The sequence below is a fragment of the Lycium ferocissimum genome, chromosome 10, assembly GCF_029784015.1.
Source record: "Lycium ferocissimum isolate CSIRO_LF1 chromosome 10, AGI_CSIRO_Lferr_CH_V1, whole genome shotgun sequence".
NCBI lineage: Eukaryota > Viridiplantae > Streptophyta > Magnoliopsida > Solanales > Solanaceae > Lycium > Lycium ferocissimum.
This window is the reverse complement of record NC_081351.1, coordinates 28,134,604-28,206,692: the sequence shown is the minus strand read 5'-3', so window position 1 is coordinate 28,206,692 and position 72,089 is coordinate 28,134,604. Positions and strand designations below refer to the sequence as shown.

The 72,089-nt window shown below is 34.1% G+C and overlaps 4 protein-coding genes and 1 pseudogene across 5 annotated transcripts; 2 read left to right on the top strand and 3 right to left on the bottom strand.

The window, feature by feature from the left end:
* The first annotated feature begins 3,759 nt into the window (after positions 1 to 3,759).
* On the top strand, positions 3,760 to 3,920 carry LOC132035608 (U2 spliceosomal RNA; annotated as a pseudogene).
* Positions 3,921 to 23,046: 19,126 nt separating this feature from the next.
* Positions 23,047 to 25,908, bottom strand: LOC132033169 (uncharacterized). Its single transcript, XM_059423057.1, has 2 exons — positions 25,724 to 25,908; positions 23,047 to 24,165 (listed from the first exon to the last, which is right to left on the bottom strand). Exon 2 carries the CDS (start codon positions 23,981 to 23,983, stop codon positions 23,255 to 23,257), a length of 729 nt encoding a protein of 242 aa, XP_059279040.1. The 5' UTR covers positions 23,984 to 24,165; positions 25,724 to 25,908; the 3' UTR covers positions 23,047 to 23,254.
* A 12,611-nt stretch (positions 25,909 to 38,519) lies between these two features.
* Positions 38,520 to 41,395, top strand: LOC132033168 (probable cysteine protease RD19C). Its single transcript, XM_059423056.1, has 4 exons — positions 38,520 to 39,012; positions 39,484 to 39,603; positions 40,547 to 40,790; positions 40,898 to 41,395. The coding sequence occupies exons 1-4, from the start codon at positions 38,569 to 38,571 to the stop codon at positions 41,179 to 41,181; spliced, it is 1,092 nt and encodes a 363-aa protein (XP_059279039.1). The 5' UTR covers positions 38,520 to 38,568; the 3' UTR covers positions 41,182 to 41,395.
* A 12,649-nt stretch (positions 41,396 to 54,044) lies between these two features.
* LOC132034772 (uncharacterized) lies at positions 54,045 to 55,377 on the bottom strand. Its single transcript, XM_059425133.1, has 2 exons — positions 54,670 to 55,377; positions 54,045 to 54,281 (listed from the first exon to the last, which is right to left on the bottom strand). Exons 1-2 carry the CDS (start codon positions 55,375 to 55,377, stop codon positions 54,045 to 54,047), a joined length of 945 nt encoding a protein of 314 aa, XP_059281116.1.
* Positions 55,378 to 61,311: 5,934 nt separating this feature from the next.
* Positions 61,312 to 63,811, bottom strand: LOC132033167 (protein EXPRESSION OF TERPENOIDS 1-like). Of its 2 annotated transcripts, none has more exons than XM_059423055.1 (2): positions 62,532 to 63,811; positions 61,312 to 61,956 (listed from the first exon to the last, which is right to left on the bottom strand). In XM_059423055.1, the coding sequence occupies exons 1-2, from the start codon at positions 63,229 to 63,231 to the stop codon at positions 61,577 to 61,579; spliced, it is 1,080 nt and encodes a 359-aa protein (XP_059279038.1). In that variant the 5' UTR covers positions 63,232 to 63,811; the 3' UTR covers positions 61,312 to 61,576. The 2 variants fall into 2 exon arrangements, with proteins under 2 accessions (XP_059279038.1, XP_059279037.1); XM_059423054.1 differs by having other exon boundaries at positions 61,312 to 61,962; positions 62,532 to 63,803.
* Between the last annotated feature and the right edge of the window lie 8,278 nt (positions 63,812 to 72,089).

The window sequence follows — 72,089 nt, the reverse complement described above, 5'->3', positions numbered from 1 at the left end:
TTTGGTCCACAATCTATCAAAAAGAAAACGGAAAGAAAAGAAAAGAATGTTCAGCACTTATATCTGTCGTCAAATGTAGTACAAATCTTTTTTTTTTCCCGTTCACCTTTTTTTCACGGAAAATTGACATAAAATTTCTTATGGAAGCTAATAGTACGATTGAGTTAATTATAATGTCTCTTAAGACAATTAATGTTTTAATTAAACCAGCTTCTTGATTAAATCAACTAATGAAGTGTTTCCAGTGAGGTTTCCACTCGCAAAGCAAGCTCAAGTGTGGCCTGGGCTTTGCTATCTTATTCTTTGCTTTATGAGACATTGTGTCCCCCCTCAATTGAGACCATCATCATTCTAAAAATTCTTGAAGTTCTTTTAAAGAGAAATGGAAAAAAAGATTGAGAATATTTTAAAACCTATTCTTAGCTCCCGTTTGGCCATAGATTTTGGGGGCATATTTTGAAGATTTGTTTTCAAATCTTTGTTTGGCTATAAAAATTTGACAGCTTTTGAAAACAAATTTTCAAATCCCAAATTCTAGCTCAAACCTGTTTTTGGGCCAAGATCTATAATTTGGCCTTTTCAAAACGTTTAAAAACTATCCCAAACTTTTGTGTTTTATGAAAAGGCCCATCTATTTATGACCCCAACTAATTCTATCTACAATGTTCCTCCATTAAAGCTGTATCTGCCATATTTTCACAATTAAAACAGTCTCTTCTATAAAGTGAACGAGCAAAGCTATGCCCAACCAGTAGAAGAAGAAACCCTGGGGAAAATTCTCTGCCAACTGTAAAAATCCGTTGCGAAGATAAAATAGATCTTTCTATTGTAATTTGAATTGTAGTACCTAATAGGTGTGTTATCAGCAGTTGTTATTAAAATACCATGATATGCATAATTTGGGATTAACAAGTATGTATGTTTTGTAAGGTTGATTATTCTTGATAGTTTTTAGAACTTATAGGTATAAGTAATGTCTCATGTTTTCCAAAACAAAAAGTGAAATATATTTTGTAAAACTATGGTCAAACACATTTTCAAAACTTAAAAAATTTCACCCAGATCAAGTTTTTCAATTTTTTTTTTTTTTTTTTGGAATCCATGGCCAAACTATAGCTTAGCCTTTTTAATCCTTAAAAGATGGCCCCTTTCTGACAGCCTTGCTATGTCATGTAAAAAGAGCTCTAGCCAGATTTTCTTTTGATCCATGGCCCATACAAATATTGTTATTAAAATATTTTCCCTTCAGTGACTAGCTCACACAGTAATAATTAGTTCTTACTTTAATTTGGCTTTAGTATAGTATAATTAGTCTAATAATTAAGGCGGGAATAAAATGGTATGTGTGATTTTAGAAGATGGGCACAACCTAGTCTCGTCCTATTAATAGCATGTTTGGTTTGACTTTTCAAAATTAATCCAACCACAAACTGTTACCAATTTATACTCCAATTCACGAAATAATTTGAGCAAGAATTTGATTAGCTTTTGGGTGCTGTACAATAAGAAATATTTCTTAGCAAATATCCAACTATTAACCCGAATCTCAAATTAACAGTCCTGATTGTTATTTAGGTTGTCCAAAAATCATAATCCGTATCCAGTTATCTAAAGTGAAACTTCCTCGATTCTTGGTGATACTTTCATTATTCTGTTATCAAAAGAGTACTTTGGATCCACCTCTTTCAAAAAATAATTTAATCTACCCATTTACATTTGGACAAATAAATTTCATCTTTTATTTAGTATTACGTACTCCACTAGTTATGTTCAAACTAGATGGGACACCTATAACTAAATTGCCACTTCCGACCCAAGAAGAAAAAGCACGATAATCCCAATATTTCGCGGATTCGTGCTAAACAAATCCCAAAATATGTAACTTGATAAAAACGATAACTAAGCTATTATCGCATATTAAGTTATACCAATAGTATAAATAAGTTAATTCCTTTTTATCATCCCAATTTACGGATAAAATTTGAATAGGAAGAAGTGGGAAAATACAAAGAAAAGTAAAAATGAGGGAACTGAGCCGGTCGGGCCGGCAGTAATAAACCGGTCGGACACCATCCAGACCAAAACCAGGTTGGTAACAATATGAATGGCTTTCATTATAACAACATGCATACTTTGATCCTCTTTTAGGGTTACAAAATTCTTACTATACAAATTGTACAATAGCTTACCTGACAGCTACCCTTAATTTTTTCAGATTTGTTCGCACGAGAGAATCTTCCTGCACAGTTTCGAGCTGCTTTCGCTGTGCCTTGCAAGTCTCCTCGTGTTGTTGGTAGTTGCATTAATTAGGATGGCTGTTTCATACTTCTATAGTTCGGGTAAAATATACATCGTATGCACTTAATGAATTTGATGTAGTGGCAAAATTATATCAAGCGCTTAATTACTACTAGGGGTGTACAAACCAAACCGCACCAAACCGAGAAAAAAATCCGACTCGTGGTTTGGTTTGACTTGGTTTGGTGTTGGCAAAAAAAACCCGACCATAATTGATTTGGTTTGGTTTTAGCTAAAAAAAGTTAAACCGAACCAAACCGACCCGACATTACGTGTATTCGGTTTTAAAAATATTTTATACATAAGAATATTTATTTGTAATGTAATTTGTAAATATTTCTTAAATTTTTTTTCATAGCTTTTTGTCTTTTATCATATTATTTTAAGCTTGAACTTAGAATTTGAATGCCAATAAGTTTTATATCCCATAGATGTTAATAACTCAAATAAAGTCCAAATCAAACCAGCTCAACACTAATGCTAACAAAAAAAATTCAATTCTAACACTAGGAATGAGAGTAATGTTGGATATCTATTCTTTATTTTTGCATAATTGGTTTACAGCGTAAAAATATATACATAGCTTAATTTTTTCTTTGTCATGTAATTAATACTTATTAGCCGTACTTATTTTATCATAACTTAGTATTTAGATTAAAATCATTTTCTTTATGGCTTATTAATTAGCAATACTTATTTTAACCTATTTTATTATTTTTTTTTGTTGAATATTTTAATACGATGTCATCACCCATCTCACATTTTGTGTTATTTTCTTAAGAAACACCTTAGTTATATAGTTGTATCTTATTAGGACAAAAGAAATATTTGACGTAAAAGTCATATGTTTTGTATGAAGACTTTTTCGGAGAAAAACCCGAAAAAACCAAATAACCCGAGAAAACCCGAAGTTGAAAAACCCGAATTTTATTGGTTTGGTTTGGTTTATAAATTTAAAAACCCGACGCAATTGGTTTGGTTTGGTATTTGAAAAATCCGAACCAACCCGGTCCATGTACACCCCTAATTACTACTATCAACAACAACAACATACCCAGTGTAATCCCACAAGTAGGATCTGGAAAGGATAAAGTGCACACAGATTTTACCCCTACTATGAAGGATAACAAGACTGTTTTTGATAGACCCTCGAAAAATTAATTATAGTTGATAGAAAAAACGCAACTTTATCTCTTAATTAAGTCCATCATGCAAGCGCTTAAGTTCAATTATGACTCTTATCGGGGTCATTTCCCACTCATCACTTGTGCTTAGGCAGGATGTTGACGTTACCAACAACATCTTCAATCAAAGAATCCTGAATGGAGAAAAAGGTTTAATGATTTTGTGTGCGTGCATAATAAACCAATATGGCAGCATTCTTGAAAAATAATGTAGAATTAAGTTAATTTGAGATAGAAGTAAAATCTTAAACTTCTCAAACCCGAACTTGTGTACAAAAAATCTTGACAATATATATGTTAACACCACTTGTGGGTCATCGATCCACACAATATTAACTCAATTTTTTCAAGGGGGAGAGTCCACCAAGGTAGCTTGCTACCTGGGCTCTCAAGCGTCGCCCATGCGTTGCACTACTACACGGACCTGACACACCCCACAAAAAAAAAAAAAAAAAACAACAACAACAACACCACTTGTGTAAAATCCTTTATGCGCTATTGTTTTTAGTGTAAGCATCAGGTGAGAGTAAGTCCTCCTCAAGTTTATTTGATGGCCTGTATTAATATGTACAGATTTCATTCTAAGAGCTAGCCCAAACTCGAGTCATCTTTTTGAGGTGAAGTATTGCCATTCATTTGATGACACTCTTGGGAGGTAAGAACTTCTCTTTTTCAACGTTTCTTAAAATGACTATAAAACCGGCTTCAATTCTCAAACTCGGAAATTTTCAATGAATATGACAACATGTTCACAGTCATATTACTTGAAAAACAAAAGTGTTAAATTGCTAATCATGCCCCAAAATTTATTAATGGCTACAACAAAAATTAAACTTTTGTATGTACAAAATTAGAGTCAAATTATGAATGATGATTTGACTCATTGGACTCTAAACCGAAAGATCAACATCATCATGGAATTCACAAGAGTAAAAAGTTGTTTGGTAAGTAGACAGCCATTTATTATAATAAAATCGAGTGATAGCTATCAAGATTAAGATTTAACGCATGCTTGTCTACTTATATATAATTAAATCCTCATTCGTGCAATTAAAGGGAATAAAGGGCACAAGGAAAAAGCATGCTGCAGTTTGTAGATTATGTAGCAATCTCAAATAAAAAGCTCTGCAGAAAATATTTAATTCAAAATCAAAAAAAAAAGGAGAAAGAATATCCCTTGTGAATGGATGAGAGATAAGAGAAATGGTCTTTTAATTTATTTTTTTTCCCATCTTTTTCTCTCTTTATGATTTTGAAAGGTTAAAAGGAAAGAATATTCCTAGCAGAGATGTTTAAAGCTGATCACTGATCGAAAGCATCTGTATGGAATATTTACTCATCATTCATCAGGGAAAAAGGATAATCAAATAACTTCGTCCAAAAAAGTTACAAATTTCTCTTGAAACTTAAGAAATAGCTGGACTATAACTATAACGGAATAAAATAAATAGATAGGGTTGTGACTTCACTTAGATTACAGGAAACGAAATTAACAAGCTTTTCTCAACATGGAATTAGCTAAGGAATTTGTCAGAAATCCCTAGCTAATCCGTCGCTAAATAGCTCCTCGCTAATTAGATTTTCTTATAATCCGTCGCTAATTCATAGCTAAATGAGATTAGCATGGGATTTTTGCATTTAGCTACGAAGTTTTGTCTGTCGCTAATCCCTTGTTTCTAGTAGTGCATCTATTATTGATTTGAATAATTCCCAATCTAATTAAATGTTAAAGATATCTTAGTGCTTGATGTAGGAAGAATTTCCTATTCCGCGAGTAGATTCTCACGCTACTAGAAATAGAGATTTTTCCCACCGACATTTAGTGGCAAAATTGAGTTATAAAACATAACTTTATCATCTCATTCCCATGTAAACTATCGAAAAAACGCGTAATTGGCAACCTATTCCTTATCAAATTTTGGAAGTTTCTAATTTTTCCATGTGAAAACACTACTGTTTAGGTTTTTCCAACCGACATTCAATAGGAATAGCCACTGACATTTTTCAGTAGGAAAGTCAGTGGGAATATGTGATTTTGAAATAGTGTCAATTTATTAAAGATAAATGTTTAAATATCCTTGAAAGAAGTAAATAAATTAGAAACATATAAAATACGGTTAATGACCCCTGTTTTACCAACATTTGCGAATTGCGATAGTAGAATTTATGAAATTCAGCTCCATATCTTCCCAGTTTCTCTCTCTCTGTTTTTTTTTTTTACACTCTAGTTGTCCTCAAGTAGTTTCATTGATGTCACAATTTAGACTTAATTTACATTAGCCTCTCTCTCTTTCCAGTTTCTCTCTCTCTCTCTCTCTCTTTCTTTTTTTTTTTTACACTCTAGTTGTCCTCAAGTAGTTTCATTGATGTCACAATTTAGACTTAAATTACATTAGCCTAAAAAATTATTAGGTAATTTAAAGTTTCGAACTTTAAGTCCTATTTACACAAGAGTAGATTTACATTGATCCCTTTATAAGTTCTTGGGATTACATAGAAATCTCCTAGTTTTGCAAATTTACTAGTATTAACCTTGAACGACTAATGTTATACTCTTCTTGATCTCATCGAATTAAAGTCCATTTGACCAACTGAATGATTAATAAAATATCCACAGTACAGATTACACATGAATAAAAAGATATGATCATTATCATTATTATTTATTCCTCTTCCCTCATGTTTTCCCTAATAATCCAATTTCTCCTTTTATCTTAGCACATGATGGCTGGAAAAAGCTAAATTTGGTAATTATGAGCACTTATGGGAGAAGGATATATCGTGGATAACTAGTATTAGAACATTTCTTTTGCCTTTTTATCTTGTGGGTCGGTGGGTGAAAAAGTGTTTGAGACTATAAGATTTAGATTTTGAAAGTGGGAGAGATCTTTTTCTTTTTCGTTTCCATCAGTTATTCAGTACCTGTTTTGGGACTCTGTTGATTTAAATTCACGTCGAGTAAGATTTATTAAACAGAAAAATATTTTCTGTTAGAATTTTTTTCCATTTGCAAGGCTTAAATTCAAAACTTCTGTTAAGGAACAAGGGGTCATATTTAATACCCAACGCTTGATGATAGAAATTTCCCTTTCATTTCCCTTCTTTTGAGTAATTAATCCAAGAAATAATCAAGTTCAGATCCTATCGAATATACCTATTAATTTTGCACTTAATAATATAGGGAAAATGTTCAAATTTGCTTTTGTACTATTTGAAGTTGTTATTAATTTTGTTCTCTATTACATTTTTTGTTCATGATGTCCTTGTCGTTAGCGAATCATCTCGTATTTGTCCCTACGCCATTTAGCTCCATCCTAGATGGGTGCTACCGGGTTGGCGCGCGCCACTGTGAACTGTGTAGACATTTTGTGTTCAAATTCTTGAAAAAAAAAAAGTTTGAATTTATCCCTCAACCTTTTATTATGATTTAAAATTTCTCCTAGATTGGAGCTTCATTAGTAGTCAAGGGTAAAAAAATGAGTCTTTTTCCTTAAGGCGGGTAATAGTAGACCAAAAGTTTCACGTATGGAAACATTACTCAATTTCGGATAATACATGGACAAATTTAATCATTTTTCTGTAATATATTAATGTACATCATCAAAATTTTAAAACTATTAAACTCACTCAAAGCTGCAAGTTTGCACAACTAAATTAGAGTAATATTCTTGGGGAACTTTCTTCATCGCTAAATTATAAATTGTCGGTTCTGTAACTACTGAGGAATATTAAAGATAATTAGTAAAATCATTGCATCACACTAAATTATGAAGGTTTTATTTTTTTTAAGTGCTAAAGTTGAGAATTGAGATCACGGTAAGTCAGTATGTATATAGCTGGGATTCTGGGAGTATACAGTCACAGAGGCGGATGGAGCACGTTAAATAGGGGTTTGAACCCCAAACTTACAATGCGGGGTATAAATTTATATGTAAAAATTTATTAAAATTATAATAAATAGTAGATATGGTCATAACTTTTAGAAATATAATGGTTAAATACTAAAAATTTAAAAGATTGAGAACCGTAGAGTTTTAAATCACACAGATCCGCTCTAATACATAAGTATATAGTCCAATATTTGACCTCAAGTCAAAAAGAAAAAAAAATAAGTCTAGCTAACAAAGATTAATGAATATTATTACTGGTTAGTAATTCTTAAAGTAGTAAGAAAAAATTTAAAATAATTTTCGACTTATTACGAATATCTCTCGACTAGACCAAAACCTGAAAATGGTAAAAATAGAGAAATAGTTTCATGTTCGACAGGACATGTGCATACAGGACATGTGCATCAATTTCGTAGAGTCCCAATCCTCAAACACGATCAAATGCTAATATATTGGAGTATTTAATTTCTGAACTTTCTATCACAACATTTATTTCATTTTTTTTTTGTGTTAAATATGTCATGTATTTTCTTATAAGCCAATTGTTTACGTTTTTATCCAAAAAAAAAGTACTGTAGTAATAATAATTCTTCATGAATTTGAAATTAACATAAGTACTAAGAAACATAACCACTTAATTTTATTTCAACATATTGAAGACAAAGGAAAATACAAACAATATTTCCCTTATTTATTCAAGGTTTTAAGCTTAATAATTTAAATGAGAACTTGTATACAGTAATATAACATAATGTGGTCTTTACGTGATCAAGGCTCTTACTCCAATCATAAAAATGATTATGAGTGTTTGACTCACGCCAAAAAAGAATCAAAACATATGCTGAGTCATTTAGATTTGCATGTCTGCATGCATGTTTCCATTTACACAAAATGGCCAGCAAGTAGACCTATAAGAAATTAAAAATCTAGTTCGACACTTAACTATCACTGAGGTACTTTTGAACATAGACAAATTCAAAATTTTAAATCAATGAACGCTAATATAGACCATCTAACGACTAATTCTTTAAGTTAATAGATGCAAAATAGGGGCGGAGCTACAATGTTATGTAAATTCAATTAAGGGGCGGATTACGGTAAGCGGTGTGGGTTCTTAACCCACATCCGCTAACGAGGGCCTATTATTATATTGAAAAATTATAGTCAAGTATAAGTATTTTAGAAGGAACCCACAACTAAATAGGCGACGGTTCAACGGCAAAGCGGAGAGCTGAAGCGGGTTTTGTCTTGTATCACGTCCGATTCAGCTGACTCATGTTTTTTAATTAAATTTACTTAACTTTGTTTTAAGAAAAGAGAGAAATTTCACGTTTCTCTCTTTTTTTTCAAATTTGCTTCTTCTTTTTTCCGAAAAGCAAAATTACGTAACTCACTCTTACGGTATGATCTAATCTATGGTTAATTCTGCCCTACTACTTGTTTTTTTTTTTTTTCATTTATGAAAGACAAATGCATTCTCCTCACAACATACGACATTGGTTACTTCTCTCGTTTTAACTTTTCCGACGCCGCGATTTCTGTGGAACTACACTTAGGTATATTGTTGTTTTAATTTTTTTTTTTTTGGGACCCACAATCTTAAAATCTTCGATCCGCCTCCAGGCTCAAACAACCTATCATTAACTTTACTTATATTAAAACTCTAATAATTATGTATAAATAATTAATTGTGAACCCAATAACTAAGACAAACTATGCGTTCAATTCAAAACCCATAAATTAAACTTCATATTCTAACTCATCTGTGAATGCAAAAAGTCGGCTATCGAATTCTCATGAAAGATGAAACTTGTATTTATTTCGATTGTTTTGGTTCTCTGATTATTTCCATGTGCAGTACTCGACTAGTTGCCTTCACTAACCATAATGATTCCCACCTTTGAGTAAACCCTGCCCTTGTACTCTTATGTTCATCGGAAACATACATGTCTGGGATCTAGGAGTTGTGCATTTGACCTCATACAAAGTATTAAAAAGACTTATCACAGTCAATGCAAGGGGCAGAGCTACATGTTGCAAGGGTTTGAATAGAATTTTCATCGTCGAATTGTTATATTGCACAAATAAAACAAAACATTTTTTTGTGTCTATATAAATTGTTTATCTCTTGTTGTTTAACCATCCAGCATCAGCAACAAATCACCCGAACGAATCCAAATTCACGACAGCTAGGCTCTTCTTAAGGGGTAAAACGCTCACTAAAACAAGTTATTTTTAATTTAGCGCCGAAGCCGTGATTCCTAAGTTAAATCAAGGAATCTCAAACATACGCTATCATATCTCTCTTTGGGTAAGAAGTCTACATTAAACCAGACTTTGAAATTTATGAGTTTTGAACTAGCCACCGACATAGCTCATTTTATTTCCTATATTTGCAATTAAATAATTTATACATCTTTAATGAGATTTCTAATAAAAATACAGAATTTAAGAAAAAACTATTTGATTCGTCTAATCCATGCATAACATTGTAGCTCTACCCCCTGCTTGTTCGCTATATATAAATTGTTGAAAGTCCTTTACACGAAGGAATTCTCTTGTACAACAACAAAAATGGCTCAAAATTTGCTTTAGATTAACGTTCAAGTTTCGGTCATAGCTAAACATTCTTATATTTTCTTCATGTATATAGCTTCAATATCTTAATTTAAAATGTGCACGAAGTATCATACGTATAAATTGTTGGTGAAAATATGACCAAGTGGCCCCCATAGCACAATGTGATCAGCTGAAGACGGACCTGTTTGCCTCAGCAAACAGTAGACAGTGGAGAAGCAGTGAATTCACTATCAAAATTGATGATAAAAGTTGTGGATTTCATGGCTCACAAAGTGGGTCACAATAACAATGACTGTAACGTTACCCACATTGACTTAAATATCATGTCCCATTTGAGAGTGATGAACTTGCGTGAACGACTTTCTCAAATTGTTCGCTCCACCACGACCAGATAGATATACACCATTATACCTATGGTAAACAAGTCAGCACTAGGAGTGTCTCTTTAATTATTCTGATCTTTGGTCATGCTCATTATTATGAACATTTGTAATTTGTTTGTCTGTATGTACATACGCACAGTTATTTTTATTCGAATGTATCGAAATGGAAAATTCCAAATTTTGGGACGTGCAGGGAAGATCCAAAGTTCTGGTCATATATTCGAAGGCATTACAAGTTTTAACTTGAATCGTACATACAGTATAAAAAATTGAAGCTAATGACGGTAAAAAGAAAACACTTGAACTATCACTTTATCGCGAGTTTCACACCTCAACTATCAATTGTTCTTTTTTTCTAGTTGAACTATAAACATCTATCATCTATGTATTATAACACACCTAGTTGAGTAGATGTTGATGGTTCGAGTAAGAAAGGAAGCAAATAATTGGGATATGGCTTCATAAAAAAGACGAATTGAGTGTATATTTTACCATAAACTCTAAATTAAACAACTCCAAATCTGAAGGATCAAAACCACGGAAACGAATTTACAAAGCTATCATCTTCATAGACTAGATCTTCCAACCTTTTAAGTCTTAACATCTTATTGTATCCATTCCTCTAAAGGCAGTGGCCCTCCTAGAACTACATTATTGGAGCCCCGCCAATAATCTTTTTGACTATATCTTCCAATATTTTCACAATTACAGTTCATTGTACCCCTTTCTTTGAAGGACGGATGCTGTCTCTCAAAATTGCATTATTGGAGCTAAGTAAGAAATGGGTGCCGTTAGTGGACGTCCACCACTTTTTCACTAGTTAGAAAGACCCTCTTTAAGACATTAAGAAAAGATGTTCACAGCCCACAAGATATACGTATGGGTTGGTTTTGGCAATGGAGCATATCAGCCATAACTTCCCGCTACCTTAAAAGTTGTTATTGAAGTATTGAAAAAAAAAAAAACAACTAGAAGTGAACAGAAAAGTAACTAGCTCAAGAAAGTCGGATTAAATCTAGAAGACTTGTTACGCAACTTTGATTAGTTCGCTGCCAATAGTCCAAAAGTATTGCCATCACAATCGCATCATCCCTTAATAGGTTTAATGTCACCTTTATTCCTTTTGATTTTATCTCCTAGTCTTATTCCAAAATCCAATGATAAATAAAGATTTCGAAAAAATCCCATGATTTAGTAGTTTTTGCTTTGGGAAAGCGTTTCAAGACAACCCTATTGGCCCTTTTATGATTTCTAGTCGCTAGATGCTAGTGGAATAATTTGCACTCACACTACTTTACTGCTCTCGTTAGCTTCTTTAGGTAGAAAATAGAGCCACCCACCAGCAGCAAAGTCTGCTGAATAGCTGCCAAAGGCAGCCGATCTTTTGCATATATAAATAGTGGAGTACCACTTTATCTATCCCAATTTATTTGATACTTTCCTTTTTAGTCTATCTCAAAAGAATGATACATTTTTATATTTAAAAATAATTTAACTTAAAACTTTCTCTTTTACCTTTAATGAAAATGATTTACAGCCACACAAATATCTATGACTTGTTTCAGACCACAAGTTTCAGAAGTCTTCTTTTTTCTTGCTTAAACTTTGTGCCTATTCAAACTATACCACATAAATTGAGACAGAGGGAGTAGTTTCTTTAAATAAATAAGAACACGCGCACACAAACTGATAAGTTCATGCAATTCAAAATCAAAAGTTAATCGATGGAAGTATACAGAGAACTACCATCATCAATTGCTGAACCAGTCCATCATTTTCACAAGATAGACATTCTTAGTTAATCATGATTCATGGCATAATCAGCTGCCAAAATTGACCGACCCACTTAATAAAATTGTCTTTCTCGTCACGTCTTCATGCTCAAGCTTAAAGACTGCAAATCAGATTTTGTACAAGCAACAACAACATACCCAGTGTAATCCCACAAGTAGGGTCTGGGTGATTTTGTATGCTTCAATATATTAATCGACTATTTGACAGCAGTGTCAAATTACAGAGGTAGGAAGTGGAAACAATATCTCGCTGTAAACATATACTTTTTTTCTTGCAGTCATTAACAAAAGCAACATGACTTTCTCAACATAGGCATCCTTAGTCTAAAGAACCTCCAGGATAAAAATAAGCTTTATCAAGTCTATCTTAAACACTAATAAACTGCATGAGTATTTCAAACGCATCTTCAAAAAGCGATATATTTCTAATTATAGAAACTCCAATAATCAAACAAGTTGCACAGAAAAAGCAACTCCAAGCAAAAGGATTAATTGTTATTGGCATTCAGGTACACAATATGTGTAAAGATGCAAGACCAAAAAAAGTGGCGTGCTGCAAAAACAGAATATATGGGACTCCATCAGCATTGCTCTCAAAGTGGACTAGAAATGGAAATAGTACAAATTTCACTCAAATGTAGGACCATTGCTATGTTCATCAAAACAATCTTGAAAACGCCATCACTTGTGGTTAGCCACTTTTGACCATCCACGTTCATCGGAGAGACAAGGTCTCCATTAACATGCATGATATTAGGTAAAGGGTCCCAATACTAGGTACTATACGCCACCATGCATTACATGCAAAAGTCTAATAAAGTGGATATCTAGTTGGACCAATTATGTCTTGTCAAAAGATGCAGTAACGATCTTCCAAAGGTGACAAAGAAGATACCTCGTCGGCCATTTTCATGATACCTACTCTGACTCACATGTGTGAGAAGTTTAATCAGTGGGACAAATTGGTTGGCAATTCGTTATTATCAGCAAGAGTGCATTAAACGCAGTTTGGCTAGGATTTTGACATTCTCATAGGCATCCAAATACAGATATTATTCTTTCAGCAAATACATGCAGTTTATAACTAAGCTTGCTGAGATGAATATCAGGATACATTTGTCTGCATATGTAAAGCCGTGTAATAGAGAGAAAAGATATGAAAGACAAGCTCATTAACTTTCACTTCTTGACATCCCATATCAACCATACTAAAACACATAAGCACCTTTAAAGATATCATAAACATCAAATTAAGGCCCGGAAAGTTTTCTATTGCTACCAATTGACCACTATTGAACTTTTAAATATTCAAGAACACATAATGTTTGTTATTTTAGTCCAACTTTAAAAAAACAATAGCCTCAGAAACTAGTCGACAAAACTCTAAGAATATCTTTCCTACAAGCATCATTACTCATAATACAACTTCATAAGAAATGGATTTTGCCTTCAAACCTGTTGGAAAAAATTTACCATATAAACCTAATAACGATGCTTAAACTATTTTGGTTCTTTTTCTTTTCTTTCTTTTTCCTTTTTCTTTTTAGGCAAAAGGGACCCAAGAGCCTAAGCTGACCTAAATGCCGCACTATCATGGGAACCTGCATGTTGATCACATTCAAGAAAAGGACTACCACCACATAATTACTTTTAGAGCATCAAGTTCCATTTCAACTATTCATTGGAATGCTGATCAAATTATTTTAAAACCATGTCTGCGCTATACATAGAAGTGTCAGAAAGAATGCCCCCAGCTGCACCTTTATCTATGGGACTGCAAGGGAGTTCTTAACACCACTCATAACATCTTTTAATATGTTAAAGTGTTAGATAGAAGGGCATCAAAGGTGGGTGAGACCTATATAGAAATGCTGAATGCAAAAACCGCGAAGGATGCTACCCAACTTATACAAAGACTTGGCTACCTAAGCAGTAACATCACTCCCTTGGCACACAATCAAACCTAGACCTGAAGTTTAAATTTTCTATAGCTAACAAATCCGTTATCAATGTTTTATCCCACATTCCGATCACTTATAACACTTTTGTTTTATGATAGGTTTTCCAATGTCCAACTTGTTCCCTTTGTTGCTTTTCCCACTCCCTGCTTTTCTCAATTTATAGATAATGCTATTACTATTCCTGATCCTGTCCCCAAGATATTCCGAAAATTTTCGAGAACACCTCCAGCTGAATAAACCCACCACAAGAAAAAAAAGAGGAAAAGGAAAGACTTTACCAGTTTCCACAAAAAACCAAAAAAAAAAAAAAAAAAAAAAAGAGGAAAGGATAGCAACAGCACTAGATGATGAATAAATCATGCAACTGAAATACATTTCACACAGTACATGCGCGCGCACACAACAGACATACAAGTACCACAAATAAGTACACCCTCAAAAGCAAAACGACCACAGGAGGCAGATCTTACCATTGTTTATTAATGAGTTTCTCCAGACAACCTCTACAGACAATACATGGTAGAATTCACAGGTATTCAACTAAAACTAGAAAGTGATAGATACTGGAAAAAGTGTATTATCCAGCAAACTGCTCATGCATCCATACATTAAATTTGAGTTCAAACACTAAATTCAACTATCCAGGCTAATTTTTAACTAGTCTCTAGACTAAATTTTCCTTATGCCGAGGATCTACCGGAAACAGCCTCTCTATCTCCCAAGGTAGTGGTAAGGTCTGCGTACACGCACTTTGTGGGATGTCACTGGGTACGTTGTTGTTGTTGTTGTTGTCTCTAGACTAATTTTTTACTGGTGTGTCATTGTAAAAGAACTTATAAACTAAACGTGAGATGAAAGAGTGAAATTATTTGTCTCTAGACTAATTTTTTACTGGTGTGTCATTGTAAAAGAACTTATAAACTAAACGTGAGATGAAAGAGTGAAATTATTTGTCTCTAAAAAAGAATGAAATTATGAAATTTTTATATGTGAAAGGAGATTGAATGCAAAGAATTAGTAAACTAAGTCTTCCAACACATGCTTTAAGCAAAAGTGCTCCATATATTCCCTATACAGAGCCACAAATTAGAGATGCGTACCCCCTTTTTTGGGATAAGTAATAATAGACACGCCTCCTTTAAGATAAAGGTGAAAAAGACATGCATCAACATGAATTCAGGTGTTCTATTCTACTTAAGAAGTCTAGATACTGAAATTTTTCACAGAACAAATCAACTAGGAATCAACTATATAGTTTAACAATCTTACCATGAACTAATGCATAATCGTGGAAGGTACAGAAAGGTCAAAGGTGTTTTAGCGAGTCAGTTCAAATCTGTGTGCGGTTTCACCCTGATTAAAGCGATGACAGGCACTTTTAAGAGAACAAGCAGATGCAGACATTGCAAAAAGAATAGCCACTTTCAAGGTAGTCTGGACAAAACAATTATCTTACCATGAGTAACCGGAAGATCCATATCATTTGAAGTATTTTGAACATTCAAGTCGGCTATTGGTGGATTATGGTGAAGGAGTAAAGCAGCTACAGCCAACAACAAGCAGTGTTCCACTAATATCTCCACATTTTAATATATTACCAGTTTCAAAAAAAAAAAAAAATATATCTCCACATTTTAATCTTGTAAGGTCTAAACCACCATTTTAGAAAGAACAAAGGAAAATTTTAATAAGGCCTCATAGAGTCTAACCGCCATTTTAGTCTCTAAAAGTCAATAACATGTCAATCACCAAAGCTACTAGTTGTTCATCATATCAATTCAAATCTACCGCAAACGCAAGAGATCGATAGAAGGAAGAAGAATTATAGATTTAGGGAAATCGTATGTCTATTAGCTACTTCAGGACATGTATAAGAGAAGCAGGGGTTCCTTGTAGTTGTTTATACTATTGCCAAATGTGGGTAGCTTCTACCTATTGTTGATCAGTATTCATCACTTGACTAAAATAAACTGGCATCTTTCCTTTAAAGAGGGTGTATAATAGTTAGCCATTTATCCAATTCCCCAGTATACAGTAGTAGATAAACCGAGAAGCATGAGCGTTCTACCAATTGGGTAGCTGTTCCACCAGCATCTTAGCACAAAAGGACAGAATAAAACTCAATGTAGACTCAAACGAGATCGAAGACACTAGTAAGTGAGCTGCAATCATTTTCTTCGCTATGTCCACAAATTCAGGTACATCAGTCCAGTATAACGTGGACATCACTAAGTGGGAAAAGTACTTGTCAGATGAATGATCATGAATATCTAACGAAATTCTGCATCTCATTATCCTCTCAACCTCTTGATTGAACCCACAGAAAAAAATCTACAGTTTGGCATCTCAATTATAAGGTCTAACATTTCTATTTGCAAGCACAAATATTGGAAAAAAAACCACAGTACATGAAGACTACCATAGGCAAGGGCTCCAATAATAATCCAGCAAGACCCTCTAGCATAAATGCTGGAAACACAGGATTTCTTATCCTAAGCAATAGCCATCCCACGCCCCCCCTTAGGTACGGAAAACTACAAATTTATGATGTGGAACTCCAAGCCCTCATAAGCTCCTCCAAAATTGACTCATCTCCTCTCTCCCATGGAAAGATATCCTTATCTGACCTTTCCAGGGATGGTGGAAGGTACATAGATGAAGTGACTAAGAAAATAGATCTCATGACTAACACAAAGCTAATTCATGATGTGAGGATTGTTCACGACCATATAAGGAGACTACAACCCATTCCCTCAACTAATGTGAAACAACCTAATACCCCTTTTATATCCAAAATCGGACATCTAGAGCATGAACAACATAACATAGGCTCAAGGAAACACAGCAACAAAGATGGTTTTGGCAGCATATACCATGAAATAGAAAAGGACCTTCAGCCTAACTCAACACTAAAAGCTAGCTTATGTGTCAAAGATTGTCCACTCCTAATTACAAAATTACAGGAATTCTAAACGTTTTCATATAAAATAGATTCTAGTCATATTCATTATTTCCTAATATTGACAAAGTTTAACAAAACTATTTATATAATTCCAAGGAATGAGAACCTCATGCTAAACATTCATTATCACCAATGCCCTATTACTTAAGCAACTGATCATTCCTTCTTTCCACATAAATGAACTAAATCATTACTACACTTAAGACTAAGCAATCTACACCAACCCACTACTCCTACAGTCTAAATAACAAATATCACACCTTTATCCCAAACTAGTTAAGGCCGCCTGTGGAAATCATTAACATCCATTTCGCTCCATTTGGACTCGTTTTATTCGAATACTCAATCATTGGTCTAGGTGCGTTTCTTTAACACTAGAACTCTCTACGTCTTCTACTAACATACACTTGTCTAAACAAATAGGCTTTTGGCAGACATCAAACATAATGTAAGTGCACCAATATGACAAATGTTAATTCAAACTCATTGGAATCGCCTATATAGAGTTCTTGCTTTCATTTTGTTCCATTCTTTGCTAAGTCTATATGAATTTCAAGAGATTGTTCTTGTTCAGAAAAAAATTCAAGAAATTGTAATTTTTCTAAGACAATTTAGCTCTATCTGAATTTTAGGTCTAGTTCGTCCTTTTTAACACCTTCAATCGTCATAGTGTAATGTAACACCTATGGACCAATGCATTTGAAGGTCCATGAGCACATAGTCAAACCATCTCAAAGACCTTCTCTTGTTTTATCCTCCATGTATGCCACATGTACCTTTTGTCGAATGTAATAATTTATAAAATTGCCTAACCTTATATGACTGCATTTTTTTTATTTTTTTTTTAACTGGTAACATTGTTATTGAAAGCACTAGGGCAGTGCTAAAGCCAATGACTGCATATTCATCATAAGATAACATTTCTCGACACCCATCGTATGAATATGTTGGGTCGTAGATATATGATGGGAGTCATAGAGGCCCAACACTCACTTTTATATTTTTTTTCTTTTCTCACTACCGTTCTATAGGTTTCAAGAAGTCATCAAACACAATTTCTCGAAAAAAAAGAAGTCATCAAACACAATAACTCATTTCCAACCTAGAATCCCCAAGCGGGATGAATGATCTGCAGATCCCAGATCAGAACCTAATGACGCCTCCAAGGATTATATAGAAAACACCACCAATGCAGACAACCAAAATACGTTTTAGCATTTTCACGATTCAATTTTTTCCTTTTTTTTGATTGGTAAAGGATGTTCGGCTTCATGATTCAATTATGCAACTACAACCGTCCTTGGTACCAAAGATACCCCACCTATAAAAACAAGTTATGCCCTGCGCCCCATTTCTTTCTCCAGGAGAAGACCAGAAACCTAGTGCATAAGAGTATCCCGTTCATGCACTGCACGTCAGAAGATATTTTTGTATTCTTATCCCATTATACAACCAATTTGCTATATATATGAACCACTCAAAATAGCTACAACTTAATATATTGTCACACTACCATCACAGAGATTGACCCTATACAAATAGTCAGAATCACCCAAGATTGATATCAACATGATTATGATTGCTATAAACCACCTAATGTCGGATATGATTGCTCCACAGTCTCAGCCATATAAATTACAGATATGGCTGAGACTGTGGAGCAAGCTTCAATATAGAAAAGAACAACAATGCCGTCGCTAGTCCACTAGGTCATTTATCTGTCACTTACTTGTCTTTATCACGATGTCAGTGACAGTCTATAATGAGCTGATATGATTTTCCTCCAAACTAGGTTGATCTTATAGAAAGCAAGCTTACTCGCACGAGAAGATATCAAGTGCAAGACAAAGCACATAGTAGCTTCCTTCGCGCTCCTGAAAATTTTCCTTAGGATGTTGCCAACCTCTTGCCTTTTCCCCTTCCCTTGGTTGGGAGGGAAAATGTGTGATCTCTATAAGAAAATATCCTAATATTCCACTTTCAATAATTTTGTAAAGGATGCAGAAGAAGTAAAGGAAGAAAAAGCATACCAAACAGCTAGACAGAGATGGAGAACTTTTGATGGCAACTAATAGCCTTAAAAGTAAAATAAAGAAAATAGGATAAGTCAGCACATTCCGGTGTTTATCCCATCCGCATAATTCTATGTAATTTCATGATTGACAACGTTCTGTCAACACACCAATTGATAGACATGCATGACTGAGAATTCCGGCAAAACCTATTACTCGACGTTGAGCATCTAATATACATTAAAACAGAGAGACAATTGATCCGGCACCTGTATCCTCCACAGATATCTTATACTCTGGCTTCAGTTAAATGGTTCTCTTGGATTTTTTCCTCTTTTTTTGCACATGCAGAGCTCATTCACCATCAAATATTGCTGCAAAACAAGTAAAATAATCAGGTATACACGATCTTGGGATGGGATAGTTGAAAGATTGCACTGCATAGCTGAAGAAGGACACGCAATATCTTCCAAAACCATTGTTTCTCCTTTAATTTTTTGGTTTAGTACCCTGAAGAATCAGACTAGACATTTGGAGAGAGTGAAGGACTAACTAATAGATACTCCCACCGTTTCAATTTATGTGAACCTATTTGACTGGGCACGGAGTTTAAGAAAGAAGAGAAGACTTTTAAACTTGTGGTGTTAAAGGAGTCACGTATATTTTGTTTGGATATAAATCATTGCATAAAGGTAAATTGTTTTCAAATATTGAAAGGGGCCATTCTTTTTGGCACGGACTAATAAGGAAATAGGTTCACATAAATTGAATCGGAAGGAGTATAAGCAAATAGCAAGCAAAATATGTAAATAGACTTGATTTATAAAAGCTATATCATGCATCTCATACTTTCCATAAAGACAAAATAACAGGGTTCAACCTACAGAACCATAGAACATGTGAGTAATGTTACCTAATACATAAACTGATATCGCTCATACAACGAGAACTAGCTCGCTTTTGTTATAACCTAAAATGTTATTGCTCTACCGATTATTCACTCCCTAACTTCTCAGATATGCTTCCAATGCTTCTTATTGACTTCCAATTCATTTATTTACATCTTCCCTCATGCTAACCGGTGCAAACACACTCTTGAAACCTTAGGTTTCTTTAAAGTATCCATCATTAGGGATTTATCAATAGGTAATGTTGCACCAATGCCCAACCAAAGGGCGACTGCGGTACCAATAAGGCAGCCCTATGTACTAAGCTCCCGCTATGCACGAGGTTACGTTGATAAGATCCATCCATTTAGCAGCACCTTAGGAAGGGCGAACCACACTGAGTATGCTTTAAGAAATTGTGATTTTCTAATAAAGTTTGTAATTTCTTACGTTAGAGAGAATTCAATAGTAAGTTAAGAAAACATTATTGGAACCATATCTTCCTTTAATTCAGTGGAAAGCTGGACTCTGGACTAATATTGCTAATAGATAGTAAAACACTGTATCATTAAATCTAGAGTTCCACATTGATACTGGATCATTTTAGGAGAAATTCACAAGGAACTGATAAGTCATATTAACTCTCTTTCTGGCACCAAAACAAACCAAAAAATTATGTATCTGATGATGGAATAGACGTCCTGATTGCACGACATAGCGCAGGTTGATCAGTGTTCTTGCACCAACTGATTGAAAGCCCAATTTGGTTGTCCTTCAAAGAGCTTAAACATGATACCTCCAATTCGCCACGGTCCCTCGCAGCTCTTTTAACTTCTGGCCCCTTACGAGGAGCTGCTTTCTTCTCATCCTGCACGAGAACAAGGGATATACATAGGCTACCCGCCCTATTAGTTGCCTCCAAAGTTTAGAGAAGACCATGGATAACAGTTTCCACTGTTTTAATTTTTAAGAACACATTCAATGCAGCAAAAATAAGTATATACTTTTAACAAGCTACAGACCTGCTATAGTGGCTTAAGACCCAAAAGTCCTGAAACAGTGATGAGATGCTTGGAATTTGCAAGAGAGAAAAAAAAAAAAAGAGAGAGAGAGAGAGAGAAGTGAGGGAGTGATAATAGACATTCCAAGAGAGGCTATGAGGAGCAATGTGAGAGGGATGTCACAAGAGAAAAATGCGAGAGAAAGCCTTTCTTAGAGGGCCTGGAACTAGAAGAATGGTTGGACAACAAACATCCATCTCGTTCGTCCTTTGGATACCCGTATAACCATCGAAGGCTATTGAAGTGACTAATTCCTGGAAACTAGGAGGCGTGAAAAACAAAGAATATGTTGGAGTTATCTTATCATGTCTATCTAGTCCCATTAAGCTTGATGTTAAGAAAGAATCTCTTGCAGGAAGGTTGGCTAGAGATTTGCTTTTAGGAATGCAGTTTTTCTATGAAGAATAAAAAGGAATGCTATTGCCAGGTGGGTGAACCCTCACAGGCATCATGTGCCCATACATATACACAAGTTTGTCAATTACCGCTGGGCGACGTGTGTACTTAACGTGTTGACAATGTTGACAGGTGGCTAAAAGCATAATTTTCAGGTCATTACGCGTATATTGAAGGGAATCATGGAAAGGTTTCTATGCTTTCAAGCTGGTATTATACACGGTCACAAACTTGGAAAATGACATCATGTTGTATCAGATACAATACAGGACCAGATAGACGCCTAGAATACAGCTTGTAGACTTAAATACTTAAGCTTTCAAGCAATGCCAGCTAACACAAATTAGAGCTGATTCCAAAACTGAAAAGATAGTATTTCATACTAGTTAGTAAAGCTATGATAGTTCAGAATCATATAGTTAAACATCCTAAGAACCTTTGAAAGGAAACATATAGAGGATCTACTAAACAAAAGTACAAACCTACCGAACTAAGACATTCTATGCAAATCTATATTTTTCAGATTGCAATTAATTCACATTGTCTAAAGACAATGAAGCCTAACATATAGGCTTCACAAGAACCATAATCTAAGTAAACCTCTAATGCATTGTGTCTTAAAATAAACAAAGATCACAGAATTGCTCTTAAAATTGGAACATAAAAATGCAGTAAAAGTCGGAATATTCAAATCCTTCAAAGTTCTTCACCTGATGCATATGTCCTACACGTCAGAAAGAATTCCACACCGACAAAAGAGTTCGTGAAAAGTAAGAAAAAGGAAACAGTGGTTTAGATTTCTACTTTGAGAAACGATGACATAGCAAATACCTTAGTATTGTTGCAATACCTGGTCCTTTTTTTCCTGTTCAGTTGAAATAGCTTTCATTAATCAGGCATCCAGAAGACGCAACCAAGTTTGGATGAAATGCCCGACCACGCCAGGCATGGGTTTCACATGCGCTCCGCGATTAATGACCTATCCTCGCAGTAAACTAATCAAGGTATAGCAAACACGGATTGGAAATGTCTACAAAAGTATTGAGTCTTACATGTATTTGTTTTTCTTGATCATTGACTTATTTTTCCTTTCATGACACATTTTCCTATACTCCTCCATGTTCCTAGTGTGAGGCTATTAAACTTATTTTCGACTAGTCCGTTCATGGAAACTCGAACTTCATCAAGACAACAATATGGAGGGGAGGGGGGAGGGAGTGAGGAGAAGAGAAAGCAAATGGAAACGCAACTCTTCTGGTTTGCTTTATCACTTAAAAAAAGTTCAAAGATACACCTGTCAATTCCACTTACCATGCAAACGATAACGCTAATAAGGTGAAATGTAAGATCCTCATAAAATATGATTAGAAGCCTTACTGTATATGCTAACATGTTTGAAAAGAGAAAATACTATACTTTGGTTAGATTGCAGAAGGGAGCGCATTTATCAATTAAACCACAATCACTGAAACATGTTAATAATGTTGTCTCTTCAGATTGATTGAGGAAAAGACAATTACAGAGGAAAAATGAAGAAAAGAATCTTCACAAAAGGGAAAAATGAAAATCAATGCAAAAGAAACAAAGAAAGGGAGGAAACTCCAGTTAAAGGTTTAATGCTGTTGTTTTTTTGTTGAAGAAGGTTTAATGCTGTTGTCTCTTCTTTATTCACGCAGCTGGTTGGGAGAGGGCAATGGTATCTGAGAAACGAGGTAAAAAGACTCAACCATAACTAGACTCTAACTAGGCCTAAATCATCTATCTTTTCCACGGCAATCTTTCATCCACTGCTGACATGCTCACTTGACCGCCTTCTAATGGTGTAAAAGTTCTTTCAATATACCTAGTCATTCACTTTGTAATTGGTTTTGTGGCCGTGAGAAAAATTCTTTGGCATTCTTTGCCACTTCTGCCTCCAGTATCGCTTCTAAGACAATGTCGGACCCCTTTGCTTCATCTTTACATTTTGGCAACAGTCCTGCACTCTCAGCAGAGACAGGAAGTACAGTGATACTGCCAGATTCATCAGTCAGTTCACTCAGACTTTCTCTATCTACGGATACAGGTCCCAAAGGAGCCATTTCTGCCAATCTCGCATAAGCAGCTGCTTGACTGTGCATATCTGACAAAGCTGAGCTCCTTGAATTAAGATCCTTAGGTGTGATAGTTACTGCTTTGTTCTCCCTATCAGATTTTTGAGGTCCATTTTCAACTATTGTTCTCTTTTCATCAGATTTTTGAGGTCCATTCATGATCGTGCTAGCCCCAGCTGTAGCGTTGATGTTGTCTACTAGCCTCGTTGTCAGTAGACCAGGATTCATAAAAGAGAATGTTCGAATTTCATGACGTATGGCTTCTACTTGAGCCATGGTATCTTGCATTTCCTTATGCATCTGGCGAGCTTGAGACTGCTGCATGACATTTTCAAATTGGCCACGGGCCAGTTGAACATAACCAATGGCACGCCCAGCAAATCTGCCAGCTGTTCTTGCAATGATTGGCAGATCTTTAGGTCCAATAACAGCAGCAGTAGCGCCAAGCATGAGAAATAGCTCTCCATATGAAAATCCCAGCATCTCTTTTTCTTTTTTCACTTTGTTTCTCTCTTATGTTTCAAGACTACCGCAAAAGGAGATTGTTATCAAGGACCCTTATCAGAAATTTGCTCGGAGAAGTCGTCTATGAGTCTCGCTGGTGGATCGTTAGCCATGCCAGACACATACTGTTGACTCTTCTGCCATCATTCTCTATAAAATTCCTACCTAGTTATGATGGAGAAGGTTACACACAAAGCAAAAAAGAAACACAGTACTTATCAAGAAGCAAACCAAACAATGGACTAATGTATCATTTACAAAATACATCAAACCACATACAATGACTAAAGTTTAGGAACACAAACAAGGAACACAACTAAGTTTGTCCCCGAATCACTTACTTAAGACCAATTAAGAGCCTGTTTGGACGGGCTTAAAAAAAGCAGCTTATAAGCTAAGTCCCCGAATCACTTACTTAAGACCAATTAAGAGCCTGTTTGGACGGGCTTAAAAAAAAGCAGCTTAGAAGCTGCTTTTTTTAAGCTAAGCCAAACGGGCCCAATTATTTTTTTGGGCTTATTTTAAGCACAAAATGGCTCATAAGCTGGCCCGCCAAACACTCAAAAAAGCTGAAAACAGCTTATAAGTTGTTATTAGCAACTTATAAGCTAAGCCAAACGGGCTCTAAAACTCTTCTTGTGGATGGAAAGAATATTACTTTTAGAAATGATATACTAGTTAATGACAAACAACAAAGAAAACTCGAAGAGTGTTAAGCAAGTTATACAAAGTGAGTACTTGTTGTGCAAAGCACTCAACTCTGAAGAAACTACTTAAATTTTTGTGGCCGAAAATTATCCTCTTGAATCCTTTCAAGGATGCTCCATTATAGAATTCAACACTCAACTATACATACAGGGGCGGATCTAGTCATTGCCCAGGGTGGGCAAAATTTACAGTATATATTTAGGGTAATTTTTTTGTGTTCATGCACATATGTTAACTTTTGAACACCCTGAACAAATGTAAAAGGCTAGTTCAAGTGGTTCAATTATTTTTCCGAACACCCTGAATGAAAATCCTGGATCCGCCACTGTATACATACCAATATCTATACCAAAACCAGCTGCTAGCAAATTGATGACTAAAATTCCAGTGGCATATTATTGTCCAGGATGGAGGAATAGCCTAATTATAAGCAGAAAGATACCATTTTGAAACCAAAACGACAGAGATTACTCATTACGTCTAATTGGTTCGCGTACATAAACTTATCAAAACGTGAAAAAGGAACTAGAAGTTGTTCAAAATCTCTTCTTTAAAGAGGACTGGGCGAGCTAACAGCAACCAGAAACGCCATCAAACCTTTGTATTATCTTTTAACATATCAGTATAAGCCAGGATTTTTCTTTTTCTTTTTTAACACTAAATATATTCTTGTGTAGATATACAATTTTACTTTTTAGTTCATTTATGCATTTTTAGCTACAATCTACTCTTTAATCGTGCTTTGCTCTGCAGACTTGGCACTTTTGGGGAAAAACACACATATATAGGAATTAAAGTCGAACTTAGCGATAGAATGAACCTAATTCATCCCGCAAATCATTCAAAACGAGAATTAGGATAAAAATAAAAACTCAAATTTCAAATCATAATACATAAACTCCTCCAAGGAAAACAAAACAAAAAAAAAAAAAGCATGATGTTCAGATAATATTTTAGGTTAGCTTATAATTTACACAGAATAGGATAAGTAAAAAGATCAACGGTAATTACTTGATTACAGGAAGAGGACAGGATCAACAGAAACAATTGAATTTAGCTACTGATTACGACTTGAACACAACGCAATTTGGATTTATTATTACTGCTGCTGCCGCCATTGCTATACATGGTGTGAAAACTGAAACCGTGGCGGCCTATTGGAGTCGGATCCGGGTCGAATTTGGGTTCCACGTGCGAGTCATTTTTTTTGCGCGGATTGTCCTTCTTTTGGGTGGTCTTTAAATTTTTTCTCGTTTCATTTTTCCAGCAAGTAGCGCATACTTATGCTAATTCGAAGCTCTTCAACTTTCACTCGCATAAATAAAAGCACACCGCCTTTGCAGGACTAGAAGGTGTGTATGCTGGATTCGGTAAAGACGCCTTAAGGAAAGATCTGGCATAACTAAAAGTCTGTCCCATAATAAGAAAATTTTTCCTTAAGACATAGTTTATTTATAGTACAGATTTAATTTTTAGTGAGGGATAAACTAAAAGATGCTTCATAAGGCGTAACTTTTTCCACGGTATAGACTGTATACCTTACAAGGCAAACTTTTAGCGATGTTTAAAGAAAGCCATTTTAAAAGATACTTTTAAGCATAGTTTTGATGGGATACTTTTAATTAAGGCGTAACTAAAAGTATGCCCCATAAGGTGGAACTTTTCCTTAAAGCGTAACTAAAAGTTTGCATTGAAAACTAAAAAAAAAAAAAAAAAAAAAAAAAAAAAAAGATATGCCTCAAGGCAAAGTCTGCCGAAGGGAATAGAGCGAAATTCAAACTCTGTCTTATGAATTTTTTTAAAAATTTTGACTGAGCGGGGATTCAAACGCGAAATCCATGGGTTTTAGGCGAAGGACAAAAATTAAAGACTACCATTTTGAGGACCAAAAGTTAAAGACCACCCCAAAAGAAGGACAATTCTGCGAATTGCCCCGTGCGAGTTGAGAGATGTCCAACCAACTGGGCTAGGACCAGGACCTGAATCGGCCCACCATCTTGAACCAATATTGGGCCAGGCTCCTTGACACCCACAATTTCACTCGGGAAAATTGGGTAAATAGCCACTCTCAGACCAATTATGACAAGTCAATGGGCCGAAGTGCATTTGGGTCCACCATTTAAATCATACTCGTTGTGTATAAAAATGGGAAACTTACAAAAATGACTACATTTTGAGGGTTAAAAATTTGGCATAACTACACTTTAACTAATTACATTTCGTAGCTACAAAGAGAAACGTGCTACGGTAAATTGTATTCAAAATTCAGATTGTATTCAAAATTTGGCTGAGTGAAATTTCGCTGTATTCAAGTTCAGATTTCGCTGTATTCAAGTCAAATTTCGATGTATTCAAGTCAGATGTATTCAACTGAGTTGTATTCAAAAATTTTTTTTTTTTGGGTAATAAAGTTGTATTCAAATCAAATATATTCAACTCAACTGTATTCATTTGTAGCTACTTTTTCACTGTATTCATGAAATAACTATCTGTATTCATAAACGTCTCGCTATATTGCCGAATACAACGAGTAAAAATCGAATACATAAAAACATAGATACACAAAAAATTAATAAATAATTATAAAAAAATGAATACAATCTAAACATTTAACAAAAAAAAGCTCAAAAAAGTGAATACAATCGCCGTATTCGTGTATACAACAACACCAACCACTAGCTCCGGCCAGATCTGCCGACGATTTCCGGCTAGATCGGCCGGAAATTTCACAATAACAACAACAACAGCCAACAACAGAGAGAGAGAGAGAGAGAGAGAGAGAGAGAGAGAGAGAGAGAGAGAGAGAGAACAACAGCAATGTTAGTCCTATCGTCGAGCTATCGCGCGAACCACAACAACAACAACACCAACCGTATCCGGAGGATGCGCAGTGCCGTGGTCACGACTTCGAGCTACGGTGGCGACGGGAGGCAGACGTCGTCGCTAGCAACCGCATCCGAGTGGATGCACCGCGGTGATAATAGCGTAGCTCCGGCTGCCGTCGCTAGCAAGGTGAAGAGAAAGCACGGTTTCGCCGAGAAAATGAACTGTGACGGTTCCGACGGGAGTACAGAGAGCGAAAGAGAGAGAGTCGAGGGAGAGAGAGAGAGAGGGGTTTTGAGGAAAACACTACACAATGAAATAAGAGGAGAATAGTTACATTGATTGATACACAAAATTTAGCTATGAGATGTAATTAAAGTAAAATGTAGTTACTAAATATAATTACCTACTAATGTTTGTCACACCATGTAGATTTCCCTATAAAAATTGGGAAATTTACGTAAATGTATCGTCGGCCAAATATAAAAAAATCTACACACTGATATGTCTATTATACGTATATTATATGTATGTTGTATGTATACTTAAGTATAAATATACAAAGCTTATACATTTGTTGACTAGTTTGTAAACTAAATCACCCAAAGGTATGGGGCTGTAATTTTCACATAAAAAATTTACAAGTGTATCCATTTCGAAACCAAAACTTTAAGCATACGGTGTCTGAAGTTTCTGAAGCTCAGACATATATAACTGAATTCAATTATTTTGCATAAACTTCAAAAGGAGATCTTAATTGATTGGTTAACTCAGTCCATTTTAATCTACTGAAATTTGATCCAATCGAGCATTTAAAGTATTATATCTATTTCGGCTGACTATACGTGTAATCCAACACTCACTTCTTAAAAATGAAAAACTATAGCATGAAAGACTTTCTTCCAAGAGAGAGGAACAAAAAGTTGGCTTTTAAGAAACCACTTACATTGTCTTACACCTCTCAACTTATGTTGTCTTCTTTTCATTTCATTTTATGGGATTGGCTGGTGGGTAAGGTAACACACTAGTGGCTGATCAGTAATGATTTGGACATAGATATTTAGTTGCCTAACAATCCTTTTTCCCGATTACTAAAATGAAGAGAGTGAAGATGGTGAAGAAAGGGGTCTAGATTGTCCTTTTTCCACTTTTTGAACTAGCTAATTTGCTTTGTCCTTTTTATATTCTTTGTCCCACTATCCAGTCCAAATACATTTTATGGTGCGTCATCCCTGATGTGTCTTTTATTATTTTCTCACGGTTTCTTGAGATTTTTTGTCATATTGGACTTTTATGCTAACTTTAACCGACCACCACTCTCATTAGTCTAGATTTGAAATTCTCTTGAAAATGATATCTTTGTTAAAAATATAATTTAATTTGATAAATTACGTCTAATTTAACAGTGATTTTTGTTGTCATACACTCATGATTTAATCATTTAGCGCCGCACGAGTATAAAAATAGGTTTTTTTTGTATTAGAATATTAACCTTTAAACTCAAAGTGGTTAAACATACAAAAATTGCTGTTGTATACATGTTCTATCAAAATCCACATATTAAACTATATATTGTAAAATCATTCTAAAAGAGTTAGTTAAATATATCAAAAGATGAAGCAAGAACAATAAAGAGATAAAGAGAGGAGAGAGGACAGACTTCTCCCTCATCCAAATGTGTTCAAGTGTAAGTACATCACCTATTATATCTCTATATATACTACTACATAGAGGATAGTCAAAAGGTGACAATAAATAAGATAATAACTATGAAGGTTATGGGGGAAGATCATGGAGGTGTGGGAATTAATATTACATAACGTAAGATAGGGAGGGAGATTTAATAGCTACATCATGGAGAAAGTAGTGAGAGTAACTTCTGGCGAGTTATGGACATCCACCACAATATACATAATATTTCATAACACTCCCCTCGACGTCCATGTATAACATAATGCTTGCTCGTTAAAAACCTTACTGGAAAACCCAAAAGGGGGAAAATCCTAGTAAAGGAAAAGAGTACACATATCTTCTAATACGTACGTCACGTCTCGTTAAAAAACTTGCAAGGAAAACCCAAAGGATAAACCCTCGCTAAGGGAAAAAGAGTACAACGCATATTATACTCCCCCCGATTAAAATATCTCTTCATTCCGGAGACGACGTGTAAACAAATCTTGTATACCAGCCTTCTTTCCGTCAAGATCGTGTCTGAAAAGAACTTTGACGAAATGTGTTGTATTATGTCTCCTTTGCTATATCCTTCTTTCAATTGAGCTATGCAAGATTTGTACAATAATATTGGTGAAATCTTCATTTTCAAATAAACATCATACTGTTGCAAAATGTGCTGAATTATTGGTCTCAACTAGACACGTATTCCTGACTTCCTTTGTAAGTAGCTATCACCTTGCATGTATTGAATAAGTATCACTAATTGACTGCCATATAGAACTTCATAATGTGTAGTACCCTTACATGCAAATCGGTAACTCGCTTTGAAGAACAAACTTCATATAATAATAAAAATAATGTCTTGCATTTTACATAACCAACAAAACCTTGATAATATTTGTTAGGATAAACAAATCTATATTAATAATTTCTTTTGGCAAAGATGTATAATACAATATACTCATCATTATAATGAGGTCAAAATGATGTTTATTTACATTTAGCAACATCACAACCATTAGAGTACTCAATGGAATCGCTTTAGCCTATATAAAGATTTGTTGAAGCTTTATTTTCGTAAAACTTAAATGCTTCAAACCAATTTAAATCTCTACGGATTTTCTTTCGTTGTCTATATAGCCATATTGACAACAATTAATTATACGCATTCAAAATTTTCATATATTGTCAGACTAATAAGAAACACCATTGCATCCACCACATGAGAATACAAACATCTCCATACAATAATGTCAAGATTTTTTTTTGCGAAAAATCTTTATGCCAGAAGGCACAAGCCGTACTTTATATTTACGGTTTTTATTTCTCATTTTACTTTTCGCACAAGAATCCATTTGTACCCCACTGACATTATACCTTGAGGTCCTTGGACTATACGTCCAAAACATCACTATTCCAAGTGAAACAAAATATACTTTGATCGTATTTTATTTGGCCAATCATTATCTCGTCCACATTCTTTGACGGATTTGAATTCAAGATCCTCATCACCATTATAATATTGAGCGCTACATTATTTTAAGGATACCGTAGACGGTCATTTGATATCGGTTCCAATGCGACTTAACTTATCGAGATCTCTTCATTTTTTTTTTATCAATTTCAGGTACCCGAACCTTTCCCAAGATTTTATGAAAGTTATGTTGTGGTGCTCTTTAAAGCACTTTCCTCATTGTATGACCATCTTGATCATTTGCTCTTCTCCTTCTTCAAGGAGTTTTATCTTTGGAACCAATCAGTCTATCGTCAAAGACTCTGTTCTTCAAGAACTTTAATTCTAATTGGAATTGGAGCATTTACGGCTGGAATATAATATTCACTTTTGGGTCAGTAAATGCATCTGGCAGTTAACTTGAATTATCTTTTTAACGAGGATCATACCAGTGATAATTCATTACATATACCTTATTTTCCAGCTACTTATCATCCCTCCCCCTAATGTTAGGAAATCTAACGTTTACCTCCCAACCTTATTTGAGACCCATCTTTGTGTGTTGTGGTGGAGCAATTAAATCATATACCGCACATTCAAATTTCTAGACAGGAATTACTTGGTTCCTGAACCTGAACCAACCTCGAGGAGAGAGTCAAAACTTGTTGGCACGATCTTCCTGCTTACATATTTAATAATCTATCACAAACCAAATTTCTTTTTGGAAGATTTGTTCTCGTAATCAATTGTTTAGCTATAATTGGAGGCATACAATTTCTGCTAAACCAACTTGGATATAAACCAACATTATCAACAAAATTTCATAGTTTGAAACGTGTTTAATATAACAATTGAGCAAACAACCTTGCAAAAATCAAATTGCAAGTGGATACCAATGCATGTATGACCATAACAAAATGGATTAAAATCATATAATTGTAAATCCATATATATATATATATATGTATATATGTGTGTGTGTGTGTGTATATGTTGTACATATATATATATATATATATATATATATATATATATATATATATACACACACGTATATATATATATACACACATATATATATATATATATATATATATATATCCCTTTTATATGTTCCAAAATCATGGGATACAATCCCAACCTTAGGCGGTAAATTAATCAATTTTTCATCAAGAGAACAAGCAACACAAGAGAATTCTTGAAGAATCTTTTTATTTCTTCAAAATATAACCACATGAATTCTCAATTATTTTCGCATCACATTTGAATCAGGATGGCCAACCGATCATGCCAACTTCCGTAGCATGTGATTCCATCATGCTTGTATTTACGTGGTACAAATTCGGAGGAAAAACGGACAACATTTCATATACATTTTTTTTAATCCGCTATAGTTGTAGTAATATGAAGATATTAAATCTTCCCATAATTTATAATCTCAATATAATTCATATTTGACCAATGCCTTTGAAACTTAAAAAGTTTCTTTTGAGACTTACTACAATACCAATATTATGAACAATTTCATTCCTCCGGGTAGTAACAAAGTAGATTTTTCAGAGCTCCAATTAATTATGTACTACCGCATATTTCATAATACCATCCATACGGTGAATATCCTTTTACGAATTAATTGTCATTGTGATCATGGCCAAAACCTTTATAAGAAAGACTTATTTCTTACTTTTACCCTTTGGTAATTCATGATAAGACATACCACAATATTTGTGACGTACTAATAGTACGTGACCTAACCATTGACCATTTATGTCAAAACATTTTTTTTTCTCTCAAACCTTCCGTAGAGGTGAGTTGTGTGGTATTTATTCAATAATACATGAGCACATCATTATCCATACCGTTACACATTTCACTTTCAAAATTGGCAAGCATTCACGATGCTTACCACAAATCACATTCTCTTTGAGAAATAGACTATAATCATATATATATATATATATATATATATATATATATATATATATATATATATATCTGTGTGTGTGTGTGTGTTTCATAAACTTTCATTATAAGCCCATTGTCTTTATCATATTCATAGACCCTCCTCCACATCACTTTGAAATTGTTTTCCTTTCTTTTGATGGAGGATTTATAAAACGTATCAAATTTGGTCGCACGACAACCGCTTGCTCAGTCACCTTTCATACCAAATTGATGACAAAAATTACCTTCACCTTTAGAAGGATCATTTTGAGAACCCATAATGTTCTTCCTTTTATAATTACCACAATGATTACTATTATTATACTTTTTGCTATTTGCCATGCCCAAGTCCATTTGTACAACCACAATAATAATTTTGTCATCTTTCAGACATTTCATGTACTGCTACCACATTCACTTCATGGAATGAAGCAAAGTGAGACGGGCTTTATAATTTTTCATCAAAAGTACATATTTTGCCTTAGTCATCATTATATCATCAATATAGTGCATTGGGACTCGAACCCAATGTCTTGCCCTCATAAGGCATGTCAAGCCATAATGCGTGGGGACTCAAACCCAACATCATATTATCATAGTGCATCATGACTCAAACCCGATATTTTATCCTCTTGGTTTGATGGGACTTGAATGCACCCATTTATCCTATTGGTGTGATGGTACTTGAATCCAGCGCCTCACCCTGACATAATAGGTCATATGTAATGAGAGTCATGCTCCAGCTTTAAAAAACATTACCACCTTTTGTAGTTATAGGCATAAACGAAACTATAACAATCAAGACTTATAAAATATAGCCTAATGCAACAATAGCTGATAAATGTTATCACCAACATCCATAATTCTTACAAAATAAATATGTGAATCTTATGTTAACGCATCTAAGTTAAAAAATTTCTTTAATGAACTCTGCCAGATTCGTTTTGAAATTATTGGAAAGCGCTTACCTTTCAAACTAACATACCAAATGAATTAGTTCAATCTGGCTTATTAGAATTTGATTCTACCTCAATTCTGAGAAATTTATATTGATTAAGACCAAGGTTTGGAGATGGAGTTCAGTGCTTACCAAGAAATCCTTGTACATATCCTACAAACATATATTTGAGTGTATCGTAAAACATATAAATCCCATATATTATAGGTTAATCAATAAAAACAAACAGTAGCACCAAAATCATTAAACCGAAACCTACAACTTTTAAGATTCTCACTTTGATTTTAGTTTAGGCTACATTTGTTTTTCGTACTGTTATTTAGAAATTACTTTCAACGAAAAGAAATTTCATATGAGATCTAGTGTTTAATGAATAAAGAACATAAAACCATATATTTGTGGATCATAATAAATGTATAAACTCTTACCACTATGTAGAGATATTGGAATAACGTTACCTGATATGTTAACCTTTTAATTTCCATCCTGTATCACCAAGCAACTAAGACGCAAGTTAAAGATGGAGGCATAGCAAAAAGATCGTATCTAATTACTAACTATAATTATAATAGACATACTATGTGTCCATACCTTATAACTTGATTTATTAGAAATATGTGTACCTTGTTTGTACGCTTAGAAAATGTTCAAGTGGAGGTTGCAAAGTGAGGAAGAAAGTTGAAAGAGATGAAATAATTTCACCTATTTGATAACCACATATGAAGGAAAACGTAACCATAAAAGCCCCTTCACCCTTTACTGCCACGAAATGCCAACAGTGAGTTTTCTCAATGAATCAGCTTCTTCGTGGTGATCTTCTTGAGGAGAACAAATTGTTAATTGATACATCATATGCCCAAGCAGTACATCATGGTTGAGATGAAAATCATTAGAGACTCATGCTGATAACGTGTTGTAAAATCATTCTAAAAGAGTTAGTTAAATACATCAAAAGATGAAGCAAGAACAATAAAGAGATAAAGAGACAAGAGAGGAGAGATTTCTTATTCATCCAAATGTGTTCAAGTGTAAGTACATCACCTATTATATCTTTATATATACTATTACATAGAGGATAGTCAAAAGGTGGCAATAAACAAGATAATAACTATGAAGGTTATGGGGGAAGATATGGAGGTAGAATTAATATTTACATAATGAAGATAGAAGGTGGGAGATTTAATAGCTACATCATGGAGAAAGTAGTGGGAGTAACTTCTTAGGAGTTATGGACATCCACCACAATATACATAATATTTCACAACACTATAATACTTTTGAAATTTAATCTTTTTATTTTTGGAACTTATCCCGATTTATATGTGCCTAGAGGCTAGAGAGTCTTAATGGTTACAATAATAATGTACGGGCAATTTGCAGGATTGTCCTTCACTGGGGTGGTCTTTAATTTTTGTTCCTTAAATTGGTGGTCTTTAACTTTTGTCCTTAAGTCTCAAATAAGGCAGAATTTGCATGGCCAGATTTGCAAAATTCTGCCTTGCGATTTTTTTTTTTATTTTTTTTATTGAGGCTGGGGTTTGAGCCCACAATCTCGATGTATTAGGCGAAGGGCAAAACTTAAAGACCACCAATTTGAAGGGCAAAAATTAAAGACCACCCCAAATGAAGGGCAAAAAAAAAAAAAAAAAAAAAAATAATGTACTATACGAATATATAAGGGTATCCCAATATAGAATACAATGTGGTTGTTCAATATATTATCACGTCATTCTATAATAAAATGGCAGAAGTGGCGAAAACACCCCTAAACTTGGCACAGATTGCAACTTTAGTCCCCAAACTATGGGTAGTCTTCAAGACACTACTAAATTTGGCTAAGTAGATTTTAATAGACTCCGAACTGCCACATGGCACATCAAGTGTTGTCAAACTCCTTCACGCGTTTGAGAGCGGCCATATCAGTAGCCAAACGATTAAAAAAAACCTTTTTTCTCTTCCCTTTATATTTTGTCCTATTCCAACGGCTAAAATCATCCCCTTTATCCTTATTTAGACCCTCTTCTATTAAAATATACCACAACTTGAATTCAAGCTGTTGTTGCTTCTTTTTCCTCTTCTTCTTCTTCTTCTTCTTTTCTAATTGTTAAAATTTATCTCTCAATTGAAGCATTATCAAGCATTTAAATGTGATTTGAGCCTAATAAGTTTTCAGAAACCCTAATCGGAAAAACATTATTGAAATCACTAACCTTTGAAGAAGACAACTGAAAACATGATCGATTGGTGCAGAAAACACGATTGACCAAAAGAGCCCCATCGGAACCCTAATCGACGAACATACAACCCCACCGGAACCCTAATCAACGAACTTGAACCCACCCACACTTAATACACCCAAGAATCAACCGAATGTAACCCTTACACCTGGTGGTTAGCGAGATTTCTAGCTAAAACCCTAAAATTTCCATGGAAATCAAAAGGAGATGGAGAGAGTTTTTGTTCAAATGGATAGTTCTAGACTGATTAGGCTGATTTAATTGAACATGGGTTATCGGGTCGGGTTATTTACCCGGATGTAATTTTCTTTTATTATTTGGCGTTAATATTATACACGTAGAGGCCACATCAGCTGGAAATTCCAACTGAACCCACGAGTGACTACACTCACTAAGGGTCATGAGCTCGGGGGTGTATTCAAATCCACTTAGCCAAGCTTCGGGGTGTCTTGAAGTCTAGCCATAGTTTGAGGACTAAAGTTGCAATTCGTGCCAAGTTTAGAGGTGTTTTAACCACTTCAACCTAATAAAATTTGTGATACATGGAAAAAATATTGCTATTGACGCGAATAGGTCAATTATCATGAAAATTTATCACAATAATTGTAGTTTTTAAGGAATTTTATAAGGGTGTTAATTAAATTCCCATTATGTACGATTCTCATTTTGGAGCATACATAAAAATTGCGATAGGTCAAACGAGGTGAAACCTAAGGATGTATATATGTAGGAAAACGATTTACTAATTTTCACTTGCCATTAAAACACAGATTGTTTCTGTATTTTGTTTTGTTTTTTCATCCATGTTTGTACTCCTATCTGCTTAGAGAAAATAAAATATGTTTGGATAAGAAAGCAAAATAATTGTAGTTGAAAACGTAACAACTTGTTTGTCTTTTTCACCCGATGGACCCTAAGAGAGAAGTTAATAAGTCTATTCTAATTTCTAACCTTTCTTCAAAACTTGAGAAAGCAACTTTTAAGATATTTAAGTTTTAAGATGTTCCACCTTAGGATTCTCCCTTCTATTTTTAAGTTTTTCTTTATCTTTTGACATTTCATTCAATTTTTAAATTGATATTGCTATTGAAATATCTATAAGTTTTTTACGTATAAGAAATATTTAAAGATATTGACAAGTTATACTCGTGTACTAGTATCATAAAGTCACAACAACAATAGTTATTATTCATTTTCACTTAGTAATTTGTCATTTTAGCTAGGACAAACTAGGGGATCCTAAAATTACGAATTCTCTAATAGAAGTGTTAATGCTCTTTAGAATACCTGACATACAATCTTTAACAAAAGTAAATGGACATGCACATGTCAAATTCTGGACCAAATTTAAATGACGCATAAACAATTATTGTATAAATATTAAATTCCAACTCGTTGGCACTTTCTCTGTATATGGATATTTCAATTCAATAGTATTCCTTTTTTGTTATGTTCTCTTGAATTTTAAGATAATATGGTGTCTTACGTGATTTTAAATTTATCTTGTTATATTTTATACCCTTAATCATCCTAGTATTACACAGGCCAGTCGACTCATTTGGGTAGAACATAAGCAAATAGTATCATGTGACCTTTTCGAAACTTTCTCTTCCTCTCCTAATAAAAGAAAAGGTTGCTTTTAACATATTTTGTCATAATAACGATAGAATACACTTCAATACCAGAATTTATACAAAAAGGAAATAGATGGTGATAATTTAATTGGATCCCATTGTTAAATTTAATTGGATCCCATGGTTACAGATCCTATTTTACATTGTTGATCCGCAAAATTCGAATTTCATGTTGAATTTTTCCCTGCCCAACACTAGAAGGAAAAGATTAGGAAAGATATTTTTTTAGCATTCAAGGCTCAAGATAAGGCAAGAATACTTTAAAATAAAATGTGGGTCCCAAGAACGGGAACCATGTGAAAAGGATCTAAATGGATCTTTCACAGTACACCCCCTCCAACTTATTGGCGACAGACGGAAGCAACCTCTCTTTTGTTGTTATCTGCGTCCTTTCATCAACTTGCAGAAATAGTGGAGTAATAAATGAGAGGGTTTAATTAAACTGAATATGAGTGTAATTTAGTTAGAGATAGACCCTGTATTTTTAAATTAAATACTTATACCTCTTATAATCTGAAAATTCTACACTACATATTCTTTAATTTTAAAAAAGATTAAACATTCTTGTCTTGTAAAATATTTATCTTTTGGAACTCATAAATTGGAAATTAACACAAATTATTTAATAAGATATACCAATTATCAGTATGAACTTTCTTGGACTTTAATGTAAGTTATTTGTATTTTAATTAATTATAATAATTTCTCTTTTTTATTTTTTCTCTTCAAAATCATCTTAGATATACTTAGTTAGCTAAAGCTTCATTTGTGTAAAATTTTCGTTGTATAAAATGTTTAAACGTTTTAGAAAAATAGGAATAACATACATAGGAGCTATAGCCCATAAGTGTAGGATTTCCATAATAGGGACTATAAATATTGGATTTTAAAATATAGAGGATCTATCCGTAATTACACCATAATACAAGGATGAATAGTGAAATTGACCCTTAAAATAAGATAATGGATTACCAGTGCGCACACGTAACATTAGGAATAAACGTACACGTGTCAGAATCAGAACGGCTAATTTACATACCTACCATCTTCTCGGAGCCAATATAAACTCAGAGTACCTAAAAGAAAAAATATCCACTTCTTGTTCCTCTTCACTTCATTTTATCGTTTCTTCAATGGATCGTCTCTTTCTCTTATCTCTTCTCTCTTTAACACTCATCTCATCGGCTTTTTCCTTCTCCGATGAGGATCCATTAATCCAACAAGTCGTTTCCGAAACCAACGACAACCATGTCTTAAATGCAGAGCATCACTTTTCACTGTTTAAATCTAAGTTTAATAAGATCTATGCTACACAAGAAGAACATGACCATAGATTTAAGGTGTTTAGTGCTAACCTACGACGTGCGAGGAGACACCAGTTGCTTGACCCTTCAGCTGAGCATGGGGTTACAAAGTTTTCTGATCTGACTCCATCCGAGTTTCGAAGGACTTACCTTGGACTGCACAAACCTAAACCTAAGCTTAATGCTGAGAAAGCTCCCATCTTACCCACTTCTGATCTACCGTCTGATTTTGATTGGCGTGAAAAAGGCGCCGTCACCGGCGTCAAAAATCAGGTGAAGCTTTTTCCTTTTTAGTCTGTCTAAAAAACATGACATCTTTCTATATTTGTTAGTAATAAGTTAACTTTGAGATGATTTATAGCAACACCCTTACATAGATATAGTATTTGGATATGTGATTAATTGTCCCTTTGTCCAATTTAAGTATCTTAGTTTGACTAGATACGGAGTTTAAGAAATAAAGAAAAGCTTTTGAATCTTATTTCTTTGAATCTTGCAGTTGTAAACTAGTCAGATATGGAAAGAGGCACTTTTTTTTTTTAGGACAAATCAAAGAGAAAAGTTAAATTAGGACATGACAGAGGGGGAAGATATATTTGTTTATGTGATTAATTGATTCCTCAGACCCTACTTGTGGAATTACACTGACTGTGTTGTTGTTATTGTCTGTGATTAATTGATTATCCACTTGAATTTTTTGTTGATTGTTTTGTATTTATTGGTGGATGGCTTTGACTATGATAGGGTTCATGTGGTTCTTGCTGGTCGTTCAGTACGACAGGAGCAGTGGAAGGAGCTCACTTTTTGGCAACTGGGGAGCTGGTGAGCCTTAGTGAACAGCAGCTTGTTGACTGTGACCATGAGGTTAGTGTTTTTCTTGGCGTTGACTTTTTTAAATTTGATTAGTTCAATATTCTTTAGTCTCTATTATCTATGTTTGAATGAGATTAATGATGTTTTGCTGGTGTTGCTTAACATATTGGTGATGTTGCTTAGATCATATGCTTAGCTCTGTATAAACCATTGAGGTTTCTTGTCAAAGTTAGTTGTTTGAAAGAGTTTGCTGATTGGTTTGATAAGGTTTCTTGTCAAAGCTAGTTGTTTGGAAGGGTATGCTGATTAGGTTTGAATTACGTCATTGAGGTTTCTTGTCAAAACTAGTTATCTGTTGGCAAGGTTTTACAAATTAGGTTTCATCCTTTGCAAAAGGATTAAACTTTACTCCTTTTTGGGATCTATGCTATGGGGGCTGGGGAGCGTAAGACAAAAGCCAATAGGATTGTTCTAATTTCTTTGTTTACAATGGTTTCTTATTTTCTTGAAACAGCCTCAATCTGTTATACTCGATCCCAAATAGTTGGGTTAATTTTCTTGAAACAAATCATATTAATGGGCAAATCGTTGCACCGAACTCTGTATCGCTAAGGCTCCTTTGCCAAAGCTAGTTATCTGCGTCAAAGCGTAACCATTTGGGTTTTCATTCTGTGGGAAAGGATTAAAGATTAGAACTTTTTTGCGTGTCTGTACTACTGGGGTTGCGAGCAGTGGTTAAGGCAAAAAGAAACTAGAATTGTCTTATGTTCTTTATTCCTCATCACAGTTCAATAAAAGTTTAAATGGTTTTCCATTTTCATAGAAGCAACTTAGAAAGAGGAACAAAACCAGCAAGGGAACTGAGTTGAGACTGAGCAGAGACAATAACCTTTGCTGCTGACTGCGCGGATGTTATTATTGCTTTTTCTTCAGCTTAATACATACATATTCATTTTACCCTGTTAATCTTAAATCAAAATTTTCTCTTTTGCAGTGTGATGCGGAGGAAAAAAGTTCTTGTGATGCAGGTTGCAACGGTGGTCTCATGACTACTGCCTTTGAGTATACCCTGAAAGCTGGAGGTCTCCAACGGGAGAAAGATTATCCTTACACTGGCAAGGATGGCAAATGCCACTTTGACAAGAGCAAAATTGCCGCCTCTGTATCTAACTTCAGTGTTATTGGTCTTGATGAAGACCAAATTGCTGCTAACCTGGTTAAACATGGTCCTCTTGCAGGTAATGTAGCTATCATAAACTAAAGACTTAAGTTGGAGTGTTTTTAGCCAGAGTGAATGAGAGAGTAGACAAGAGACTTACTCTGTTCTTTATTGTGTAAAATGCAGTGGGGATCAACGCTGCTTGGATGCAGACATACATTGGAGGAGTTTCATGCCCATTAATTTGCTTCAAGCATCAGGATCATGGTGTCCTCCTGGTGGGTTATGGTTCTGCTGGCTTTGCCCCTATCCGTCTTAAGGAAAAGCCTTACTGGATCATCAAGAATTCGTGGGGAGAGAACTGGGGAGAGCACGGATATTACAAGATCTGCAGGGGTCACAATATATGTGGAGTTGATGCCATGGTCTCTACTGTCACTGCTGCCCATACTACTAATCCTAATCTTTAAGATGAATTTATCCCATGAATGTTGTCTGTGATCAAGGGTTTTATTTTACTACCACTACCCTAATCTGTGTAAATATGTCGGTCAGTAATGTATTCTGAACTCAAGTCTTAGATTTCATAAGCACTTTATTATTGTGCCTCAAACGACGTACTGTGATTTGTATCTGTAGTTTATACTGCAAAAATGAAGTTTGAATTCTAAGTTATTTGCAATATACTGCATGCTCGGAATGTCTCTAATCCTCTTTGAGCTTCTATATTCCATATTAGTACATTGCTTCAGAGTTCTGACTTAAGAAGCATGCTGTAAATACTAACTTGATAAACAGACAACTTGGTGCATTGAAAATTGAGATTGTGTGTATATAATGACCATGAGCCCGTTTGGATTGACTTATTTCTATAAAATGTTTGCAGCTTATAAAAATTGAGATTGTGTGTATATAATGACCATGTCCGGAGGATTACTAGCACGTCGCAATGTCATTGTTTGCCTGGTGTTAGCGTCTGATTGATGTGGTATCCACTGGATAGATCTATAAAAAGTCAGGAACATAAAGGTAAGATAAGTGGTGAAGAAATTACTGCAACTTTTAAGCAAGAAAAATGCACAACTAATTTGAAGTTGATGCCGTTGTAGCCTTCTGGTAATAAACTGCTCTTTTATTTGAGGATTGAATAAATCATGTTGAGTGCATGACATTCAAATGGAAATTCCTCAGGGGCAGATCTTTGGCGGCAGTGTGTACCTATAACCTCTATTGACACGAAAATTGGAAGAAATCCAAGCCCAATTACGCCAGTAGTCTTGAACAAACAGCTCTTGATTGCATCATTCTATGATATTTAATCATCATCCTCACCAATTGAGACAAACGACAACAGTACCAGTTAAAAAAAACAAAACGACAATTTTGCAAAACTTGTATCCATCTTCTGCCTGATCAGATAGGAACATGAAGCCATCCTTTTCCTCCTTTTTTGGCTAGTCAAAAATTTCATGTTCCTCTATTCCTAAAACAAACAAGGATATAAAGAGGGACTTACAACAATAAGCAACAAGAACGTAAGTAGGGATAGAATGGTTACAGTTGTCAAACACCAGGGTTCACTTGTGATATTCCACGACAGTGCGCATGCTCATAAACAAACTATGCTTCAGTCCTAAAAAAGTTGGGATCGGCTTTATAAATCTTCACCGAATAATGATCCTACAGGTTCATAGATCCTAGAATTTCCGGATATCTGTCTAACTGTCTTAGAGTACTCCAATCAAATAACTTATAAAGAAATTAAACCTTAACCTGTAAGATGTTACACTAAAAGGTTAACCTTAAGTTGTTTAGATCTTCCTAAGAATTTGGTTGAATAAATGTCAAAGGGAGTCACAAGGGAATATGCTTCTAAGGATACTAAACTTCTTATATGCATATTTTCAATTCGAGAGAACCTTAAATGTGATATGAAAATGAGTTGATGCATGGCAAATCAAGCACCCTCACGATGCTACTGCATCAACCTCCTTCCTAGAACAATTTTGTACTGCATCAACCTTCTTTCTAGAAAATAAAATGAGCTTTATAACAGGAAGTCCCATTTAACTGTTGAAACTTTAAGGGATACCATTCCTTCCACATTCGGTTCAGATTCCTAATAACACACCAATCATCTAAGGAGAGAAAACGCCGTTTGTGAATCTCAGAATTATCTTTTCAATAAATACCTGAGTGCACTAGCGGATCCCTTAGTGAAAATATTAGCATCCACACCAGCATCAGCTAAGGACAACAAGAAATTTGAACTATTCAATTGAGAAACATGAGGAACTTTTTTTTATCAATCTAAAAGGAGGTACCAGGTTTATAGCCGCTCATTTAAAATGTAATAAGCAAGATCAACATTTAGGTGCTCTTTAGGTTGTAATTCTGTCTTTTTGTTTAGTCAATGGTAATATTTACAGTGTTGGCAAAAAAAAAAAAAAAAAAGGATCAACATTTAGTCTAGCTTAATATCACACTGATAAAAGATACAATGAGCAAAACACAGCCTATGTTCATCTCCAGCAAACAACAAACAAGAAATGGCCAACTGCAATACGCACTAGTGGAGACGTCGAGGCATACTCATGCACCTTATATGAAGATCCTTCGATAAACATAAAAAACGGAGATGTCAGGCTTCATCATTTCGATCCATGCAGTCTGAGTTCAGATTAGTCATATACATTAGCTTCGACTTCAAGTTATCAACGACATAATTGTCAGTCTTCAACAAAGGGATTAACAAGGCTTTCGACAAAGATTTCTGGCATAAAACACCACTTAAGTCCAGTAACTTCTGGTTTTCTGATTGAATCATCTTGAATCATCCTTTGGATTGTAACAAAAAAAGTAAAATTTCACTCTTATATGACTGGCAAAACAACGGGGAAAATGACACGGAAGAGGGTGGATAATAGTTATAATTCCCAGGATCATCAGGACAATTGATGGTGAACATTTTTGACCAAGATTCTTTAAACTCGATAATCCTTCATAACCCACACATCAGAATAGCTTCTCTCATAATTACAAAGTACGACAAGATCACTTCCCAAAACACCCAACATCAAATCCAATTTGCCTTTTCCATAATCGGGTTGCTCCACCTTATCCCACGTCTCATTTGCTAAATCAAAAGAAACCCTATTTAAAGATGAAGTCCAATAAAGCTTCCCCTTGACAAACTTAGCTGAACAATTTATCAGGGAGCCGCCCTGAAAATCCCCGACGTTTCTCCAAATATTAGTCTTTAGACCATAAATCTTGATTTTGTCTTTTACAAAGGATTATCATCGAAGAAATTGAAAATAACAACTAATTTATAATCATCATGTATCTCGTCATATCCAAAACCATATCTAAAAGAGCAATTGCAAATTGGCCTGGATTTAACTCCTGATTCAGGCAGTCTGTTCCACTTCCTAATTGATGGGTTCCAAATACATAAACTAAGTCCTGAACTAGGGACTTTCTTGTCAATCCTGATTGCTTGGGTAAATTTTTTCGTACCGGCCAAACAAATCAATCCATTGGTAGAATCACACCACCTGATATTGAATTTTTTTCATGGGATAATCCATTTCAGATGCCTTATTGATTGGGTTGTAAAGTAAGAAATGTAGAGAACAGTCCCTGAGATTGCATATCAAGTTTAAAATAACCTTGAGATTCGAGTAAATTTGTTACTTGGAACGCTAATCATGTTATGAGTTGGTATTTCATTAAGATAATATCTATAAGATGCTACTACTTATTAATGACCTATATGCACACATCAATTAATGACTTGTTATAATTTTGGAACGAGCTGCTCATTTGTTTCAACAACAATTGTACATGTTTAATTCACTTAATTTGTGATCAGTATTTGTAATACTGAGAATCAACAGTGTCTTGCCTTTCTGGAGACCAAGGTTATATTGGAGAATTACATTAACATTAATGTAGCTTCTCACTGAATGCATTCATCTCTACTAGTTCTGCGTTGACATTTGCTCCTTAAAAAGTGTTAAAGTTTAGGGGCATTTCTCTACATCTTTTTATCTGTACAACAAAAGAGAGAGGCAAAGAGCTAAGTAAAATGAGAAATAGGAAGTGAATTGGGCCCATGCAAATTTGTATATAAAGCACTGCGATTGTGTTGCTAGGGCAGATTGCAGCATCTAAATTTTGAACACGTCTATGACAAAAAAATTGTGACCATAAAATAGCATACAGAGAAAATGAAATTTATGGCCATTGGATATTCAAATTCGTCCGTCTGTTTCTGTCTAGTTTTTGTGTTGGGTTTTAATTGGGCTGCAGTTACATAATTGGGCCAGTCCGGCCTTTTCTTTTTCTCTTTCTTTTTTATGGGAGTGGGAGTGTAAGGTAGAAGAGTTTGTATAGGATTGAACTCAATCCTACTAATAGTCTACTATGCAACTCTGATCTCATAAATTGAGGAATATATTTTCTGGATTTCTTTAGGGAAACATTAAGAGTCAAATTTTTGCATTTATTTTTTAAGTGGTTTTATAGGATCTTTCAATTGCCCTATTTGAGTACCTTTCAAATTAACTAATGGGATAAAACAGAGTACATGATTTCTAATCATCAATTTAGCAAAAGTTTATAAATCATTCATAAAAATTGATACAAAAATTTCCCTAATAAGAATGAGTAGAACCTCAGAACAATATCCAATTTTTTAGAGAACGTATCAAATAAATTAGTAATATTGACGAAATAGGTAGATATAGATTGACATATTCTACTAAAATGATCGTGCTGGCACAGTTGCAAAAATGGACCGTTAAACTGTTGAAAGGACAAGAATACGAGGGCCAACAGAACAGAATGACAAGTCATTCATATTGAACTAGTGATTAGATAGATAAGACAATTCCATTCTATGGCCTCTACAAAAGTAAAAGCAAGCAAACAGATGAAGCACATGATCTTCCCTTTATCAAATAAACTCATTCCAGATGAGTTGAATTTGGCCAGTCAAGACGGATGTGACATTAATTCGACCAAATTTAAACGGATTAGAATAGATTATATTTTTATGAACTAATTTTATCATTCCTACACATATTTAGCAAGAGTAGAGAAGGTCCCATTGGATAATATAGCTAGGAGACACGTACTTTTGGTATAAAATTCGCCACAATACGATTTCAAGAGCAACTATTGGAGTGGATTGACTAATGTCAATCATCTAATACGAGGGTAAATTTGCTGGACTCCATGAAATTCAGGCATGTGGCAAAGCCCATACGTATGAGGAGACTATTTAGAAACAAGTGGGTCAAGTGTAGCGGTCCCATGCATGTTCGATTATTAATTGGTCCATCATATCATATCACATCCTCCATTTGCATTCAATTATTATTACATTACAAATATATGTGTATTCGCCCCGAAAAGGCGGAAGCCATGTCCACCAAATTATCTTTATGGATTCATTACGCTACTGAACGTGGAATTACATGCTCGTTTTCTTGGCATTATTAACATAAGTAAGTTCCTTTAAGCAAAATTAATTAACTTGGGTCAAGCTGGTGTCATCTTAGACAAAAGGACAATAGTCGAGAAAGACTAAGTAGGCTTTTTAGACGATATTAGTTGAACGTTGAAAAAATAATATTTGAAATTGATCGAAGCTGAAAAAGAGTATTTGTAAGCAGAAGTGGACCAGAATCTAAACTTAATTTATGTGTTCGGGATTCTAAGACAACTATCTCAAGTCTTGGACGTTCGGATTTTCATCTAAAGGCTCAAAAATTTAAAAAAGGTAAATACACGGTAAGTTTCGGGGTTCAACATCTACTATATATACATAATAAAATAATTTTAACTTTAAAAATACACCGTAATTTTTCGCCGAGGATGAACCCCCTGGAGCCAATGTGGCTCCGCCCCTGCAAGTGCCAATCAAAAATTGAGTCCCACATAGGTTCGAGCTTGGATCATCGTGTCTTTATATGGTCTTGGACTATACTCAACTCTTCAACTAGATTTTGAACTTGAGCTAGGCCGTATTCATTTTTCTTATCATGGTGTTAGAGGCAGAGCCAACCCATTCATGGTTTACCCAATATTGGACCCTCATTCTATATAGTCCGCACTTCATATGTCCAATCCCGTGCATGCGGAGAGTGTTGAGTCCCACATCAGTTTGGCCCTGGATTATTTTTCTTTTTATATTATCTTAGATAATTCTCACCTCTTAGATTAACTTTTAATATTGAGTTAAGCCCAAAATTCATTTTTTTTAATCATAACTGGGTTCAAATTTAATATTTATACATATTTAGTGCATTTCATAATTATATATAGAGCGTAAGCTAAAGTGACTGGTTTCGACCGAACTCATAGTTCACAATATGGATCCACTTTTGTTTGGAAGTTGTACATTTTGGACGTACGTAAACGTCCTCTCAAACACTCCTCAAATAAGTTTCTCAATGTTTCACCGTCCTTTGCTCTGATGACCTAACTTTAACTTACTTTAATTTAATTAATGATTTTATAATAGTATTTGCAAGTGAAGTCATATATAGCCAAATACCCCTAAAGAATCCTTACCCCAATTACCCACTCCCATAAGGTCACAACAAAATCCTCAGGCCATTAAGTCCAGTATAGCAGATTTGACGTACAAATGGGATAGAAGAATGTAGTTCTGCCATCCAACAATAGAAAACTGTTTTTATTTGAAGACATTAGGGTCCAAAGACAGATTATTTAATAGGGCGCAGGCTGTAAATTTGATATGTATTTGATGTTGGAATGTAGAGTACTGACATTTATGAGGACTAAAAGTTTAGGGATTTGGACCACTTCTTTTTTTTTTGGCGAAAAGCTCAAATACCAAACACATTACAGAATGAAGAAGCACGCGGTTGATATAGCTGGTTGTTGCAGTGAATTTTGGTGGAAGCCTCAGCCTACTCTTTCCTAAATTCTCCACACCCTATGAACCTATTTCTTGATATCCTAGTGTGTACTGTATCATTATTTTTGGCCTTTTTCTCCTAATTGCAATCACCATTTTCCTTTCATACTAATTCCTATTTCTTTTACCTTACTGAAAATAAAAAAATCTCAAGTACGTAACCATCTGATTGTGACATAATTAGTTTTGTGTTGTTTTCCAGTCTTTTCTATATATCAATCCTCCCCCAAAAAGAATATAAGGAGTTGGGAAAATTTTGGGGAGATGCATAAATGAGCAAACTTGGATTTGCTATCTCTCCAAGGGAGAAATAGTTATTTAGCCCTTTATAATTTTTTTTAGTTTTATGACCCTTTTATAAAGATTTTCACTTTTTAGACATAAGAGATCTAAAAAAGTAATTTTTTTTTTCTATTCAAATTGTAAGAGGCCAAGAGATCTTATTTTCTCTCCAATTCGTCCCACTTTATGTGATACAATTTAGAGTATGAGAGTGAAGCGGGAGAAATGGATTTTTGATCATTTACAAACTTTTTTTAGTTTTATGACCTTTTTAGAAGAGATCTTCATTTTTTACACATAAGAGATTTGAAAAAGACATTTTCTTCTATTCAAATTGTAAGAGGTCAAGAAATCTTATTCCTCGAGCGAAGCGATCTAATTTTCAATGTGAATACTGACATAAAATCTTTATTGACGTACTGATCATCTTTTGTTTTTCAATAAATAACAAAAATTGCCTTCCATGATTCAATCTATTATAACACGAAGTTACCTGATATTCGCTATTATGAACGAGGGAGGAAAAATGTTTAAGTGAAATAAGTGAGATATGATACATATTCCTTATGTTGTTCATAAATGGTCATTTGGTTATTCATACGAGTGTAAAATTAATTAATGTCGAGTGCCTTCAATTCCGGTAGCCTAACAAGTAGTTACATTTTGACTCAAAGGAGAAAGAGAAACAAACGATAGCAATAGGACAATAGGTCTCCAATCCCCATAACAACCTTTATCATAGTCTGGATAGCATCTTTACTAAAACTAGCCTGAGTTTTTCACACTGCCAGATCACGAGGTCTCATCATATGGAAGGTAATAGAAGAAACAAAACAGGAATTTTTGTTTCTATTAATTTTGTATTAGTTTAAGTTATACACACTGTCAGTGTAATTTTTTTTTTTTTTACATTATCAATGTAATTTAACATGTTATTTATTACTTATTTGTTTAGTTTAATTTGCCGATCAACCTTATTAAATAGAGTTTCATCTGCAATTATCTTCTAGATAGCTTGATTTTGAAAATATTTTGTACACTTTGCATAGAAACGCTTTCATATAATTAACGAGAGTCTTGGTGCAAGAAAGTTAACTGGTAGAAAGAGAGAAAAAAACTGGTAAACCTAGTGTAGTTTTTGGTCCATATATTGCTAATTTGCTTATCATCGTATGACGGAAAAAAGTAAAGGAACAATGTTAACATATTTTTATTGTGTAGATGTAGAATTTCTATTGGCTGAAGCTTCTATGACTTGTATCATAGATCTTTCCATGTTAAGGATAACTTGCATCCAGGGAAGGTCTTGGTTATTGCAGCACTAATGATCCATCCCACCTGTTGTTCAAGCTTGTACAAGCTAAATTTCTTCTGATTACCAAACCTACAAGCACAAGTTTCTTTCCAAAGAACCCAATATATAACACTAGGAGTAATATGTAAGATAAGTTTATGAATTTCATTCTTAGCTCTCTCCTGCCACCAGGCATTAATGACATGCCTAATGGGAAGATGAGAATGTTTAATTCCGAGAGGGGCATCAAATAGATTTCAAATATTACTAGCTGCTATTCCTCGACTGAAAACATGGTTTTGTTGGAATTAATGCATTCACAAGGATACTATCCTTGACTTTTATGTTTTCTAGGAGTTCTTTATTGTTTCAAGAATATCATTTAGTCTTTCAATATTATCTCTTAGTTTTTCAAGAAATCTTTTAAAAGTTTGTGGTACATGTATCTAGTGAATTGTGATACATGTATCTAGTTATTTGTGCAAGACTTTTGAATTATTTTTTTGAGTAGTATAAATAGAGATGTAATTGATGATTATAATCATCTCAAGTGGCCTTAAGTAGCCTAATACAACTTGAGCATTCTCTAAGAAAAATATTCTCTTCCTATTCTTTCCTACAAATTGGTATCAAGAGCAGCTTTTCGTTCTTAATGCAAGGGTTAGGTGAAGAAAAAAAAATTATGGCATCTAAAACAAATGATGGTCTTGATTCTTGATTGTTCTTACTCCATTTTTTGATGGAAATGACTTTGAATACTTTGAAGATAAGAATGAGAACTTATCTAAAAAATCAAGGTTTGTGGATTATTGTTGCAAATGGCTATGAAGAGCCGAAGACGATGGTGAACTTTCGAGTTTTAGATGAAAAATCTTGAGGCTAAGCGTCGTTAAGATGCAAAGGCTTTGAGCAAAATTCAAATGGGAGTCTCAAGAGCATTTTTTGCAAATATTGCTACTTGTGAGACTGCAAAGAAAGCTTGGGAGTCTCTGGAAGCTGAGGTGTATGGTGACGAAAAGGTACGCACTATCAATCTTCAAACTCTTAGAAGAGAGTTTCAAAATTTGAAGATGATAGAATCTGAAAAAATTGATGAATATTGCACAAGAGTCATGAATATTGTTAATGAAATGAGAAATCATGGTGATGAAATTTCTGACCAACAAGTTGTGGAAAAGATTCTAATTAGCGTCACGAAAAAGTATGAGTATATTGTTGCTATCAATTGAGGAGACGAAAGATCTTTCTAAGCTTTCCATCAAAGAGCTAGTTGGATCGTTTCGTGCACACGAGAAGCGAAGGTTTTTCGTGAGAATCAACCCAAAGAGACGGCTTTCACCACAACCAATGAGAATTCTCAAAATTTCTCAAAGAATCAACAAAAAAGAAGTACAATCCAAAAAAGAAGCAGGATCGTGATGGCTCTACCAATAAGGTTGAAGAAAAAGGTGAGAAAAGTACTAGTCTTTTTTGTAAAATTTGCAAAAAGACTAATCATAATGCGGAAAAAATGTTGGCACAAAGGCAAGCCCCAATGTAACTTTTGTAAAAAGTTTGGCCATATTGAGAAGGATTGCAGGCACAAGCAACGGGAGCAAGCAAATTTCTGTGAAGGAAAGGAGGAAGAGAAGGAAGAAAACCTGATGCTTCTCAATCTGATGCTTCAGCAAAAAGCAATGAATGGTATGTTGATAGCGGTTGTACCAATCATATGACTGGAGATGAAAAGGCTTTCCTCTCAATTAATCGCACCATCACTTCTAAAGTGAGAATGGGGAATGGAGCCCTAGTTGATGCAAAAGGTAAAGGTACCATTTCGATCAACAGAAAAGGGAACGGTAAGCAAATTCATGATGTTCCTGACTTGGAAGAAAATTTGCTTAGTGTTGGTCAGCTCATGGAAAATGGTTATTCTCTTGTGTTTAGAGATAATTGTTGTAGAATTTATGATAAAATTGAGCCAAATCAAGTCATTGTTGAAGTAAAGATGATAAAAGAAACTTTCCTTTACAACTTCATTACAACGCATTCAAAAATGAAGTTGCGAGATGATTCATGGCTTTGGCACAAAAGGTTTTGTCACTTGAATTTTCATGGTTTGAAGCTTCTCAAGCAAAAAGACATGGTGCAAGGCCTTCCTGAGATACATACTGAGGTGGATCCATGTGAAAGTTGTATTATGGGAAAGCAACATAGAAAGTCTTTTCCAAAGGGAAGTCTTGGAGAGCAAGTGTACTTTTGGAACTAATCCATACAGACATTTGTGGACCAATGAAAACTCCATCTCTGGGAAGCCAAAGGCACTTTCTAATTTTTATTGATGATTTTTCAAGAATGACTTGGGTTTATTTCTTGAAAGAAAAGTCAGAAACATTTGCTACATTCAAGAGATTTAAAGCCTTTGTTGAGAAGCAAAAAGGCCGACAAAGATCAAAACCATTCGCAAAGGATGAGGAGGTGAATACACAAGTCGAGAATTTGAAGAATATTACAAAAATGAAGGCATTGAGAAGAACTTACAAACAGGTACATTTCTCAACAAAATGGTGTATCTGAAAGGAGAAACAGAACCATTGTTGAAATGGCCAGAACGATGATGAATGAGAAAGGGCTGCCAAAATATTTTTGGGCGGCTTGCGACATACAAGCAGTTGTACATCCTCAATAGGTGCCCGACAAAGGCATTGAAGGACAAGACACCAATTGAAGCTTGGAGTGGAATGAAACCTTCTGTAAGTCATTTTAAAATTTTCGGGTGTATTTGTTATGCTTATATACCTGCTGAAAAAAGAACAAAATTGGATGAAAAGAGTCAAAAATGTATATTTCTTGGTTATAGTGAAGTGACAAAAGGCTATAGGCTTCTCGATGTCAAAACTAACAAACTTGTTATTAGTAGAGATGTCATTTTTGATGAAGAAATAGCATGGAATTGGAAAGATAAAAAGGTGGAGAATGCTTCTATCATTTCTTTAAATGTGCCAAGTCAAGAAGAGGATGAGGAAGAGGAAGATGTCCCTCAAAGGGGAGAAATCTCAAATCCAGAAGATGAAGAACAACCTCCAAGAGGAACAAGAATGTTGAGTGACATCTATCAAAGATGCAACTTTGCCTGTATTGAGCCAGAAAATTATAAGGAGGCAATAAAGCATGATGTTTGGAAGACAACCATGGTAGAAGAAATTCGGATGATTGAGAAAAATAATACTTGGGACCTTGTGGAAGTACCCAAAGAAAGAGAAGTTGTAAGTCTAAAATGGATTTACAAAATCAAACTCAATCAAGAAGGAGAAATTCAAAAGCACAAAGCAAGGTTGGTTGCTAGAGGTTTTACTCAAAAGCCCGTTATTGATTTCTACGAAACTTTCTCTCTGGTTGCACGTCTTGAGACAATTAGAACCTTGATTGCTGTTGCTGCACAAAAGAAATGGAAGATTTTTCAACTTGATGTTAAGTCTGCATTTCTAAATGGAAAACTTGATGAAGAAATTTAGGTTGAGCAACCTCAAGGATTTTTTGTTCAAGGGGGAGAAGAGAAGGTGTACGAGCTAAAAAAGGCTCTTTATGGGTCAAGCAAGCGCCAAGAGCCTGGTACAATGAAATTGATACATACTTTCCGAAAAATAATTTTCGAGAGAAGTAAAGCGAAGCCACTTTGTATGTGAAGCAAGAACATGGCAAAGATTGTCATTGTTTGCCTCTATGTTGATGATCTGATTTTTACAGGAAATGCTCTGAAGATGATGCAGAAATTCAAGCAAGATATGATGCAAACCTATGAAATGAGTGATCTTGGGTTGCTACATTATTTCTTGGGCATTGAAGTTTCTCAAGTGAAAGAAGGGACTGTTTTGTATTGCGATAACAAATCAGCGATTGCCATTGCCAAGAATCCGGTCAACTATGAAAGATCGAAGCATATTTCCCTCAAGTACCATTTTATCCGAGAAGCACAAGAGAAAGGTGAAATTGGTTGCATTATTGCCGGACAGAGAACAACTTGCGACATCTTCACCAAAGCACTTCCTAGAGAAAAGTTTTGCTATCTTCGAGAACGCATTGGAGTTGTCAAGCAAATGCATTAAGGGGGAGTGTTGGAATTAATGCATTCACAAAGATACTATCCTTGACTTTTATGTTTTCGAGGAGTTCTTTATTGTTTCAAGAATATCATTTAGTCTTTCAATATTATCTCTTAGTTTTTCAAAAAATCTTTTAAAAGTTTGTGATACATGTATCTAGTGAATTGTGATACATGTATCTAGTTATTTGTGCAAGACTTTTGAATTGTTTTTTTGAGTAGTATAAATAGAGATGTAATTGATGATTGTAATCATCTCAAGTGGCCTTAAGTAGCCTAATACAACTTGAGCATTCTCTAAGAAAAATATTCTCTTCCTATTCTTTCCTACAAATTGGTATCAAGAGAAGTTGGCAAAGTGCTTCTCAATAAGTTTAAGGGTACCTTTAGGAGGGGTCAGAGCAGAGAGAGTATAGATAGGAAGAGATTGGAGGACACTTTTGATCAAGAGAGCTTTACCCCCACAGGAGCGTAACTTGCCATGCCAACCTTTGAGTCCTTTAACCACTTTACTGACCATGTAGTCAAAATATTCAAGTTTTTTTCTACCAACATACAAAGGGCAGCCAAGATAGGTAAAAGGAAAGTTTTTGTCCATAAAACCAGTGCATCTTCTAATTCTATTAATTCTATGAGCATATGTTCTAGGTGCAGGAAAAAAGAAACTCTTATCTCTATTAACCAACTGGCCAGAACTCTTCTCATACTCACTAATTTGTTAGTTTCAAAGACGACTACTAAAAATAACTATATCATCTACATAAGCAAGATGGTTAATGGTGGGGCAATTAGAAGGCATAGTAAAAGGAATGAAACCTCTATGACTAGTAAGACTGTTTAAAGATCTGGAGAGCACCTCAGCAGCAAGAATAAATAAAAAAGGGGACAGAGGATCCCCCTGCTTCAATCCTTGAGAAAAAGAAAAGAAACCAAATCTAGCACCGTTTATAATCACTGAGTACTATTTTTCAGATATGAGATTAGAAATTATGTTAATCCAGGTATTGGAGAACCCTAATTTGTTCAAGACTGCTAAAACAAAATGCCAGGACATCCTGTAATATGCTTTGGTCATATCTAGTTTTATCACCACATGGCCACCTCTGTTAGTCTTGGAGATATTCTGAATAACTTCCTATGCTAACAGGACATTTTCAGTAATAAGCCTCTCTTTGACAAAACCACTTCGATTAGGGGAGACCAGATTTTTTAGTAGGGGGTTAAGTCTTAAAGACATGATTTTTGAAATTATTTTATTGCTGAAATTAAGGCTTATAGGTCTAAATTCTCCAAAACTGCTAAGTGTGTAAATTTTTGGGATTAATACTAGACATATGTGGGAGAAATACCTGGTAAGCTTTTTCCCTTTGTAGAATTCTTGTACAAAGACAGTAATGTCCTCCTTGATGAAGTCCCAAAGAACTTTGAAAGAAAGTTCCATTACAACCATCAGGGCCAGCTGCACTTGATGTACTTAAGCTGAAGATTGCTTCTTTGATCTCTTGTTCATCTGTTAATTGACTTAATCTGTCATTATCTGCCAAAGAAACCATATTAGGAATATTGTCAAAAATACTAGGATTAATGGAAGGGGTTGGAAGGTTAAATAAATGATGAAAGTGTTTAATTGCAGCTATTGAGATCTTTTCATCTCCACTTATCCAGTGACCCCTGCTATTCTTGATCCCGGTGAACACAAATTTCCTTCTTTTTTCTCTCAGAATATTGTGAAAATACTTGGTGTTGTTGTCGCCTTCTTCAAACCATTTACACTGAGATTTTTGAGTGAGGATAGTGTCCTGAAGCTTCATCCAGTGAAGGTACTCTGCATGGGCTTCATTAACCTCCATTATGCTTTGTTCAGTGTTAATTTGAATATCCAGTTCCTCAAGGCTCTGAAGCTTTGTTTCCCATTTGACAGTGTTTTCATGAATATCACCGATTTGCTCTCTTGACCAAAGACTAAGTCTTCTTCCTAGCATCTTAAATTTGGACTGTAAGATCCAAATAGGGTTCCCTATTATGGTTGTTCCACATATATCTCTGACAATATCCATGAAACCAGGTTGAGTGACGCAAAAATTTAGAAACTTGAAGTAAGAGATATGAGAGCTACTGGGATTCTGTACTTCATTAGTATAGGCCTGTGGTCAGAACCAATTCTAGCCAGATGTCTGATATAGCAGTTTTGGAGTAAATGATCCCATTGATCATTGATGCAGACTCTATCCAATATTTTCCAAATTCTCTTCCTTGGCCTCCTGTTGTTGCACTAAGTGAATTTTGAGCCATTGTAGCCAATATCTGTTAAACCACAGTTATCAAGACAAGATTGAAATTGCAAGCTCTTGGTCATCCTATGGGGTTTGGCCCCCAGTTTTTTTCAGAAGGGTCCAAAATCACATTAAAGTCACCTCCAATGCACCAAGGACCATTGACCCTCAGGTTATCTTCTTCAAGACTATCCCAAAGATCTGTTCTTTCTACTGTGGAACATTTTGCATAAATAGCTGAAATAAAAATATCTTGACCTCCAAAAGCATTCCTCATTTTAAGGGTAATGTGCTGATCGTCTTCATAGATGAGGTCAGCCGTGATATTGTGAGACCAAAAGCACCAAATCTGTCCATTGCCATTGGTAAGACAGTTTTGGTAACCTAGAACCTTTTGTATCCTTCAATTTTTTCCTTAGCCACAAAAGACTCGAAGATGGAAATGAATTGAATTTTGTTGATTAGAGCTAAGCTTTTGAGTCTATGAATTGCCTTTTTTGATCTAACAACCTAATATTTAAAAATAGAGCATTGATCATCAATTATTAGGGTGGTTATTTTCCTTTTGTGTCCCCTTCTGAAAGGTGTGCTTTTTGCTGGTTTTCCTCTTATCTTGTTTCTTTGATTTGCTTCTTCCTCTGTAGCCATTCGAAGTTTCTTCTGTCTCGGATTTCTCTTTATGTTCAGGTTGGATATAATCACTGTCATGGGCATCCACTTTTTTATTAGTTGAATACTCAGCATTTCCGTTAGATTGGACTTTTGCTTGTTCCTCAAAATCATTGTTGCGTTTTGAATTCTCAATTGCTCCACCAATTTGCTGTATGTTGCCCAGGTCCAATAACAAATCCAAACCTGGCATATTTCTTATCTCAGTAGGGATATTTGAGTTTCCTAGATCATTCTCAGGGGTGCTTGATGGGTTGTCCTGAGCTGTATTAGCCTTGATGATTTTCCCTTCTTTAACAACCAAGTTTTCACTGTTATTGGCCTCAATACGAGGAGCTATTTGTTGTTGTTTGTCATCATTTATGTCCTCATCCTCTTCTGCATTCTGAGCACTGTCATTGTCCTTATTCATACTTTCCATCTTTCTTTTTTTCTTCCTTTGAATTCCTTGAGTTTCTCCTTGTTGTTCTTTCTTCTTGTTGTTTCTATTTTCCTCCCCTTCAATTGATTTTGAAGGAGATGAAGCTTCCTTATTGCTCTTTCCAGGAGTGACTGGTTTGTAGATAACCTTGCTCTTCTTTTGTAGTATTTTTTTCTTTTTCTTTTTGTATTTCTTCTTCCTCTTCTTCTTTTTTCCTCTGACAACTTTGATTTCCTTAGCTTTGAAGGTAACATTTTCCACACTCTTGCTGATGTTGGCCTGGTCCTCCTTGTTGTCCTTTCCTTTGTTACTAGTATTCTCCTCTTCAACTTCTATTTTGTTCACTTCATGTTCCTCCTGTTCCAACTCCAATTCATTTTTTTTTTCTTGTTTTCATTCTTTTGCTCAACCCTTTTTTGTTCCATTTTCCTGCACTGAATAATAGAATGTCCTAAAATCTTGCAATGACCACAGTATTTTGGAGGATTCTCGTATTCAATTTTTTGAGTGAAACCTTTTAGAGGACATGAGTCATCCTCAGTTCCAATCGAGATGGCATTAATTTTGGGTTTGGTGAGGTCCACTTCAACCCTAATCTTAGCCATGCTTGGTCGACTTCTAAAATCCATAGCAGCATCCATAGACAGAGGAGTACCCAGTGGTCTAACTATCTGTTTCAGGTAATTCCAAGCGTGACAGTGGAAGGGCAATTCGGGTAAAGTACCCAAATCGGAACTATTGGGGAATCTTCATCTGGTTTGAAGGTCGGAGTCCATTTCTCCAACCACATGACCTGTCCTTCTATTTCAATTGAACGTCTAAACCAAATGTTTTCGCAGTCATCGTTGTGGAGAAATCCAAGAAAACTGTACGATAATTAAAGACACCGATAGCGCGACCTTTTACATAGATTTTTTCCGCAAATCTGGATCTTATTTTGTCGATTTGAGGCCTGGGTTTCATGAATTTATCCACCAAACTTGCATTCATCGCCCATGACCTCATTGAAGTCTTTGGCTTTGAAAATCACCGCTGAAATTCCATTGTGTGAAGCAATTCGAGATTCCACCGAGGGGTTCCCTAATCGATTCTTAGCATTGGGGTTTGGATTCACAACGGCTTGAGCTGCCATAGCATAGTTAGATGTTTGAGGGGTTTCTTCCCCTGATGCTTTTTGTTCATTAGGGGTGATTGTTTTTTCTGGGAGACGCGCCGGATTTGGGAGTTCCGGCGTCCCCATAGGGCGGCGCGTGCCTCTCAGTCTATTGAGAACAGAAGAATAGCTAACTATTATCTATCAACGGTCATAAATGTACGGAGAGTGTTTTTTTTAGTTTAGTGCTCTACTCGTTTTCTTTTTTCTTTAGGTTGCACAAACTATGTGATGATCATGGAAAAATAAAAGGAAGAAAAAAGAGCATGCAACGGCCCAGGAAAAAAAAAAATCTTCATAATGAAAAGTTTTTATAGCCATCAACATGTTACGACATTATAGTATTTAAGATCATAAAGTTCAAAAGTTCTACTGTCACACAAACAATGACATATTTGAGTCTTAAGATAACAAATTTCAGAAGTCTTTCGTTGTTTCATACATTTTGTGACAATCAAACTATGCAAACAAATTGAAATGAAGGTAATACATTAGGTCGTAAATAGGTTTAGAATACGTCGCAAAAAGACAGACCTACACCGCAAAGTAACTAGCATTTATAAATTCTCATACATATATATACCCTCGATTATATATAAACCCCATAAAAGAAAGCTGCTTGTTGGGGACCTTAGAAGCAGGCAGCTGCAGGTAAAGAAAATGACCATGTCTAGGCAACAAAAGTTTCTAAATTCTGCCAGCTATTTATTATCCTCACCATAAATCTGCCAACTCTCTGAAATAAACTATTTTGACATATTACAGAAACTATACTGTATTCTAGTGTACTTAGAAAAGCAAAAAATGGCCGAATAAACTGGACGGGGACATATAAGTACTTGATGGATAACCACAAGGATGCTCATCAATGACCAATAGATACTTCCCAAGTTCTACTGCGACATTTAAAGAACACTTATAATATATGAAAAAGTAGGAAACTGAACTCTCAAGCACAAGCGAAGCCAGAATTTGAAGTTTATGGATTCAAAACTTGTCACCAAATTCATAGCTCGTTTTAGTTATTACTAAGTTTGTAGATGAATATTTATATAATATTAATTGGTATTCCTAATACAAATACATGGGTCTAAGCAAAAGTTACTAAGTTCGTTTAAACACGTACCTAATATTATAACTCCTCCTTCCTCTTAAGTTTTCTAAATATCAACGACAAAAATAAATATATTACACAATCAATTAATCTATAAGATATAAACTAATTATTAATCTGAAATGGTAAAAAGTAATTTGCTAAAATAAACTACACTAAAATAATTATTTAAAAAAAAAAACATTTACGCTATCAATGTTCACAACTTAAATTCATAAAAAAGTTCTATAAATATTCAAGGTAAACCATGCCTTAGCTTGCTACCCAGCTGCACCTTATAGTTTAGGGGACTCATCCTCATTAGGTCCAAAGTCCCTCAAACTTCTAAGAAGGAAAAAAAGTATCCTCTTAATAATAAAAAGAGTAAATATCTATGTCCCTGACAGTATGAAAAACTTTTATTCTATTCGATGAAGTTAACGTATAATAACAAGTACAGTAATAATCAGCTCTCGCCGATTAAATTACACCAGTAATTAATGTTTTTACACACTTGGTTTATTAAGTCTTTGCAAAATCACTTTATATCCTCTCAAGTTCCAGAAACCGGACATTTAAGAACCCAATGCAACAAGAAGCTCAACCTAGTTCTGCCACAATACGAGCAAACAGCTAAGCCTTAAAAAAAGTTGACTAAAAGAAGATCATAAAATAGGAGAAGAAAGTACTTAATCTGCATACTGTACCATGTTGTTTGTCCTAATACAGATAAGAGTACTTAGTATCAGAAATTTTAATCGAGGGAAAGCTTCCCCGCGTTTCCAGCTCTCTTCCATTGTCTACTAAATCAAGAATCCTATATATAGATAAAAGCTGCTCTTTATTCTGCCATATATAGTACTTAAGCACATTATCAGCATTTACTTTCAACTCTTTATCATAATCTGGCATCACATGCATATCTTTACTCACAGCTTTTTAAGGAGGATTCACATTAACTCTAAGCTCGTTTGGTACAAGGGATCGTTAAGGATAAAAATCTCGGAATTATATTTGAGAGGAGTTCATTCCACATTTGGTTGGGATAAAATGGCAGCATAACTAATCCCGAGATTAGTCATCCCTAGATTGTAGTGCTATTTTATCCTTGTGAGAGAATGAAATAACTAATCCCATGATAAATTATCCGGGGATAACTTGTTTCCAACCAAACGACCCCTAAGCACTCTCCTCTTCCTCTTGCTATACCTAGTGTAATTTGGAAAATTTACAAAACTTGGTCAAGGTTTTTTAATTGTCTATCTAAAAATATTCTTGAGGAGAAAAAGACAAAGAATATAAGTTACATAAGGCGAATCCAAGATTTAAAATTTATGAATATCTATTGCGATCTTAACTTAAACCTGACAATAATTTGGTTGAAAGACAAATATTTAATAAATTATTTATAAATATGCAATGCCTGAGCAAAAGCTCTTGGGTCTCCATGTCCATGAACCCATATATTGCCCGCTACAAGTAAAGAAATGTTACATTATTAGTGTAATTTATGAGGTTTGATATATAATTATCTCTTTTTTCCAAAATATCACATCAGACTTAATATAGACAGAAATTATTATTATTATTATTATTATTATTATTATTATAGGTCAGTAGAATAATTCATCACACTGTGCATAAACATTAAAAAAAAAGGGGAGACAGTATCCCAGAAGGACGGAGTTATTAGAAGAAATGGCTGTCCCCGGTGCATGTCCCCCATGCATTTCTAAACCAACAGCCAAAAAAACAAATTAAAATTAAATAAAATGAATGGTAAGGGGCAGATCTCACAGAAAATAAAAACAAAATCTTTGGCCCCAACCAAACACGAAACATATCTAATTTCCCCCATATAATCCGGCAAGACAACGGATAAGCTGGGAAAAAGTACGTATTGAGTTCAAATCCGACCAGAAAGCCAATTGAAATCCATACTCAGAGTAGAAAAACCTAGAAAAGAGAAATCAACCACAGAATATGCAAAATGCACATATCCAAAATCCAAATGCACCACAAAATACTAATGTTGCTCAAGCATTTAAGTTACGTTAACAATATTTTAACTAGTTGCAGCAGCTAATCTGCCTTATTTTTTGCAGTACTAATTACACTTTATATAAATGATTAATCGCATTTATCTCTTAAGGGGCCGTTTGGTTACAAGGATTAGGGACATTATCCCAGAATAAAAGTTGTCCGATGGTTAATTATAGGTATTAGCTAAACAAGGATGTAATCAAAATCTTGGGATTATCTATCCCATATAAAAGGATATAATAATCCTGTTGAACCAAAGGACCCCTAAGTGACGTGATAATATATAGAAATTGAACAATGCTACAAATTCCTTCTACGAAAATCACAATAAAAAGGAGCTTATCGATAAGACCAAACATATATTAATAATAACAAGATAAAAGTCATACTTGAAATTCCAATTGAAAACTAACATCCTATAAGAAACCAATGTCTAACTTGATGGAGAAGTACTAAAACATTTGTTTCTACTTCCATTAGCTAAATGGATCTCAATGAAGTTAAGCAAAATCAAGAATGATACTATTATTCCAAGGGCCTTTCTAATCCTTCCCTAAACCAAAACGTTAGATTTTTCAAATTTAAATTCTGAATCCGCCTCTGCTTAAGGTCTTGGTGGTGGAAAGAATTGCGTACCGGCCAGGAAAGCAGTAATTGGAGTTGGATATACCGAAGGATCGTACATTGTAACAGCCGGTTGGTGGTGGTGTCCCGTGGTGGCGGCTACGGTGGTGGAAGTGGTGGCGCCGGTTATAAAATTCAATGGTTGATGAGCGGCGCCACTACCGGATGAACTCTCCCCACCACCACCACTATATCGACCCTCTAGCCCTTGATCATACAGAATTCCTTTGAATAAATGGCCACCAATATTAACAGCCGTATGATATGCATATTGATCTTCAGCATCATCGATTGCACTGACTTTTACGCAACGAAAAACAGCTTGAGAACTCACTTCTGCAGGAAAGTGCCCACCTAACTCTAACCCTAGCAATCAAATAAAGGACCTTAGTGCAAAAATAAAATATGAATCATCATTTCTAGTACTTCAAAGAACAACGAAAAAAGAGCCCCAAAATCAATAAATCTTGTTTTCCACCACTTCTGAAAACACTTTTGTTTCGTCAAGTTTACTTCTTAACAGTAGAAAAAGGGAAAAATGTAAATATGAATGTATACACATAGGAGTATATAATAGGTATAGTCCCACGGGACAAAACTATGTAGCATGTTTATCACGGTCTTTTGTTCTACTTGATATTTTCTTCCCTTTATTTTGTAGTTTAGCAGCATAAAAGACGTTGATTAGAGTCCTCAAACGCGTCTTGAATTTTTTGAAAAACTAATAAGAGCTGGATTATTTTGAAGTTGATTGATGATTTGGTAGAATATTAAGAAGAAATGATGATACCTTCTTGAACCCACAATTTTTTTTTTTTTAATTTAAATCATTAATATGTAAGTAAGAATTTCAAAAATACTACTAGTATAAAAATTATGACTTGCTTACAAGCTTGAGCTGATAAAGATTAAATCTTGAATCCGTCTCTCATTACCTGACGAGATATTGGGTATACGAGTACACGCAAGAGAGGATGAGCCCGGGTTTTCTCTTGGCCTTTTGGGGATATTAGAGTGATCAGCTCTCAAGCTAAGCTGTTGAGTTTGATGCTGATTTTGTTGTTGTTGTTGGTGCTGCTGTTGAGTAAGCTGTTGTTGGCGTTCACGTCTTTTAGCAGCAGGAACCCAAGTACTTTTAACGTGTGTTTGGCATTGAAATCCTCTGCTCTTACAACAAGTTCGACACCTCATATGTGAACAATCTTTTTTAGCTTGATTTCCACAATCTTGACAATTCATTCCTCCACCAGCTCCTCCGCTACTAGTACTCCTCATTACCCTAAACCCTGATGATGATCTAAAAGAAGAATTATAATTATTATTATGATCATCACCCCCGACAATGTTGTGATTTCCACTACTGCTACTGCTACCAGTACTGATGATTCTTCTGTTGTTGTGGTTACTACTGGGCCCCACACCAACTGAAAAATCCACATCTTGTTGTTGATGATGTGGAGGTTGTGCTCTTTGTTGATGCAACTGATAGTATTGTTGCCATAATTCAAAACCCTTGTTGTAGATCTCGTCGTCTTTGAATAAAAGCAAGCTATTCGTAGCTAATTGTTCTTGCTCTTCTTGCTGTTGTTGGCCTTTATTTCCTCCACTACCACCTAGTGTGAAAAACCCAGACATTTCTTAGCTATGTCTATGCTCAATTTTGACTCTATATCCATAGCCAAAAAAAAAACAAAAGAAAAAACCTCCAGCCTAGTAAACGGCTATGATATTCATATAAGGCTATTTGATTGGAAATTTGTGTGTGTTAAATACACACAGTACTGTGTGTTTTTTGGGGTTATGTTAAGCTCTTTGTAGCTTTTTCAGCACAATTTTTGTATTTAGGAAATCGAAAGGGAGTAAAAATGGTTGCACTTCACTAGACTTTTATGGTGCATTAAAGTTACAGCTTCTGCAACGCCGCCATGGCAACTGCTACTACCTCTTCCTCAATTTAAGACTATACAACAGTACCATCTTTCTTGTCTCTCTCTTAATTTTTTTTTTTTTTTTTTTTCCAACTCACACGCTATTTTTTTATTTTCTTATGTTGCCACTACTTTTCTACAGTTTTCTTGCAGTTGGGCAATAAAATCTCATCAACATGGAATGAATCGTGGCCGTTGCATGTGATCGGACGGATTGGAATTATCCACGTGTCGTGGAATCAGCTTTTGCTTATTCGTCCTTGCACCGGAAAACACGCTCTACTTTTTCTGACCTTCCCATAATTAAGAAGGTTTTTTTGTAAGATTTAATTGTTGCAATAAAAACAAGAAATCTATGATAGTAATACCAAATGAGGAAAAACAAATTTACGGCCATTTCAGTAATTTTCGGTATCACAGACCAATCAATGGACGTGGACATTAGTGGCTTTGATCACGACGGGCAAGAATCACTGACCCTAATATTAGCCTAGTCTAGTCATCTACACTTCTAATCGTATTTTTAATTAGTAACTAATGCAAAGTTGATATTATAAACAATTTTACATTATTAGTGCATTTATATTCGTTACAGCGAGTTGTTTGATTTATGACTTTTTGTAGTTCCTTTTCATATTTGTTTTGAAACGCTTTACATAAGCCGCGGGTCTATTAGAAACAATTTATTTACCTTCACAAGGTAGGGATAAAGTTTATATATGTTATTGTTATTTTCTAATTTATATTTTAGGTTACTAATTTCAATTTGTTATATATGGACAACAAAATGATGCTGTAAAATTTATTTATATTGTTTGTACATTAAAATTAACTCTTTTATTATATTTAACTTATATAAATTAGGCAATATGAATAACTTTCATAAGATCAGTATGTTTTAACATTATCAATTAGTTTTCTACTTTATTTTTTAGATTATTGAATCCACTTATACGACAAATTACCTGAAATTATCTTTAAGAGCCTGTTTCGAAAGACACCTGGTAATTAGAATTGGTGTAATTACTACCCTAGTAATTACACAGCCTAGTAATTACATAGTATTGTAATTACAACGACCTGTTTGTTTGTCATAATGTAATTACAGTATAATTACAAGCGTGCTGTTTGTTTGCACAAGTGTAATTACAAAGTTAATTTAATTTAAAAATTTAATTATAAAAAAATTAAAATTAATATTTAAAAAATATGTGCCTTTATAAATGATATTAAATTAGTTATTTAATAATACATTATTTCTTGAAAATATGTTAATTAAAAATCATATATGTGTAACTAATATTATAAAAAATAATTGATATATAATTCAAATTAATAATATTTTAATTTTAATTGATTATAAAAATTAAAAGCATACCTTTTTTGTGAGAACATCATGGGATTGGATGTTTAACAAAAAAAGAATATTTATAAATATAATGCCATAACACTATTCAAATGTTTGACAATAATTCTATCAACTATAAGTGAAAAATAAACAACATGCAATGTGAAATAACAAGTCAATAGTACTAAAGCAAATATGTTAAAATTGAAAACATAACCTATTCAAAATCCGAAAGAAGATTTTTAACATAATACTCTTATGTCAAATTCTAACGTTACTTAAGTAAGTTTCAACGTAACATAAGTAAATACTCCTGTAATTCAAAAGAAAAAGAAAGGAAAAATATAAGTCAATAACCTCGTTCACAACGAAATTCTACTTTAATAACGTCACTTTTTATATGCCAAGTTTGCTAATGACTCATTTTTTCTAATATTAAGAGATGTAGTTTCAAAAATTAGAATATTAACATGGTCATGCTAAATGAATAAAAAAAAAAAAAAAAAAAAAATTTTAGCAATTACATGAAACCGCAAGAAATAAAAGTTGAGAATGAGAAGAAAGGAAATGAAATATAAATTCTATCAAAAGAAAAATATATTTTAAAAAATACAAATAACTGAAAAGTAAAAATAAAATGAAATTAAATAATAAAATAAAAAATAAATTAGAAAAGAAAAAAAATAAAAATAAAATAAAATAATAATTAAATAATAGAAATAAAAAATAAATTAAAAAAGAAAAGAAATTAAAATAAAATTAAAAATAATTAAAAATAATTAAAAAGTAACCCTGTAATTACAGGGTGTAATTACACCCAATTCTCAGCCCCCCTTGAGAATCGGAGTGTAATTACACCCTCTCAATTACACCTAATTTTCACCTAACTGTATAATTACCTGATCAAATAAACAGGCTAAACTGTGTAATTACATCCAATTACACCAAATTCCAATTACCTGAGTGTCTTTCCAAACGGGCCCTAAATGATATAAAAGTATAAAAGTTCTATTATAATGTTAACATTTAACAAATAACTCTTTTTCCCACCCAATGTCCGACGTTGTTTTGAGACCCGCTTAATGGTTTCATCGAAATATCCCAATTTTATTTAGGGCATAATCATCCTTATGGAGATTGGCTCCATAATTTATGATTTGAACTTCTTCAGTCCTTTTAAAATTAATTTTTAATTCTTTTTGCTTTTCTTTCTCGATTTCCCGTACAACTCCAAGAATTTTTCGAGTTTCGAAAACTCTTCTAACGTATCCATTTGTGCTTAAACGTCTCGTATTCCACTCTAATTCTTTGCTAATCATTTTAGCTTTGACTTATTCAGCAGTGATCAGTTTTATTCTATAGTCGAATAAATTTCTCTAAGCCGGTCCATGAAAAAGTGAAATGAAAAGTAATAGGAGATGTCTCTATCTTTAGGTCAACTCCTTGTAATGTAACAAGGGAGGGGTACGTCCTAATAAGTAGACAACTTATATTAATTAAGTATAATAACACAGTAGCAGCCAATCAACATAATGTAAAATTCAATTAATATATTCTTAGCTCAGTCTGTCCGCTGTGTCTTCGCAAGTGAGACACACAACCCAAAAGTCTTTCAATAATAATAACAATAATGATAATTATAATAATTTTAGCATAGAAAAATCCATAATAGCTTTAGAATAAAACCTAATGAATAAATTATTAAAACAAATGTGGGGGTTAATACATCTAATAAGTGATGATATTTTTCCTTCGTTGTGATACATTATGACGATAGCATTTGCGGAAACATCATTTTCTTGAACTGTGAAACATAGGTGTACTAAACTCAAGATGATCTGTTTTAATTTGAAGAGTCTTGGTAAATATCCAAAAGATGAAAGAAACATTTACAAAACATGTATTATTATATTCAAAATAAAGATCAAAATGAAGGTAAAAAGAATATTAAACATAAAAAAAATAAAAAAAGGTACAATTTTCCCCAAAATTTCTTTTCGAAGTTTTCTCTAGATCTTAAAAACCATGTTCTTTTAGACTCTTTTAAACATAAAATGCTGCAGATATATTATAATAATAAAAATATATACTTTTAGATGAGATGATTACACAGTTTAATATTATAATAATAAAAATATATACTTTTAGATGAGATGATTACACAGTTTAATATGATAAGGGAGGATTCGAGTCTCACACCGCGCATTATCAAAAAACAAAAAAAAATTCATGTGGTTAGCCATAAAAAGAATCAAGCCCGCTCATATAGGCAAATTCAAAACACAATTAAATAATTTGAAATATAATTTTTCTAACTTCTTGAATTTGATCTTATATATGAGATGATTACATGCTCTAACATGAAGTCATGATGCCATTTTCCAATTATTGTAGCACACTCTTCGCTATCTAGTTGGTCCTAAATGCTATTGAATGATTTTGTTTCATGCTTTTGTATTTTTATTGTTGCAACTTGAATATCTAAAAATGAAGCTTCTATCTTGGTCTCTTTAGCTCTTCACAAATTATTACACGAACAAGTTGAATGTTCCTCCTAATTGAGCATGTCAATGGTTGCAATTTGTTAAAACAAAATATACTATCGAAAATTTAGCTAAATGGATTAAATTAAAGTACCTTCTCCTAAAATTAAAGAAATAGAATGGATGCGAAACATAGACGTAATCTTTAGCAAATTAATTAGCTTTTGAACTCGATCACAAACATCATGTCATTAACTTCTATCTTTTGCTTTAATAGTGGGTTTTCAGGAATCTAAGACTGCCATCACTCACTCGTCACATTGTGTGATACCTAGTTCTTCAACTTAATTAGCAATCATGCATGAACATGATTAAAATCAAATTACTTTATTTAGTCAAAATATTCCTTTTTATTTATAATTAATTGCAAAAATCCAATTACAAACATCATTAATCTGAGTATAACTTTTTGAATCTCAAGTACAGTAACATTGACCAAAATTCTTCGTGTTTTTTTCTTTTTCTCTAGTCATCAGATTGACAAGATTTATTTTGTCCATTTGCAATATGATAAGTTCTCCTTCTCATGTCTCCACCAACAGTATCTTTTAGTCAAGATGATTGTGATATATTATACCAAAAAAGTGCCTTAAGCAGCTGTTTGATAAGACATAAACTCTCGGAGGACCATTCTTTAAAACTCCTACGACAGCTTTTTTAAAGGATAGTGCTATAACTCTTATCATCTAATAACTACTAGTCGTACTAATATACTACTACTACGTATTATATATTATAGTTTTAGTTAAGTTTAAAATCTATTCACTGATGATATTGAAAAAAAAATATTTTCAGTCACTTAAAAAGTATTTACAGTCAATTTTATTTATAACATGATTAATGACCTAAATAAATGAAAAGTATTATAGTATGGCATGTTAAATTACATTGATAGTATAAGAAATTCATTATATTGTTAGAGTATAATTTAAATTATTTTTACTAGTGCTTGTACTAGTGTATGTCACGGGACACTTTTTAGTATCAGAACACGTGATTCCCTAATTATTGCAAATTAATCCAAATTATGATATAAATTAATTAATACATATATGACAGAGAATGGGCCAGTAAAGGGTAACAACGAACTCTAGCCGTACGTGATCCTTTACAAAAGATGATTAAAGAGAGGCTAATAAGTAGCACAGTATTATTTTGATTATTATTAGTGGTGCATATTAATGTGAAAGGCAAATAATTTTTTACCTTTTTAAAAAATAGGTTTTTAGGGGCCCGAGGTTTCTTTTTACTACTATTTGACCCTGCAACTTTTTAGTCTTCTTTTTTTATACCTTGAGACTATCCATCCTCTATATTGTGTTTTGCGTATTAAATATATATATACACACACTGTCATTGTTCTGGGATTCATGTTCTGAAAAATTAATATAAGGAAGAAAATGCAACATGCTTTCATGCGTATCTAATGATAGAATTGGTCAGCCCCATGAAATCTGTTATAAGACAAAATTAACTTTGCTATCTCGAAAGCATTGTCTCTACTTGTCCCTCTCCATCCCCTAAATCTCGGTATATTTAATTTAATCTATAGAGTTATTGCTGAATTCCACGCTATTTTTGGGCTTTTTGTTGGTTTAATATATACTTCCTGAACTTTTGGTAGGTGTAGTTAAAGATTAGGCAATGGTACTAAACTCGATAATAAAATATGAGTCTAACTTATATTAAACTCAAAATATGTTACGATCTCTCCCTTTATTTCAAATGTATGTTTATCACTAGAACTGTTCTTTAAATTCAAGATGAAGACGTGCTCCCCACCGTACCATATATGGCCTACTTGCAAGAGCTATTAATACTCTAATTTTGTCTTCAAATCTTAAAAAGTACGGCCTCGAAATTATATTCAACAAGATATACATATATTCCTTCATATAACATAGAAATTGATCTCTAAGGCAGATGTTCAATTGAGTCTTGCTTTTAAAAAAATGCCATTTAAATCACCCAATTGGCATAGTGTTGATCATTGCAGGATGTTGATGCACCCGTTGAGAAACTCGCTTCTGCACCACAGCTACAGAGAGCATAACCAAGAAGCAAATGTACTAAATAAATTTCATTTTTACTCGTCCTATTATATTAAAAATAAATTCACTTTTGTTTCTCAGCAGTAGCATATTACGATAACGGCAATTATTTTTCCTGTTTTTACATTTAACATTAATTACTTATTCCCCAAATTATTTCTCAAGATCTTTTGAAATGATCATAATCATGTATCATAGTAAAATATACACTTCGGTTATTATATATTAAGAGACGTGTAAAGTCCATCGTGGACGAGTAAGGCAACATAGGGAGAGTGTGATATGTTTAAGCTTGCAAAACTATTTTTTTTTTTTCATCAGTGCCCGATCAAATTACGACACATAAACTAAAATAATAGGGTTAGGAAAGGGTAGCTTGAGCAAAAGGGAATAGTAAAATTTTGTTGGTGGAAAAAACTGAAGAGACGGGTTTGTTCTGTCCCAGGAAATTAGCTGAGGAAAGAAGGCAAGTGAATTAAAGGATAGAGAGTGGGATTTGGTAGAGGTAAAATCAATTCAATGCAAAAGGGATAACAAGTTGTACGTGAAGAAAAGAGTTAAGTTAAATGAATGAAGAGAAAGAGTGAGAAGTGGATTTTAGTTTGGTATTCCCAATAATTCTGTCCTTTTACGTGTTCTCGAGCCCTGCGCTACAACCTTTATTTTTAAAGTTTTAACTATACACTATATACCACTCCTACCAACCCGCACAAGAGTTGACTCTTAAATTCCCTTTCCATTTTATTACTCCGTCCACTTTTAATTATCCATTATTTAAAATTAGATGTTTATTTTATTTATTTAATTTAAAAAATTAAGATATAATTTACCATTTTATATATATTTTACTCTTTAAAAATAGAGTATTATGTATTACTTTTTTTGTCTCAATTTATTTGATATAATTTGATTAGGAAAGAAATTTAAGAAAGAAATGAAGATTTTTGAAACTTATGGTTTAAAGCGAATCATAAATATTTGTGTGATTGTAAATCATTTCATTATGGGTAAAGAAGAAGTTTTAAGTTAAATTATTTCTAAATATAAAAACGTATCATTCTTTTTGGGACAGACTAAAAAAAAGTTTATCACATAAATTGGGGGAGAGAGTATAATTATTTCCCTTCATTTCAATTAGTGTTAAATATTGTAAAATTACAATTTTATTTATTGGTTTCCTCTCAGAGAATATGGACAAGTGCGAGTAGTTTCTTTCGGCAGTAATTACAAGGCCCACGCCACGCCCCTGTGTAACTAAACGCGTGGTTAGAGTTTAATGAAATTTTATGAGTAATGGAAGTTAAATGATTGGTTAATTCTATTGGTGTCTTGGTGATGATTTAACCCTGTGCCAAAAGAAAGAAAGATGGAATATTTTGAATGTTTGAGTTTTGCCGAAAGAAAGATTTTGGAGTGAATGGGTACCCTATGTAGCATTTACGCATGATTGATGTTTGAAAAAAGTGGCATTTAAAGCTTATTTGAAAATAGAACTGGTGTTTGGAGATAAAAATACAACAATAGTTTTATGAAAAAACTCCTAATTCATATTTTCCAAACGTCAAATTCCATCAAATTTAAAATTGAAACATCGTGCTAGTTTGATAAACAAACACTTATCCGCATTCGTTATTTACATTAATTGAATAAATACATAAAAACATACCTTAACTTACATTCTTATTGCTAAACATAGTTAATTAATGCACAATCTAGCTTTAATTTTTAAATTAACTATAATAAAGCAGTATAATTTAAGGTAAACACTAAGTGTGAGTAAATTTTTTCGGATTGAAACATACTAGTATTACCTAGAGCCGTCAAAAAGGCTTGGCCCTTGAGGCCGGCCTAACCCAACCCGCTACTGGGGTAGGATTGGACTAAGATTTTTTAAGCCCATTTAAACTGAGGCTTATAAGCCCAGCCCAAGTCAACCCGCTGGCTAGGGATGGCAATAGGGCGGGTTAGGGCAGGTTAGGGCGGGGCAAGCCTTGACCTGCTAAGATTTTGACCCGCCCCCGCCCCCGCCCGTTTAGCTTTTTTTTAAGGAAATTGCCCTGCCCTGTCCTGCCCCATTAAGCCCTGCCCCGCCCCGCCCCGTTTATATTATCTTTCATTTTTCCTCTTTATTTTTCACTTCGAAGCATGATCTTAAAAACAATTAGATGAATGATTAGTTCCTAAAATTGGATTTTTTCTTTTGATCGTTCAAATTTCAAAATAGAACTAGAATTTACATATTTTACTATGTTTAGCATGAGAATACACAAAACCATCTTTAGTATAATTAAATAAGCTTGAAGGAATGTCTGAGTTAAAAAAAATAATTTATCTTAATTACTAAAGACAAACTTGTGATGTAAGTATAACTGGCAACTAGTAGTATTTCACCTTTTTGTAGACGTCTTTTTAGTGATTTCTTCTAAATGAATATTGTTAATCGTAAGATCAATTAATTAGGCGATCACTTTTGCGATAAATAGGAAAGGTTTTGTACAAGCTTAAACAAATAGAATAGTTCTATTACTGGGTTTACTTCATAAGTTTAGTTTTATAATAAAAAAATATTGATTTTAATTTATGCTAGAAGTCACATTTTAACAAATAAGAATTTAATAACAGA

Excerpts from the sequence above, each read along its gene's own strand:
- LOC132033168 (XM_059423056.1), top strand. The coding sequence starts at position 38,569 with ATGGATCGTCTCTTTCTCTTATCTCTTCTCTCTTTAACACTCATCTCA. Across the intron at positions 39,604-40,546 it reads TTGTTGACTGTGACCATGAG|TGTGATGCGGAGGAAAAAAG; the intron begins GTTAGTGTTTTT and ends TCTCTTTTGCAG. Across the intron at positions 40,791-40,897 it reads TAAACATGGTCCTCTTGCAG|TGGGGATCAACGCTGCTTGG; the intron begins GTAATGTAGCTA and ends TGTAAAATGCAG.
- LOC132034772 (XM_059425133.1), bottom strand. The coding sequence starts at position 55,377 with ATGGATATTGTCAGAGATATATGTGGAACAACCATAATAGGGAACCCT. Across the intron at positions 54,282-54,669 it reads AAAGGGAAAAAGCTTACCAG|TACTCAGTGATTATAAACGG; the intron begins GTATTTCTCCCA and ends TCTGAAAAATAG.
- LOC132033169 (XM_059423057.1), bottom strand. The coding sequence starts at position 23,983 with ATGCTGGGATTTTCATATGGAGAGCTATTTCTCATGCTTGGCGCTACT.
- LOC132033167 (XM_059423054.1), bottom strand. The coding sequence starts at position 63,231 with ATGTCTGGGTTTTTCACACTAGGTGGTAGTGGAGGAAATAAAGGCCAA. Across the intron at positions 61,963-62,531 it reads TATACCCAATATCTCGTCAG|GGTTAGAGTTAGGTGGGCAC; the intron begins GTAATGAGAGAC and ends TTTGATTGCTAG.